At 51.7% G+C, this 56,230-nt stretch overlaps 5 protein-coding genes across 14 annotated transcripts; 2 read left to right on the top strand and 3 right to left on the bottom strand.

Moving 5' to 3' along the window:
• The first annotated feature begins 4,057 nt into the window (after window positions 1–4,057).
• Window positions 4,058–7,267, top strand: CD63 (CD63 molecule). Of its 3 annotated transcripts, none has more exons than XM_045462658.1 (8): window positions 4,058–4,164; window positions 4,760–4,836; window positions 5,713–5,901; window positions 6,078–6,152; window positions 6,252–6,347; window positions 6,460–6,600; window positions 6,847–6,930; window positions 7,108–7,267. In XM_045462658.1, the coding sequence occupies exons 2-8, from the start codon at window positions 4,771–4,773 to the stop codon at window positions 7,171–7,173; spliced, it is 717 nt and encodes a 238-aa protein (XP_045318614.1). In that variant the 5' UTR covers window positions 4,058–4,164; window positions 4,760–4,770; the 3' UTR covers window positions 7,174–7,267. The 3 variants fall into 3 exon arrangements, with proteins under 3 accessions (XP_045318614.1, XP_045318611.1, XP_045318612.1); XM_045462656.1 differs by lacking the exon at window positions 4,058–4,164 and adding an exon at window positions 4,309–4,329; XM_045462655.1 differs by having other exon boundaries at window positions 4,117–4,164; window positions 4,760–5,901.
• An 844-nt stretch (window positions 7,268–8,111) lies between these two features.
• On the bottom strand, window positions 8,112–12,818 carry RDH5 (retinol dehydrogenase 5). 2 transcript variants are annotated; one of them, XM_045462653.1, is made up of 5 exons: window positions 12,132–12,818; window positions 11,222–11,568; window positions 10,808–11,066; window positions 8,722–8,885; window positions 8,112–8,435 (listed from the first exon to the last, which is right to left on the bottom strand). In XM_045462653.1, the coding sequence occupies exons 2-5, from the start codon at window positions 11,529–11,531 to the stop codon at window positions 8,212–8,214; spliced, it is 957 nt and encodes a 318-aa protein (XP_045318609.1). In that variant the 5' UTR covers window positions 11,532–11,568; window positions 12,132–12,818; the 3' UTR covers window positions 8,112–8,211. The 2 variants fall into 2 exon arrangements, with proteins under 2 accessions (XP_045318609.1, XP_045318610.1); XM_045462654.1 differs by having other exon boundaries at window positions 11,222–11,549.
• Window positions 12,819–12,929: 111 nt separating this feature from the next.
• BLOC1S1 (biogenesis of lysosomal organelles complex 1 subunit 1) lies at window positions 12,930–16,895 on the bottom strand. Of its 2 annotated transcripts, none has more exons than XM_045462659.1 (4): window positions 16,721–16,889; window positions 15,857–15,929; window positions 13,645–13,777; window positions 12,930–13,121 (listed from the first exon to the last, which is right to left on the bottom strand). In XM_045462659.1, exons 1-4 carry the CDS (start codon window positions 16,779–16,781, stop codon window positions 13,011–13,013), a joined length of 378 nt encoding a protein of 125 aa, XP_045318615.1. In that variant the 5' UTR covers window positions 16,782–16,889; the 3' UTR covers window positions 12,930–13,010. The 2 variants fall into 2 exon arrangements, with proteins under 2 accessions (XP_045318615.1, XP_045318616.1); XM_045462660.1 differs by lacking the exon at window positions 12,930–13,121 and adding an exon at window positions 13,128–13,305 and having other exon boundaries at window positions 13,554–13,777; window positions 16,721–16,895.
• Window positions 16,896–25,304: 8,409 nt separating this feature from the next.
• On the top strand, window positions 25,305–45,472 carry ITGA7 (integrin subunit alpha 7). Of its 6 annotated transcripts, XM_045462837.1 has the most exons (27): window positions 25,305–25,676; window positions 29,952–30,079; window positions 30,181–30,260; window positions 31,411–31,666; window positions 32,147–32,278; window positions 32,574–32,693; window positions 33,546–33,753; window positions 33,882–34,075; window positions 34,439–34,527; window positions 34,657–34,784; window positions 34,894–34,989; window positions 35,146–35,207; window positions 35,353–35,522; window positions 35,947–36,096; window positions 36,774–36,889; window positions 37,453–37,645; window positions 37,728–37,808; window positions 37,915–37,994; window positions 38,137–38,211; window positions 38,355–38,457; window positions 38,994–39,170; window positions 39,349–39,480; window positions 42,019–42,132; window positions 42,362–42,460; window positions 42,549–42,674; window positions 43,658–43,770; window positions 44,739–44,984. In XM_045462837.1, the coding sequence occupies exons 1-27, from the start codon at window positions 25,471–25,473 to the stop codon at window positions 44,797–44,799; spliced, it is 3,489 nt and encodes a 1,162-aa protein (XP_045318793.1). In that variant the 5' UTR covers window positions 25,305–25,470; the 3' UTR covers window positions 44,800–44,984. The 6 variants fall into 6 exon arrangements, with proteins under 6 accessions (XP_045318793.1, XP_045318791.1, XP_045318792.1 ...); XM_045462835.1 differs by lacking the exon at window positions 43,658–43,770 and having other exon boundaries at window positions 25,306–25,676; window positions 44,739–45,472; XM_045462836.1 differs by lacking the exon at window positions 43,658–43,770 and having other exon boundaries at window positions 25,307–25,676; window positions 32,147–32,224; window positions 44,739–45,472.
• On the bottom strand, window positions 45,433–48,246 carry METTL7B (methyltransferase like 7B). The gene is made up of 2 exons (XM_045462841.1): window positions 47,425–48,246; window positions 45,433–46,327 (listed from the first exon to the last, which is right to left on the bottom strand). The coding sequence occupies exons 1-2, from the start codon at window positions 47,920–47,922 to the stop codon at window positions 46,091–46,093; spliced, it is 735 nt and encodes a 244-aa protein (XP_045318797.1). The 5' UTR covers window positions 47,923–48,246; the 3' UTR covers window positions 45,433–46,090.
• Window positions 48,247–56,230: the final 7,984 nt, after the last annotated feature.

Below are 56,230 nucleotides of genomic sequence, written 5' to 3'. Positions count from 1 at the left end.
TCTCTCCTCCAGTCCTTCCCAGTCTCCTCACTCCTTTCTCATGCTCCCCACCCCCACTGGCCTCTGCAGGTGGCAGCTCCCAGGTCATGGGGCCTCTCCTACCAGGGCACCCACAGTTGCATATCTGGATGACATATCTGGATGCCAGACCTTTGGAGTAGGTGCTGGGAGCTCTGAAGGACATGATGTGAGGGGCCAGGTCCCAGTCAGCTGCTTCCCCACTCAGAGGGGCACAGGGCTATATGCCAACTTTCCAGACTAGGGCGTAGGCCATTTGTGTGTATGTGTGTGCATGTGCGTGTGCGTGTGTGTTAAAATACAGATGACATAAAATCTACCAGTTGAACCATTTTTAAGAGAACAGGTCAGGAGCACCTGAGTGGTTCAGTTGGTTAAGCAACTGACGATCTCTGCTCAGGTCATGATCTCATGGTTCGTGGGTTTGAGCTCTGCGTCGGGCTCTGTGCTGGGATTCTGTCTCCCTCTCTCTGCCCCTCCCTCTCTCAAAATAAATAAATAAACTTAAAAAAAAGAAGAGTACAGTTCTAAGTACATTCACCGTGGTATGCAACCATCATGGCCATCTATCTCCGGAACTTTTTCATCTTCCCAAACTGAAACACATAACTGAAACCCCTAACTCCCCATTCCTCCCTCCTTCCAGCCCCTGGCAGCAAACTTTCTACTATCTGTCTCCATGAACTTGACTCGGTGTGGGCTTTTCTTGTCCTCCCGCTACCAGCACTGTTTTCCAGGGGTCTCTCTGGCCCTAATCTGGAATTCCTCTCCTGACATTCACCTCAGCTCTGCCCCTGCCCACCTGGACGTCTCCACCTCCCTCTCCTCCCTTCTCAGGCCTAGCAGGTGCTCCAGATCCTGCCCTGACACTGCTCTGGAGAAGACCACCCCATCTGACGGTTTTCTCTTGTTTCTCACCCAAGTTGACCTTTCTATACTATTTGATGCTTCTGGCCGCTGTCCCTCCTCTTGCTGTGAAGTTCTCTTTTCTCCCAACTCCCAAAAGAAAAGTGGAAGAACACAGGCCTTGGAACCCTGAGAGATCTGGGTTCAGATTCTAACACTGGTGATTATTGGTTTGGACTCTGGGCATGTCATTCCCTATCATAGAATCTCAGTATCCTATCTCTAAAACAGGACAAATCATACAGATCTCAAAGGGTTGTTCTGAGGGTCAAATGAGCTAATGTGTATAATGCCAGTACCGAGCCTGGTAGAGTGTGGGGGTCCTGCTCCACAGCTTTCTTTTCCTTTTGGCTCCTTTACTGGACACTGACCCCTCCCACATGTGCCTGAAACACAAGGGTTCCCTGAGGCTCTTTGTTTTCTTCTCTTGCTCTGGTCCTCATCCATCTATGAATTTAAATATCATTTTTTATCTCTAGTCTGACTGCTCCTCTCTTCTGAGTTTCACATCTCCAATTTCTGGATGCCTCTTGTGGGTGCCTCCTGTATTAGGTGACCACCACCTCCTCCCCTGGTGCCCAGGTCTGGAAGCTCTGAGTTGTTTCGGACTTTTCCCACTTACTCTCCCCTTCCACAGGTAGGCAGCCACCCAGTCCTTTATTTGCCCTCTGAAATGCCACTCAGACTTCCCTCTTTTCCAGGGTTCCAGGCTCCCTTTTCTTTTTCTTTTTTTTTTTAAGTAGGCTTCACACCCACCACGGAGCCCAGTGTGGGATTTGAACTCACAACCCTGAGATCAAGATCTGAGCTGAGATCAAGAGTCGGATGCTTAGCCGACGGAGCCACACAGGCACCCTGTGGTTCCAGCCTTCATTAACTCTCCCTTGGATGGTGGCAGTGATGTCTCAAAGATCTTCTGGGCTACCTGCCATTCATTCCTCCTTATTTCAATGTAGGACCAGCCCCAAGATGTTCAACCTCTCGAAAACTCCCCACCGCCTTTAGAACATTCCCCCACTGCCTTTAGAACATTGGCGTGCCTGGGTGGCTCAGTCCGTAGAGGATGTGACTCTTGATCTTGGGGTTATGAGTCTGAGCCCCACATTGGGCATAAGGTTTACTTAAAAGAAAAAAAAAAATACCCAATATAGCCTTCTAGGCTGTCAATGGTCCTATCACCTAGACTCTCTGCTTTTTGCTGCATCTGTTTAGTGAAGTATTCCAAAGCAAATACAGCTATCACATCACTCTTAAATATTTTAGTATGCATCTTTAAAAAATAATTTTCTTATATAATCACACCATCATCATAGCTAACAAAATTATTTTTTTCATGTCTAATTCTCAGTCCATATTCAAACTCCCCCAGTTGTTCTCAAAATGTCTTTCACAGTTCATTTGTTCGGACAAAGATTTAATCAAAGACCAAGCGTTATACTTGGTTGTTATCTATCTAAAGTTTCTCAATCTTAACTTCAGACCACTGTCCTGTCCATTTTTCACCACATCCTTCCTGAACCCTTTGAGCTAGCCAACCCCAGCCTGCCCTGGGCTTTTAAAAATATTCCTTTTTTATACTTGGCTCTTTCCTGGTCCCTGGAACTGAGAGCTTGTTTCTTTATTCTCTAAGGTCATCTCAGAGAGTAGTACCACCCACCTTTGTGATAAGAAATCTGAAATCTCTTCTTTCTCTTTCTCCTCTGGGGCAGAGATACCACCTGCCCCTCCCTCTGAGCTTGTCCACCTACCACCAGGGGTTTCTGTCTCTGCTTATTACAGTGTGGACTTGGCTCTGTCTGTTGATCGAGGTCAGTGCCACTGTCTTCCTTCCCTTGTCCGCCCTCTCCATCTCCTGTGCATAGCACATGCCTGGCATCTAGTGGCAGCACAATAAACAGATGAATACTTTTTCCAGCATCTTCTCTCCTCTTCCGCTGCCTGCCTACCGTGGTAACTGGGGAGCAAGGTTCAGAATGGGCTTGGTGTGCCTTGCTGGAAGGTTGTGATTCTGTTAACTGGTTCTCAGCCCAGCCCAGATCTCTTTCCTTTGGCTGTTAACAGTTTCTTTCCTTCTTTGTGTACACATACTAAGACTCAGGAAGTGGTTCTTAAGTCAGGACCATAAGAACCTTGGGCGTGGGGCCCAGGCTTGGGGGAGCCTGGAGTAATGGCTGGTTCTGTCCTTGGCCGTTCACACAGCTCCTTCTGGGGTCCACTATGGCACACAATGGAGGGAGGCAGCTTGAGGCCGCCACCTCCCCTTCCAGCCCTCATCTGGCTTTGCCCCCTGGGATGTGAAGTGCTGCCTGCTGGTATGGGATGGGAGATCCATAAGATAGATGCCATGCCTGCTTTAGTGTCCTCCCCCAGGCCTCCACCTGATAAGAAGCTCATCAGGGAGTGGGGGTGGTGGGAGCACAGACCTTGTCAACCCACCCCCAGAGGGAGGAACCAGACTCTGGCGCGACATGATTGACTGGCTTCTTCCCGTGCTCAGCCCGAGCCCCAGAATATGGAGAAAGGGACTAACAGAAGGGGGACCAGAATACCCACTCTAGAATGTTGGGGGACTCCCAGGATGTGAGGCCAGGGACTTTCTGGAAGTGTTTATTCTGACCCCACCCGATCCCAGGGATCTAACAGCGCCCTCTGCCGACTCGGGGATGGGGATGGGGGCTTCAATAGAGATGGAGCCAGAGGAAGGTGGGCTCCGGGTGCAGGATGAAGCGGCCTCTTGAAGACCATTCCGTCACCTTGCCTCAGCTCGGTCGCTCGGTCCGGGCGCTCAGAGTGTAACTCCGGGCCGCTCACGCCTGCTTGGCTCGCACACGCTTCCTCCGCTTCCCTGAACCAGAGAGAATCTGGCGCCGCTCGGTCCCGCTCTCCCAGTCCGAGGTGGTATGGGGACGGGGACGCCAGAAGGGCCCCAGGCACCCCGAGGTCCTGCCCTCGGTGGCCTCCCCTCTCGGGGGTGGGCGCCGTCTTCTGGGTAGGGGCCACGTGGCCTTGGCCGGGCGGGGGGCTCGGCCCTCCCCTCGCCGGCCGGGTGACTCAGGCCGCAGCTGTTACCGCGTCACATGAGGGAGGCAGGCGGCCACTGGGCGGGGGAGGTGGCGGGGGAGGGGGCTGTGGCTGGAGGCCGGGGCGGGGCCGCGCGGCGGGCGGGGCCGCAGCCGGGGGCGCCGCTAGAGAGCCCCTGAGCCGCGGCGGGAGAGGAGCGCACAGCCTCGGGGAGCCCAGGTGAGGCCTCGGGGCCCACGGCCGGCCTCGGCTCCGGGTGGGTGGTCGCTGGCAGCGCCTTCCTCCGGGGCTCGGCCCGGGCCCCCGGAGATCCGCCGTGCTCCCGGGCGCGCCCGAGGCCCTACAAACTTTGCAACTTTGAAAAGTTCCAGAGGCCCGGGCGGGGTGCGGTGGCGAGCTGGTCGCGCTTCTGTTTTGGGGGTGGTCAGGGCGCAGGGGAAGGCGGCTGGGGGTCGCGCTTGGCCGAGGACCATTGTTTTAGGGACTGGCGGGGTGGGGAGGGGGTATTGGGCGCCGGGGGGCTGGCGGGCCGAGGGTGGGCGTCGGGCTCCGGCCTGTGTCGGCGCCCTGGGATCTTGCCCCGGGGCCCGGGAGGCTGCGGGGCAGGTCCGGGCTTCGCGGCGGTCGCCCCCACCCCTCTCCAGCCTGGAAGAAGAGGGGGCTGGGAGACGTGGATCCGACCGCGGGTTTCCGGGTGGGAGGGGCCGGGAAAGGGGGCCGAGCAGGGAAGGCCTCGAGGGCCGGCGGGGAGCTTTGCAACCGAGGTCCCCCACCTCGGCCGGTTCTGATCCCCCTGCTCTCCCCTCTGCCCCAGGCCCGGCAGCCATGGCGGTAGAAGGAGGAATGAAATGTGTCAAGTTCTTGCTCTACGTTCTTCTGCTGGCCTTCTGCGTGAGTGGGATGGGGGGATGATCGGGGCGCGCTGGCAGGGTGTGGGGAGACCGGGATCCGGAGTGGTGAGGGCTGGGGGGCCACGAATGAAGGCAGCTGGAGACCAGATGTGGAAGGAGAGCCCGGGAAACGGGCCGAAGACAGCAGGGCCACCCCACCCCCTCCAGCTTTCAGGGACCTCTGAGGCTAGTTTGGGCCAAGAATGGACTGCGTGGGTGCGCAGCACCCTCCCCCTCGCCCCTTCTGGCCCTTCCTGTCTGGTGACCCAACCAACCACTTGTGATACCGGGCAATGGGGCAACCAGCCAACGGCCGGCCTGATGCTATCGCCTTGGGGCTTCCCCCTCCTCCCCACCCTTCTCCCCTACCCCCTCATTCCTTTCCATTCCCTCATCCCTCTCACCGCTTCGGGGTGGGGAAGGGCTCAGCCGGCCACAATTTACTCCTGCCCTGGGGTCCTGGCTTGAGAGACTGCTCTATGTCCAGGGAGGAGCTCACCACTCTTACCTCTTTTCCTTCTCCCTTCTCCTCCTTGGCCTTGTGGGCCTGAGGAACCTGAGTCACAGCTGAGGAGGAGGGGGTGGCCATTGGAAGATAGTGAGATGGCAATTCTGGGAGCCCTAGAGGCCCACAGGAAGCACCACTCTAGGTTAGAAATGTGTGCCCTGGGGTCAAGGCTTTCTGGGAACTCCTCTTTCGGCCTTTGATCAAACTGTGGGGCAAATATGGATCATCCCACACCATATTCTCCCAGGTGTGAGAATCTGTCTCTCTGGGATGGGGCTAAGTCTGTGTCCTGGGTGCAGCTGCTGCCCTCTGTCACGGAGGTCTGCTAGGTCGTGGGTCTGGCCTAACCCTGACCTGCCCTCCTCGCAGGCCTGTGCAGTGGGATTGATCGCCGTGGGTGTAGGGGCCCAGCTGGTCCTGAGGCAGACCATTGTCCAGGGGGCCACGCCTGGCTCCCTGTTGCCCGTGCTCATCATCGCAGTGGGTGCCTTCCTCTTCCTGGTGGCCTTCGTGGGCTGCTGTGGGGCCTGCAAGGAGAACTACTGTCTTATGGTCACGGTGAGCACGGTGTGGGGCCAGCATGGGTGTCTGGGACTGCTGGGAGGGCACTTCTACTGTGGCGGCTTAGGAGGTGGGTGAGGGAAACCTTTATGAAGAAGGTAGAGTCTGGCTGGGCCACAGCAGGCCACTCTCACCAAGACTCCAAACCTGACCCTTGCCCATTGTGCTTGCAGTTTGCCATCTTCCTGTCTCTTATCATGCTGGTGGAGGTGGCTGTAGCCATTGCTGGCTATGTGTTTAGAGACAAGGTAAGCAGGGAAAAGGGGAGGGCCCTGCCTCAGAGGTCTGGCTGCTCTGGGACCCGTTTGCCTTAGTTTGACCTCAACAATGCTCCTTCCAATTCCCAGGTGATGTCAGAATTTAATAAGGACTTCCGGCAGCAGATGCAGAATTATCCAAAAAACAACCACACGGTTTCGATTGTGGACAGGATGCAGGAAGATGTGAGTGAGGTTTCTGGGAGCAGGGGTAGTGGGGGAAGAAGATTCTCATCTTCATATTGAAGGTGGATGTTCACGCAATAACCTTCTGCCTGGTATTTCTCCTCTCGTGCAGTTTGAATGCTGCGGGGCAGCTAACTACACAGACTGGGAGAGCATCCCTCTCATGCCCAAGGGCCAAGTCCCGGACTCCTGCTGCGTCAATGTCACACAGGGCTGTGGGATTTCTTTCAAGGTGAAGGAGATCCACGAAGAGGTAAGGGAGAAGTTGAGAGAACAGGGGACTTGGGAAACCTGGGAAATGTTTCAAGAGTTGAGAGGGACCAGGGATGGAGGTGGAGAGGGTTGGGGTTTTGGGATGGGGAGGGTCGGTATCTGGGAATGCCCAGATTCCCAGAGGCAGGGTGAAAGATACAGAGCATGCAGGAGAGATCAAAGGACCCAGGAGGTGGGTGGGAAATTTCTGATTGTGTTCTTGCCTTGTGTGGCTACTACCCTTCAGGGCTGTGTGGAGAAGATTGGGGGCTGGCTGAGGAGCAATGTGCTGGTGGTGGCTGCAGCAGCCTTGGGCATTGCCTTTGTGGAGGTGAGAGGCATCTTTTGGACTCATTCTGGGGCATCTGAGCAGTAGGGGCAGTGGGAAGAGGTGCTGAGGAGGTACTGGCCTGGAGATGAGGGCCCTGGTTGTGTTTGGGGTCTCTTGGGTGGGTCTGGGATACTTTGCCTTTCTGACTCTTCTCCACCCCTCTATCTTTGCTTTTAGGTACTGGGAATTATCTTTGCCTGCTGCCTCGTGAAGAGCATCCGACGTGGCTATGAGGTGATGTAGGGGTCTGGTCGCTTCAGCCCCCTCATCTAAGGGAGTGGGGTAGCACACTTCAGGTTTTTCAATTAAACTGATTATTTTTTCAGACTGAAAAAAAGTCTCAGTTTGTCTTGAAGAATGATACTTTATTCTTTCCCTCTCTTCCACCGTGTTCCTGTCCTGTGGGACCTTGTATTTGCACCTTGGGCAAGAAAGGCTAATTTTAGGGGGCGGGGGGAGGGATGTTTTGGAAAGGCGGGTTTTGCTGAAGGCGTTAGTGGAGCTAGCAGTGGAAGGGGGATCTGGAGGCTGTGGCCCATTGTCCTCCCTGTCTCCTAGCCAAGTGCTGCAATGTTCATGAAGCCATCTCCTTCAAAAGTCAGGGGGTTCCCCACAAAGGTTCTGTCTGGGAGAGGCCAGCCCAGATTTACCATGGACATCTTTTCCCTGGCCTTCTGCCCACCTCTGAGGGCCCAGCAACTCCCTCCCCAACAAAGGGGACCTGGCTCCTTTCAGGCTGGTGACAAGTTGCTATGACACCTTTGTGGCCAGTATCCATCTTTCTGGACTTAGATAATAGAAGACAACTGAAGTGGGTATTGCCTTTTTTCCCCAATGTGGAAACCACCCAGCCTGGCCCTGACCCCTCCTCACCACCTTCTGTCCCTCCCAAGAAAAGCAGGTAAAGGCCATTTGCACTCCCAACACTGAGCTGCAACTTGACTCCTTGTAGAAAATACATGTCCAATAGTGCCATCTGGTGGCCATTCTTCCATGTGCTTCAAAGAGCACCTAGTCACAAGCCAGTTCCCTTAGCCTCTGTCCCCCTTCCCACTAGTTGCTAGTTGTTTTGCAGGCATTAAACAGGCCAGAGACCCTGGGCATTAAATCAGCCTAGGGGCTAGCACTTAAATGGGGTCAGTCCCCCACTGGGCAACTCCATTTCTGCCCACTTCCAGTGCTTTTTTTTTAACAATACACATTTATTCAGTACTTATTTTGTACCAGTACCAGGCAGTACCCGGGTGGGGACTGAAGCAATCTTTTGCTGGAAGGCTGGATTCAGCAGACTGCCTGGGCAGGCTTGGGAATGACCCAGGTGAGCACAGCATCCACCAGGCTGGCTGGCAAGTAGGAGGCCGGCAGCCAGAGCAGCTTGGCATCCCAGCCTGGGCTGTAACGGGTTCTGGGGTGACGAGCAGTCAGGGCATGCTCCAGGCACCTGCTCACCTTGGTCAGGTCTGGGTCACAGATCAGGCTCATGATGCGCCGCTGCATTTTAAAGTCTGCAGTCCAGGAGGTGGTTGTAATCAGTGTCCCTGTCCCACCCCAGCCTATCTCAGGCCCTGTCTTCTGGGTCCTGGAACTGGTCCCCAGCAGAGGTGAGATGGATCCTTAGTCCCCTCCCCAGTTTGGCGAGTGGGCAGGTTCCACATGGCCTGGATGTTCTTTGGCATCTCATTCTCCCTCACCTCCTCTCTGCCCACCTCCTCCCAGCAGGCTGGTGTAGGATGGGCCCTTCTGGCACTTTCATTTCCCTTCGTACGACCCTGTGTGGGCCCAGATACTCACACTTTGTGAGGAAGGCCTCTCCGTAGTGGGCCTGTGTGTCAGGAGGTAGCCGTGCCCAGCACTCCTGCAGCGTGTTCTCCAAACTCTCCAGGTTTGTCACAGGGGTTTGGAAGAAGCCAGGCTCCACAATGGAGACTCGGACACCAAAAGGAGCCACATCCCGCCTGGATGGGAGTAGACCGGAGGTTTTTGGGTTCTTGCTCTATAGGAAAGGGATCTTCTGAGACATGGGTATGGGGGCTAAAATGGGGAAGTTATCACAGGCCAGGGACAGGGGTCCTGATGGTAAAGGAGATCCCTGCTGTCCTGGGATGGGGACAAGTGGGACAGGTATTTTTGAGGTTTCCTTTATATTCTATGATCTAGAGTGGGGGGGGGGGGGGTCAGTAAACTTCTTAAAGGGCCAGGCAGTAAATACTTTTGGCATCGCAGACATAAAAATTAATGATATCATGTAGGTACTTTTTTTATTTTTACATTTTTTTAAATGTCTGTATTTGAGGGGGGAGGGAGGGAGGGAGGGGCAGAGAGAGATGGAGACAGAATCTGAAGCAGGCTCCTGATTCTGAGCTGTCAGCACAGAGTCTGACGTGGGGTGCAAACCCACAAGCTGTGAGATCATGACCTGAGCTGAAGTTGGATCCTTAACTGAGCCATCCAGGTGCCCTGGTACTTTAAAAGGTGTTTATTTTTGAGGGAGAGAGATAGAGTGTGAGTGGGGGAGGGGCAGAGAAGAGGGAAAGAGAGGATATGAAGCAGGCTCTACTTCGATAGCACAGAGCCTGACACAGGGCTCAAACTCACGAACCTGGAGATCATGACCTGAGCTGAAGTCGGAAGCTTAACTGACAGCCACCCAGGTGCCCTCAGATAGGTACTTCTATAATCACTTACGGTGTAACCATTTAAAAATGTATAATACCATTATTAGCTTGTAGGCTACTGACCAGATTTGGCTTAAGAACCAGTTTACCAACTCCTGAGCTAGAAGAACCCCTTTCCCTAGGTCCCAGAACACAGCATGGAATCTTGAGTGCTGGACATGAAGGGAGTAGATTGGTGTTTGCTGCGGAGACTGCAGGGATACATCCAACTCCCTTGACATGGATGCAGAAATCCAAGTATAAAGTCTGTGTTTCATGATGCTGAGTGGAAAATGAAAAGACCCAAGGATAGGGAACGCCTGCATGGCTCAGTCGCTTATGTGGTAGATTCTTCATTTCGGCTCAGGTCATGATCTCAGTCGGGAGATCGAGCCCTGCCTGCATCGAAAGCTCTGTGCTGGGCATGGAGTCTGCTTACGATTCTCCCTCTCTCTTTGCCCCTTTTCCACTTGTGCACGCACATGCGCGCTCTCTCTCAAAAAAACCAAAAACCAAAAAACAACCCCCCCCCCCCAAAGGTATATAATTTAAATTCATTGCTGAGTGAAGGTGATGAAGACAGGCTTCCTACAGAAGATAGGCTGGCTGGGGGGGTACTTGTACTGATCAGAATTCAGGCTCTGGTCTCATGTGGTACTTGTCAAGTCTCCTTTGTGCTCTCAAGGGACTTTGGACATTATTGCTTAAAGATGAGGGATGGGAGAATGTAATGACCAGGCAAGCAGACTTGGGGGCAAGTCCCCGCATTTCTACTAACTAGTTGTGTGGTCTTGGGTAATAACTTGGGTAAGTTATATTACCCTGAGGATATCAATACCTAATCCCTTATAAGGTTGCTGGAAGAAATGAGAAAATGTTCCACAAAGGTACTAGCTCATCACAAGTAACAGTTATTAATAATAATACTAATAATAACAGCAGGCTTCTTGGGGCATTTTCTACATGCCAGTCTCTGTTGGGGCCTTACATGTACCTCATTCCACTCACAACACCCATGAGGCAGGTCTTCTCATTTTGATTTAACAGGTAGGGAATAAACTGGGGGAAAAGAGAAGTAACCTATCAAGGTCACAAAGCACCCATGAGAGACGGCTGGCGTCTGAAGCCACAAAGCTAAGCCCTCAGCTGTCTCCTCTTCAGTATCGCACTCTGCAGTGTTTTAGTCATCTCTGCCGGGCAGCCCAGGGCTCTGCACCCCTTACCTCAGGCTGTCAGAGAAGGCCTCCAGGCCAAACTTGGAGACACAGTAGCCCCCACCATTGGCTGCCAGGCGACCCAGAACACTGGTGATGTTGACCACCCGGCCCCTGGCCTTTTGGAGCAGGGGGAGCAGGGCAAGGGTGACCCCAATGGGACCCAGCGTATTCACACTCAGCACCCGATGGAAATCATCTCGTGTGAGCCACGGCGTGGGCCCAATGATACCAGCCACACCAGCATTATTCACCAGACCAAAAAGCCCTGTGGAGAGATGAAACAGATCCCGTCGGGTAGGTAAGGCGTTCCAACACTCTCTCCTGATCACTCCTCCTTTCCCACGCAGTTTTTCTTGCTTCCCGCCGCCCCTGTGACTGAGCACCCTGCACCACGAGCCCTGTGGCCCCACTGCTACTCACCTGCTTCACCAACATGTGTTTCCACCCACTTGGCCGCCCGCTGGACACTCTGGGGCTCAGTGACATCAAGCAGGGTGGTGTGGAGGCGAGAGGAGGCCACGCGCTGTAGGTCCTCTGCCCCTGAGGGGGTCAGGCAGCTGGCCAGGACTCGGAAGCCTCTCTGGTCCAGTCTCAGTGCCAGAAGCCGCCCGAAGCCTGAGTCACAGCCGGTGATGAAGATGAAAGCATCGCTGGCGGGCAGGCTCTGTCGGTCCCTGAACAACCACAGCGCTGCCCAGACCAAGACTCCCAGCAGCAGAGGCAGCCACATGGCCAGAGCCCAAGTGACCTGCAGGTGGCAGCCGAGACTGGGCAGGAAAACTTGTCTAGTTTACTCTGGCTCTTAAACCCTTGCCCCTAATATCCTCCCCTCCCTCACTGGAAGTCTGATCTGAGCATATTGAGAAATTATCTGATGGGCGGGTAATTAGCAAACTATGGCTCATCTAAGCAAAGCAAAGATTGAGGCAGACCCTATATTTGTTGCTAACTTAACTAAAATCAGATTAGCGGGGTCCTGTGTGCAGGCCTGCTGCACGGGAGCAGAGGGATCTGGTTCGCAGTCACCTCTCCCGCTAAGCCAGGGACATCTAAATTCTCTAAATGTAAACTGGGCCTTATTTTTTGAAACACATGGGGCAAAGAGCCCCACATTTTAGTCCTGGTGGCCCTAAACTTACTGTGGGATGCTGAGTATCTCACCTGTTTTCTATTTTACCAGTGGGGCCAACACCCACCGTGGTCCACCTGGGAATTGTGGAGGGTCAGAGGGGATAATGTGTGAGGAAACACATGAAAAGCTTTGACTTATCAATACATGCAACACCTGGATACTCCTCTCGTAGCACCCAGCTCCCAGTGCCCTGCTTACCTCCTCTGGGGAAAGCTAGCAGGTAGGTGCCCCAAATCCTTCTTTTCCTTTGTTCGAGAGGCTTTGCTCCCAGTCTTCCCAGGTTTCCACACTAGCTACAGCTAATGCCAATGTCTGCAGTGGGCGGACTGGGTGTCAGGGTATTAAGTGGATGTGGGTGAGGGGAGGGGCTGGGAGGAGGAGCCAGGGAAGCTGGAGCCTGGCAATTGAAGCCAAGGCTTGGCACAGGCCAGGTGTGCCCCGGCCCCCTTCTTGGCTGGCTTTACCAGCTGGGGGTACCTGACCACCTGTGTCATGGGCTCCCAGGAAGAGGGCTATGTCAAGGATGGCAGCTACCCCTCTCTGTTGGTGACCTTGGACCTGGCACTCCTCCTCCTTCCAAGCCCTGAAGTGCCCCCATGACCAAGAATTAATCTCCAACCTGGTCCGGACTCATGACACCGCTTAGCACCAGGCTGGGAGAGGCCACGAGCACGTGGAGAGGCAGAGAGCCAGAGCCAGCACCAGGCCTGCTCCCTGTCCTATTTCTCCTCTGCAAGAAACTGAAGTCCTGTGTTAGGAAGCTTGGGGCAGGGCGCCCAGACCTTCTCTGGGGAGGTGCGGGAAACTTCTACCCTCTAGGTACCCAACATACACCTGCACCAGGCCCAAAGAGGAAAAGAGGGGTGAGACAGTAAGAGGAAGCTAGTTCCACCCTCTAGCCAAAGGGTACCTGTAGCTTAGGGAGACAGTCTTTGAACCTTCCACTCTTACCCACCATGCTGGCCTAGTAGCTCTTTGAAACATACCACAGAGAAATGGAGGCTTGTGTTTTATTCTTGTCTCCTGCACCCCCCTGGGGGAGATAGGAGGGGCGGGGCAGAGGAAAGGGAAGAGGGGCTAGGAGGGGGCAGACTGCAGCTGCCCTTTGTACACGTATTCCAGTGCGGTGGCAATAGTTCGCATGTCCAGCTCGATGCTCCGAGCCCAGTTCTCCACATCCCCGATTTCCTGGGAAGGGGAGGAGGTGGGAGGTGGGGAATCAGGGTGGGTAGAATGTAGCTCTAAGGAGACAGACAGGGGCACTTTCCGTCTATCCCCTAGAAAGGGCTTTGCTTGGACCCACCAGCTATTTTCATCTCTCTAGCTTTTCTGACACTGGGGCCGTACATGGCATTTCTGGGACCAGCCCCACTTCTTTTTTTTTTTTTTTTTTTTTAAATTTTTTTTTTTCAACGTTTATTTATTTTTGGGACAGAGAGAGACAGAGCATGAACGGGGGAGGGGCAGAGAGAGAGGGAGACACAGAATCGGAAACAGGCTCCAGGCTCTGAGCCATCAGCCCAGAGCCCGACGCGGGGCTCGAACTCACGGACCGCGAGATCGTGACCTGGCTGAAGTCGGACGCTTAACCGACTGCGCCACCCAGGCGCCCCGCCCCACTTCTTTTTTAACCTGAGGCCTAAGGTGACCCGACTGGAGGCATTTAACGGGGGTCCAGGATGGGGCCAGTGATGTAGGGAGTGTGGCCCACCTTGAGTGCCTGATTGAAGTTCTCCACCATCCCGATCCACTGGCCTGTTTGCTTGGCAAACTGGGCAGCCTGGACCTGTAGGGTCTTCACCTCATGATCCAGCTTTCTCTGGTTCATGTAGGCCTGGGCCACACTAGAGGTTGGAAGAGAGACGAGATCAACTCACCCGGCTGGTGGGGAGTGGTCTCTAGGACTAATATTCCACTGCAAGAGCCGGAGGTCAGCCAGGAGTCAGGCTGGGGAAAACCTCATGATTTTGGCCATTCTTGGATGTGATGCAAATGACTACTGTACATGCAAATGGACCAGCTTCTTCCTCCCACTCCCAGGATTCCCAGGAAAGCCTAGCTGGGAGCTGACTAGAAACTTACCATCTCCTACCCCCCCCAAAGGAATTCCTGAAGCTGGGTGGGAGAAGGGAGGATTCCCTGAGGAAGAAGCTGAGAGGGTAAAGGGGGTGCAGAGAAGCTGGGAAAATCCAGCAGCAGGGACACATCTGGCAGTGATTGGAAGCCCAAGGGTCTGTGCAAGAAGTTGGGAAGGGAAATTGGGCCCCTCCCTGACTCTGGGATGGGATGGGAGAGCGGCTCCCCTCCCCAGGAACTCAGGGTCAAGAGAAGATATCCCAGGGGCTGCCTCTTGGCTCTCAAGTCTCTCTCCCAACCCTTCTCTTTTCGCCCACACAGATGAACGAACACACACACATAATCTCTCTCTCTCCCTTCCTTCTTTCTGCTCTAGGCCGTAGTTTTTCTTTTCTCCTCAACCAAGGTTGGCTGTACTTACCATTAATACCATTAGGTTGGTACCTCCAACTCTCTGCCCTGTTCCCCCTTCCCCCAATCTCACAATAACTGTTCTCTCTTACTGGCTAGGGAGTCTTTTCACTCACCATCCCAAAGCTCTAGGTCAGCTGGGAGACTCCGCATCCGGTATCCACCCCCCACTGGAATCTGTGGGGGCTGGAGGGGGCAACGGGTTGGGGTGGGTGGAAAGAGTGGGAAGGACACCTGACAGGGGCTGAGATAGACTGAGCCTTTGTTTTCCTTTCCAGGGAATGAGAGGACCCGTGGGCAGAACACAAAACCCTTTCTAATCTGGCTTTGGCTTAGCTGTCCTCTAAGCTGAAAGAGGGGTGGCCCCTAGCAAAGGAAGAGCATAGGGAGAAGCCTGGGCCAGTCTCACAGCAGAGCCCGAGAGGCGCCAATGTGGGAGGAAGGAAAGGGGGCAGACCCTGTCCTTTTTCTTTGGGAGACAGCTTGGCCATAGTAGGGGGTAGTGTAGGAGCTGAAACAGTAATAGCGGGCTCCCAATGCTTCAAGAGATTCCCCTGGGAGTTCCTAAAATGCCAGTTTTTCCTATTGACCTCCTACTTTCACACTGAGTGAAGGGAGAGGTCTGGAGGGGAGAGATCAGAGGCCCCAACCACTGCCTTCTTGTCCCTTAATCTTCCCCAGAGATGAGTAATGAAGATGACAGTCCCTGCATGGCTCACTTGGGTGACTCAGTCTCTGGATTCACAGCCAAGCTATTCTACTTGCCCTGCCATGGGAGACATCGTACTGCCCCTTTTCTTCCGACAGATAGCCTATCACATCATCGTCGCAGCACTCTTCTGGGTCACTCAGGGTCAAGAGACAATATTCTTTGCTCCTTCCCAAGTTGTTGGTTGTTACTGGCATTCTCATATAGGGCTGGCACAGGGGGTGGTCTCTGGAGACCGGGAAGGAAGGGAAGAGACAGCCTGGCTCTGCTACAGCTCCTGGCAGAGGTTCTGCCCTCACCCTCACTGGCTGTGCCACCTCTTTCCTGCCAGCTGCTCCCCAGGCCTGCCAGAGGGTGGGAGGTAGAGAAGGAGAGGGTGGCAAGTTGTGGTAAAGGAGGGTGCTCTCCCTCCTGCTGAAGCGACAGCTGGACTTGGACGAGTGAAGGGAAGTGGGCAGATGGCATCAAGTTGTGAGCACCAGGGAAGTTATTAGGGGGAGGGGGAAATCTGGCTGCCTCTTCAACCACTGCTGCTGCTCCTCCTTGTGCAACGTTAGGGGTCAGAGCTGACTCAAGCCTTTCTCTATAAAGTTAAGCTGGGTGACAGGAATGGAGGGAATGAAATGGAACATCTCATCCCCTCAACAGCAATCTGAGGGCTAGACGTTGCCAGTGCCTAAATTTGGGGGGCGGGGGGTGCTGGTGGTTGATGGGAAGAGGTTCATACCCCACATTGAGGTGATCCACCAAAGCTTCTGTCAGGCAGGTCGCTGCAGTGATAGCCTCTCGCCTCCTCTTCTCTGGGGGTGGGGGGAAAAGGGATTGGAGTGGAGACTTGGTTTTCTGAAGCGTGGTGCTGAAGGTTCACCACCCATTAATTACTATTCCGCTAGTTGCGGGAACATCTCAGCTAATCTCACAGTGCCAGAGCTGAAAAGGACCTTGCAAAACATAAAGGAAGCCTTTTCATTTTATTTCATTATTTAAAAAATTTTTTATTAGAAAACTTTTTTTCTAGGCCTTTTCATTTTAGAGGTGAGTTAACTGGTGCCCTGGGAAGGGAAGCGACTCACCCGGGAACGCTAACGAGTCAGTGGCAGCGCCCAGAACTCCAGACCCTCGGGCACTATTTTCCCACAGTCTTGGCTTGAGGATCGGTAACTCCCGGATTCCCTGGTCAGATTCAGGAAACAAGGGCCCCACCCCTATTTCGGTGGTTTCAGGCCTCTAAGAGTCCCGGCTCAGTCGGGTCCTAACACCCCCCTGCCTTCAGGAGCGTCCCTTGCCACTTTCAGGACGCGAGGCTCCCTGGGCCAATCGGCACCGCGTTCCACGCGCAGGGGCGGGACCAGGATGCGGGAAGACCGAGCGTGGGGGGCGTGGCCCAGAGGAGGCCGCAGCGTTGCCGAGGGGCCAGAGCCCGTTGGCAAGGGAACCGAATTTCCAAAAAAGCGCCCCCACCCCCTCCCCGACGCCCATGCCCACTAGCCCGCGCCCTTCCCTGGATCTGGGCCGTTACTCGAGGTCCAGGCTCCGGCTGAGGCTAGGCCGCGGCGGGAGAGAAAACGGCGGACAGGGACGTTCTGCTCACCCTGCAGCTCTTTGCGTTCGTTCTGCTTGGCTTGGTGTTCTTTCAGCAGGCGAGACAGCATGATCGCGGCGCGCTGGGGGCTGGGCGCGCCCGGCCCTCTCCGATTGCGGGAGCTGGAACTGGTGCCTCGGCTCCCGAGGGGCCCGCGTCACGTGACCGCAGTGTCACGTGAGCCCTGGACCGCCCCCTTTTGAGACCTAGGGTAGAGGACATAGAAGCTCTTGGCTGGGAACGGAGGGACTTGTAGAGGGTTGGGGGTAAGCGAGCTTTTGTCTTTATTGGGGGCTCCCTTTTTGGTCAATGTTGGAAGAAATTTTCTCCAGTACCCATATTACAGAGCTCGTTTTGGACATCTTTGGATCTCAAGGCTCCCGGGAGGGTTGGTACTGCCAGGATATCCATCCTTGTTCCGTATTGGGGGAGCAGAGGCTCCCTGGACTCATTGAAATTCTTTTCCTTTCCTCGCCTTTCCCTTCTGGCAGCTCTGGCCGGTTCTCAGTTGATTCTCAGCACTCTCCCTCTGGGAGGGAAAGCATTCCTCTCGTTTCCAGCCCTTTCTCTTCTCAGTACTCTGCCAAGGTTCTTCAGCTCTGGGTGATCATTGTAGAGAAGAAGCATTTTCGGCATTTCAAGCGGCCTCCTAGGGAGCTTTGCTAATTTGGTTGACCATGTGTGGTGAAAGTATAATCCCATCTCTGTCCTTTTGTGGTCAGGGAATGCGAACCCTTTCAGTCTGACCAGAAGAAAAAGTGCTGCTGTCACAGTAAAAGGTAAATCATATAACACCTCTCTGAATTAAAGAGAAATGCTTCCGGGATTAACTCCAACAAGAAAAAACTGTAAACATTACCAACATATTCTTGCTATTGCCATAATCTCTCTTGGCGCACCATGCACTAACATGCTGGGTGATTCTGGGCAAGTTGCTTCTGCACTCTGGATTTTGATTTTCCCCCTAGTAAAATAAGGGGATTGGATTAAATCAGCAGCTCTCAACCCTGGCTAAACATTAGGTCCACCTGGGGAAGTTTGCAAAAATGCCTTGGCCCTAGGTAAATTAACTTAGATCTGTAAGGAGTCGACCCCAAGTACAAATATTTTTTACTTTTTTATTAAAAAGATTTTTTAGGGGCGCCTGGGTGGCTCAGTCGGTGAAGCATCCGACTTCAGCTCAGGTCATGGTCTCATGGTCTGTGAGTTCAAGCCCCGTGTCAGGCTCTGCGCTGACAGCTCAGAGCCTGGAGCCTGCTTCAGATTCTGTGTCTCCCGCTCTCTCTGCCCCAAAAATAGACATTAAAAAAACTTAAAAAAATTTTTTTTATGTTTATTTATTAAAAAAAATTTTTTTTAAGTTTATTTATTTTTGAGACAGAGAGAGACAGAGCATGAACGGGGGAGGGTCAGAGAGAGAGGGAGACACAGAATCGGAAGCAGGCTCCAGGCTCCGAGCCATCAGCCCAGAGCCCCACCCGGGGCTCGAACTCACGGACTGCGAGATCGTGACCTGAGCTGAAGTCAGACGCTCAACCGACTGAGCCAACCAGGCGCCGCAAATATTTATTTATTTTTCAGACAGAGGGAGACAGAGCATGGGCGGGGGAGGGGCAGAGAGAGCGGGAGACACAGAATCTGAAGCAGGCTCCAGGCTCTGAGCTGTCAGCGCAGAGCCTGACCAGGGGCTCGAATTTGTCAACCATTAGAACATGGCCTGAGCCGAAGTCAGACACTCAACAGACTGAGTCACCCAGGCGCCCCAGTACAAGTATTTTTTAAAAAGTTATTTAATTCTAGTATGCATCTGACATTGAGAATCGTTGGACTAAACCGTATCTAAGGCTGTTTCCAACTTTGGCAGTCTCATTTTGTGACCCAGTTACATACTAGAAAATTAGCCTTGCTATATCTACTTGCAGGGGAAGAGAAATAGGTGCTGATTTATTTATTTATTTAAAAAATTTTTTTAATGTTCATTTTTGAGAGAGACAGAGACAATGCAAGTGGGTTAGGGGCAGAAAGAGAGGGAGACACAGAATCCGAAGCAGGCTCCAGGCTCTGAGCTGTCAGCACAGAGCCTGACACGGGGCTCGAACTCACGAGCTATGAGTTCATGACTTGAGCTCAACCAACTGAGCCACCCAGGCACCCCGATAGGTGCTGATTTAGAATAAAACATTCTTCTTGGGTTTTCTGAGAAAGAGTTGAGGATCACTGATTGAGTCATTCAGCTATTTGGAGAGTAGCATATTAAGTCCTGGGAGGTGTGCAATCTTGAAAGTGTTAGTGAATGAAATAGTTAAGTGGTAGCATAAAGCAGGACATTAAATGCCCCCAACATAAAAACTCTGAATAAAAATGTTAGACTGTGGGGGCGCCTGGGTGACTCAGTCGGTTAGGTGTTCGACTTCGGCTCAGGTCATGATCTCATGGTTTGTGAGTTTGAGCCCTATGTCAGGCTCTGTGCTGACAGCTCAGAGCCTGGAGCCTGCCTCGGATTCTGTCTGTTCTCTCTCTGTCTCTCTCTGTCTCTCTCTGTCTCTCTGTCTCTGTCTCTGTCTCTCTCTCTCTTGGCCTCTCCCCCACTCACGCTCTGTCACTATCTCTCTCTCAAAGGTAAATAAACATTAAAAAATTTTTTTAAAATGTCAGAGTGTGTATGTCTGTGTCTATGCTTGTATGTGTCCTATCATTTACTTTTCCAACATTTCCTGAGTACTTCTCATGGGTCAAACGCCTTACGTGTATTACTTCATTTAATCCCTAGAACTATCGTGTGAAGTATTGTCCTCAATTTTCAGATGAAGAATCTGAGATACGGAGCAGATAAGTAATAGAGCTAAGTGGTAGAGCTAGGATACAAATCCGGGCTATCTGGCTCCAGAGGCCGAGTGTAACCCCTGTACTATGCTGCATAAACCATGGGAAAGACCCCAGGAGGGGAGATTCTGTCTCTCATCACTATGACCTTCTAGCTTGTGGGCACAGTTGAAGAGAATCCTGGCAAGGGGAGGAGTGTTTGGGAAGAGGTTCTGCTCTAGCAAGGGGCTGATCAATAGAAGTGGGAAGAGTGAGAGCATCACCGGGCAGCCTATTCCAATCCTACCCCCAACCCCCCACTTGGCTCCAGCTTCCAACTGCAATGAGCAAGCAAAATAGAAGCACATTGGAAGATGCTGGGTGCCTCACTGCCAGAGCTGTGGGGCCTGGGAGAGAAGAGCAGGGGTTGGAAGGGGTACCAGAAAATGGCTACTTGGGGATGTGAAACAGAGGGCAGGGGCTAATGAGGGGGGGTTGGTGTCGGGGGTTTCAGTGGTGAGTTTGTGAATGTTAAGATTAAGTTGACTCAGGGAGAGTGCCAGCCCATCCTGCATTACCCTCACCCCCCTTGGCACAACCGCCTGACATTTTCACAATCGGCATGGAGACTGCCAGGATTCTGCAGACATCAGCCCTGCCCTCCTCCCCACACTGGCTGTTCCTTTGCCCTAGAGCTGGGCAGAGGACACAGGTACCTGTATTTGGGGACCCCAGCTGATCTCTCTGGGTCATCGTCCAGATGGTCTTTTTCTAGGCTTTTGCTGCTCACTGTGTAACTTGAGTTTCTGCTGAGTTGAAGCTCAGCTCCCCAGTTGCCTTTGGTAGAGATGGGCACAAGATTCGTGCATCCCTGGAGAATGACTTGACATGTGAAATCTCTTTTTGCCCACCTCTCTGTACACTTTCCCACCTAGATTATTTTCTCTTAATGAATGAATGGATGCAACTCCACGCTCCTTTCCCCCACCCATTTCCTTGTTCTTTTGAAATCTCTTTCTGAGTTAGCTTTAATTAGCAAGCTTCAAACTGAAGATGGGGCCAAACATTAGGGCCGGAAGCTGCTGAATTGTTAAGGGTTGGGTGAGGACTGAAGGAGAACATGGAGTGAGTGGAGAAGGCTTCTCATGCTGGGAAGTCTGGCTGGGCTTCAAGAAGGGGGGTGCCGTTGGTGGTGTGGCCAAGTTCCAAATGTTGGCCCAAGGCCAGTGCTCCAAGAAAAGGGCCCTCAAGACAGCCTAAATAGCTCCCTGTGGGAAGTGACCTCCCAGCCCTTCTCCAGAAGATGCATGGGTTTCCCTAGGATCCCTAAAGCAGTCAAGTCATTTCCCCCGTGACTCCTTTCAATCAAACTTATATTCTTTCTCTCCCAGCTACTCCCATAGTTTGAGCTTTGTCTACAGCCAGCATTCAGAGGCAGGCAGAAGGAATCCAGTGCTAGAGATGTGGGTGGGGTGAGAAAGTCCTCATGTTGTGTGTGTTGGGGAGGAAGAGGCTGACCCTGGGATGTATGCTCCAAGCCTCTGCTGCCAGATGAGGTGGAGGGAAGTTAACCCTGCAGTGTGTTCTAGAAGTGTTTGCTTGTAGGCTAGAGGCAGTGGTTAGAAAATGTCTAGTCTGGGGAAGCTGAAAAACAGGGATCCTACATGGAGGTGGGGCTGGAGAAAGTCTCAGCTTCCACTCAGATAAAGGCTGAAAGCTTTGCTGGGCTTGGACATTTATCAATTTTTAAAATTATTTTGAAATAGTTATAGACGCAGAGGAAGTTGCAAAAATAGTACATGAAGTCCTGTGTACCCTTCACCCAGCTTTCCTCGGTGGTGACATCTCATATGACTGTAGCACAATATCAAAACCAAGAAGCTGACATAAGTATACCGTTAACTAGCTTACAGGCTTTATTCAGTTTTTATCAGTGCCCCACATGTATTCATGTGTGTGTAAGTGTGTGTGTAGTTCCGTGCAATTTTATCCCGTGTATCGATCTGAGTAACTACCACCAAAAATCAAGATACAGATTTCTTCATCACCACAATGGAACCTCCCATGCTATATATATATATTGTTTTTTGGTATTTGGTATTTATTTACTTATTTATAAATGTTTATTTATTTTTGAGAGAGAGAGAGTGCATGAGAGTGGGGTAGGGGCAGAGAGTGAGAGGGGATAGAGGATCTGAAGTGGGCTCTACACTGATAGCAGACAGCCCAATATGGGGCTCGAACTCACGAACTGTGAAATCATGACCTGAGCTGAAGATGGACGCTTAAACCGACTGAGCCACCCAGGCGCCCCTATTTATTTATTTTTAAAGTATAATTAACATACATGTTATATTAGTTTCAGGTATAAGGTGCTATCTTTTTATATTTATCTCCTCCCATCCCTGTCCCCTGGCAATCACTAACCTGTTCTTCATCTTTATAGTTTTAATTTAATGAATTTCCAAACTCTTCACTCAAATACAAGAAGTTCTCTGGCAGATTATTTATTTACACGTTGAGCTTCCTTTATTTTTCAGATCCCTCTTGCTTCTTCATTCCCCCCCTTTACCTATGATATTGTGCCTCACTCCAACAATCTGGTCTCACTCCTTTTCTTTCTTTCTTTTTTTTTTTTTTTTAATTTTTTTTTTCAACGTTTATTTATTTTTGGGACAGAGAGAGACAGAGCATGAACGGGGGAGGGGCAGAGAGAGAGGGAGACACAGAATCGGAAACAGGCTCCAGGCTCTGAGCCATCAGCCCAGAGCCCGACGCGGGGCTCGAACTCCCGGACCGCGAGATCGTGACCTGGCTGAAGTCGGACGCTTAACCGACGCGCCACCCAGGCGCCCCACTCCTTTTCTTTTTAAAACCAATTTTTTAAAAAGGTTTCTTCATTTTTCAGACAAGAGGGTGACAAAGTGTGAGTGGGGGAGGGGCAGAGAGAGAGGGAGGCACAGAATCCGAAGAAGGCTCCAGGATCTGAGCTGTCAGCACAGAGCCCCATGCGGGGTTCAAACTCATGGATAGGGAGATCATGACCTGAGCTGAAGCCAGACGCTTAACCCCGACTGAGCCACCCAGGCGCCCCTGGTCCTCCTAAAGGAGGTTTAGGGAAAATCTACATGTCTAAATTTACTAGGCTGGTTTAGGGCTCTTACATTTTCAACTGCCCTCCCTTGCCCCACTATTTATAGCCAGGCTAATTTTGGGCAGCCTCTCTCTCTCTCTTTTTCCTGCTCCTTCCTCCTGTGGCGGGTGAGATGACTTCTCAAATATTTGGGCAGAGGAGGTCAGAAGCAGATTCTTGGCATTCGATTTCAACCTTGGATTTAGCAGGAGCCAGTGGGGTGGAGATGAAGGAAGGCAGAAGCTGTAGGTGCAGAGAGGAAGGCACCTGGGGCTCTAAAGGCATTCTGACTCCTGTTGGAGATCCGGGCTCAGAGTCAGGAGTCCTGGGTTCGATCCTGATTTTACTACTCTGCAGTCACCTATCAGCTCTACTGTCTGGGGCTCTGAGATAGAAAAGGGATGGAGAGGGCAGATCTTGGGGATAATAAAAGTAGGATCCTGGTGCCAACTTGCTGGCAGCACATGTATTTCCTTGATAGTACTTATTTATAGTGCTAGTCCCCTGGAAGGGATGTCCACAAGTGTAGTGTTGCAAAAACAGAGGACCAAACCTTCAAATGTATGGTAACTTACCCAGGGCGAGGACTCTCTCAGGGCCAGCAGAGTGAAAGCCTACCTTTTTGTTTGTTTTTTAAAAGTATAATCTTGGACAAAGAAGTAAGAGAGACAAAGGGAGCATGGGGAAAAATTAGGTAGGACGCATTGGGGCTTTTAAGAAAGGGAAGAAGAGAAAATCTTTCCCCCCCCAAGGTTTCATTTTTAAGTAATTTCTCCACCCAACGTGGGGCTCGAACTTACAACCCTGAGATCAAGAGTCAAATGCTCTACAGACTGGGCCAGCCAGGTGCTCCATGAAAAGAGAAAATCTTTTTTTTAAATACATATTTTAAAAAGTTTATTCACTTTTGAGAGACAGAGAGGGAACAGGGCAGGGGCAGAGAGAGAGGGAGACACAGAATCCAAAGCAGGCTCCAGGCTCTGAGCTGTCAGCACAGAGGCCGAAGGGGAGTTGAAGGGGCTGGAACCCACAAACTGTGAGGTCATGACCTGAGCCTAAGTTGAACGCTTAACCCACTGAGCCACCCAGGCGCCCCTGAGAAGAGAAAATCTCAAGAGTATGATAGAGTTTGAGGGGCAGAGACAACATATAGATATTGAAAAATTGTCAAAGAAGGGTTCCAAGTGACAGAGACAAGAAGAGGGACAAAAAGAGTTTGAGATGAGACAAAACAAGATAGAGAGACAAGGGAAAGATGGACAGGTGGATATACAAAAGACCAACACCCAGTGAGAAGGGAGGTGGGAACAAGCTAGGTTCCAGTTGTCCCAAATTATTTCCTATCTCTCCTCCTGGCTCCGTTTCTGGATTGGAGTTATAAATAGCAGAGGGTTGGAAAATGTCCCCCTCCCTTTGCTTCTGTCTCAGCCTGGGGGAAAGGGAGAGGAAAAGGGACAGGCTTGCAGTTCCCTGTGGAGATCCTTGCAAAGCCCCACCCTGATCCTGCCTGGACCAGTCTGGAACTCTGCCCTCTCCAATGAAGACATCCTTTCCATCCCTCTCCCTCTTGGGTCCAATCTTTTTCATCTTTGCCCTTCTTTGACCCCCCACTCCCTTTTTGCTGCTTAATTTCCTCTTCTTGTATCAGCCTCAGTAATTTTCTTTTCTCCATTCCATTCCTTGTGGGTGTTTTTATTTTCTCCTTTCCTTCCTTCCTTCCTTCCTTCCTTCCTTCCTTCCTTCCTTCCTTCCTTCCTCCTTCTCTCTCTCTTCCTTTCTTCCTTTCTTCTCTTTCTTCTCTCTCTCTTTCTCTTTCTTTCTATTTTGTAATCTTTCTGCCCAAGGTGGGGCTCCAACTCAGACTGGGAGATCAAGAGTCTCATGCTCTATGGACAGAGCCAGCCAAGCGCCAACCCCCCGCCGCCTTTATTAATCAAACTCTTGCCCTTCTTTCTCCATCTCTTTTCTCTTTCTGTTTTCTTTCTACCTGCTTCTTTTGCTCTCCTCTCCAGACCTGCTGAGTTTCTCTCTCTCCTCTTTTCTCTATCTTTTCCTCAATCTCCCTGAATGCTGACGTCGTGGCTAGCGTAGCCGTTGTCATTGCTGGGCGTTTCTGGGGGGGTGGGGGGTGGGATGGCATGGGGCGGGAAGCGGCGTGATTCAAAAAGCAATGAGGCGCTCTACTTGACCTTGGAGAGAAAGGAGCACCAAAGGACCACACAGGACCCTCCCCTTTCATCTCTCCGTCTGCATCTCTCTTCCCAGCCTGCGTCACGCACTTCTCATCTCATACGTTCCTTTCTCGTTTTCGGTCCCTTTCTGTCTGTACTTCTCTCCCCCCCCCCCCCCCCCCCCCCATTCCCAGGCGCCGCCCGCACCACTCGCGGGTTTGGGCTGGAGTGGGGGAAGGGCAGGAGCGCGCAGGCTGGGGCGGGGCCGAAGCTGGGGTGGGGATCCCGCCGAGCCAGGCCCGTTCCTACCCGGAGTCGCCAGCCTGGGCATCCCTTTGCGGCGCAGAGAAGCCTCCACCTGCCGCGCGGGCGAGGGGCGGGGCCGAGGGCGGAGCCGGGGTGCGGGGCGGCGCCCCTAGGAGCGGAGGCGGGAGCTCGGGCTTACCCTTGGGCTGCGGCCGCTGCAGTTGCCCTGGAGGGGTGCTGGGGCGGCGGGGCGGTGGGGCGGCGGGAGAGGGGGGCGAGGCGAGAGATTGCGAGACCCCTGAAAGATCTGCGAGACGCGAGACCAGAGGCTCGCCGTGGGAGACCTGGAGCTTGGGGCGCGAGCGAGTTTTCCTGCGCTCGTGGGAAGCGCGCGCAAGGTTCGCCGCATGGCCGGGACTCCGGGCCGTGGTCCTCGGGGCCCCCCCGGGATTTGTTACCTTCTTGGCTCCCTGCTGGCCGGACTGCTCTGCTCGGGGGCTGTCGCCTTCAATCTGGACGTGATGGGCGCCCTGCGCAAGGAGGGCGAGCCGGGTAGCCTCTTCGGCTTCTCTGTGGCTCTGCACCGGCAGTTGCAGCCCCGACCCCAGAGCTGGTGAGTCACCGCACCCGCCCAGAATCCCCGTGCCCGAGCCACAGATTTCCCCCAACCCCCATCCCATCTCTCAGTCTTCCAACCCCACGACGACTCAGGCTGTCCACAGATACCCCACACTCCAACCTTGCCTCATCTGTCTTGGGTCTGGAGGCGTACCCTCAGGCTCTGAGACCCCGAGGGTCTTGCTTTGGGGATGAGTTGGGAGAGAGAGGTTCTTGTCTTGGCAGGGAACGATCTCCTTTTGTTTTCCCCCCAACTTGCATCCTTGCTCCAGTCCCAGGGTCTGTGACTCCCCTCCGTCAGAGGGCTGAATTTCGTCAGGAAGAGGGACTGAACGTCTTGTCTCTGCTTAGGGCAGGAGGAGAGGGAAAGGGCAGAGAGATTGAAGACATCCTGGGAAGGATGGAGGGTTAGACTCATAAGTTCCTGTGAGAACATTGCCATGGGATGGAATTAAGACAGCAGGACACTGGAGACCAGGGGAGACCTGCCATTTATTTCTGTGGCTCAAGAATATGAGGCTGGGAGAGGACCTGGGAGGGTACAGGGCAGCCTGTACTAGGTGGTTTGATTATGGAGCAGAAAACAGAACCCGCAAAAGTTGTAGCAGCAGCAGCAGCAGCAGCAGCAGCAGCAGCAGCAACAGCGACAGAGACTCAAGAAGGATGCTGGCCAGGCTTGTGCTCCCTTTCCTCCTCCTCAGGAAATTTCCAGGTCTAGGAATCCCAGTAGTGGGGGAAGGCAGGGAGGCGTGAGGGGCAGAGTACAATTCTAGTTATTTCCTATTCAGTTCAGGACTCATTGGGAGAGGGACACATATGTGTGGGGCCTATGTCTGTCATGTTTCATATCCTATTGGCTCCAGCTACATGTATGATTTTAAGAAGAGAGACAAGAGGAAGAAAGCTTCCCACGCCCTCCTGCCAGGGGCTTTTCTTTCCTAGGCCAGAGCCTAAGCCACACTAAGTGTCCATTACTGGGATCAATGCTGTCCATTGGGATTGTCTCCTCCTGGATAGTGTTTGCTTGGGGGCAGAGGGTAGGGACAGGAGCTCATTTCTCTTCCCCAGCTTGGGAAGGAGGGGCTAGCTCTAATCTTCTTCCATTATCCCTGTCATCAGGGAGCATGGTCAGTGGTCCCCCACCCTTTGGGAGAGATAGAAAGCAACTGACTTCATCTCTTCAGCCTTCTGTCTGCTTCCTACCTCATCTTGTCTCTCCCTCCCTTCTTCCCCCATCGGCCAGAGTTCCAGGACTGGAGGCCTTTTTAGGACATGCTGAACTCTCCAAGCTATTTCCAGGCAAATTCTAAGTTATTTTTAATAGCTTGGTCTCTTGTCATTTCCCCCTCCTCTCTGAAGGTGGCCCCTTGACTCTGTCTCCCAGAGCCAAACTGGGGGCACTCCCAGAGGAGCCTGACTGTCTAACCCTGCTTTGGTTCCTGCAAGGGGTGCTCTGCTGCCTGGTGGCACGTGAGAGACCAGGTACCTTGCTCAGTCCCTAGCTTTTGAGTTTCAGTTTGCCTTCACCAGCACCCACCGATTGAAAGGCTTCACCCATTGTGATGTCTTTCAGTCTTGCCCCTGGATGAGACTTTGAAGTCTAACCTTCTTGGCTCTGTGGTTTCAGCCTCATTTATATCTTTCAGCTGTAAAGTGGAGTTCAACCGTAGGACTACCAGATAGAGTTTTTGTGGGGATTAAGAGTTCTTAGTATGTATAAAACCCTTAGAATAGCGCAAAGTCCACAGGGAATGCTGTGAAAGTGTTATTCCTGTTACTGTTATTCCTGTATCATGATCCACAGAGCTAGAGAATAGCTTTAGTGCCTTACTGCAAACCTGGATCCAAAGGCTTGGCCAGATCACCCCGGTTGAGTCAACTTTCGGGCCAAGCACCCCCCCTCTCCCCCCAGAGGGCCACCCAGTTTGAGAGAGTCAGAGAGGGCAGGCCTTGGGTCAGAGCCCTGGAGTGTGTGCAGAATTGAGAGGTGTGGTGGTAGTGGGCTACTCCTTTGCTTCTACCTGGCCAGGCTCCTGGGGAATCCCTCTGCCCCCAGCTGCCAAGGTGTTCTTGCTTTTGTCTGCAATGGGTACAGCTGTGGCTGAGAACCAGTGGTTGGGAGTCAGTGTCCAGAGACCTGGGGTGGCGGGGGACTGTGGGATGAAGCCAGAAAAGGGTGTGGCTAGGGCAGAGGTGGAGGGACTAGAGAAGCTGTGTGCGGGAACTCTTGTTCCCAGGTTGGGTGGGCTGGTCTGTTCTCCACCGAGAGTGAGGCTGGCCGCATGTATGTGCACAAGCCTCTTTCTTCCATATGGACCTCTTCCCTCCATCCTCCTCCCCACTTAGACCTCTAGGGGAGAAGTGAACACTAAACACTGATATTAGCTTCTTCTGGTTCTTAGCTATGTGTTGACCAGCGGAGGCACTGGGTGTCTCTGGGAGTCCACACAACGTGTGCGTTCAACAAATGCATCCACGTGCCTCCTATGGGGCAAGCGCAGAGATGAGTAAGATAGCCCCAGTCCTCCAAGACATGGCCATCTCTGAGTTTGGTGATGGGGCGGGGGGGGGGGGGTACTGCGGACTTGTTGGAAGGTTGGCCGTGTCATTTCCTTTTTTGTGCAGGGTACCCTCCCCTTCCCTTCCTCCTGTTCTTTCTCTGGAGTGGTCTCAGTGTTCTGGAGATGGCCCATCATTGGCTATGGTGGAAAAGGCATGGGTTTTGGAGTTAGGCAGATGTGGATTTGAATTCCAGCATCCTACTTAATGTATGTGAGTGAGTTTCCTCCTCTGAAAGACGAGAAAGGAACACTCATATAGGATTGCTGTGACGCTTAAAAGAGAGAATGCATGTAACTTGCCCAGCCTGATGTCTGCAACCTAGGTAGAGGGTGACAAATGTTCGTTCCTCATATCCTTGGCATCTAGCCTAGGGCCTTGCCCATAGTAGGTGCTGAAGAAATACTACTTCCTTGTCTCACCAGTGCCTGACACAAGGCTTGGCAGATGCTAAGTTCTCAATACATAGCTGTTGATGAATGCCGAATGCACGCTGTCTTCCTTGCCACTCCCTGCCCCCTCCTCACTCTGGACACTGGCTCTGACGCGGGATGACAGCTTCTAAGAGACTAGAGCTGTGGGAAGGGAGTGTGGCTCTGTGCCCTCCCCTCCCCCTCAGGACTGGCACAGTGCCCCATAGATGCCTGTCTGCAATATTGCCCGACACCACTTTGGGCCTCATCCCCAGCAAGGGAAATGGAGGAAGAATGTGGGAGAGAGGCCTCGAGGTTTCCCTGCTTCCACTTTTGAGTCTCTCCTTCTGTGAAGAGAGATCCTTGTAGTCAGCTGGGTGCCAGTCACCTCACCTTACCCCTTCCTTCACTCCTGGCCTGGGGTCCAGCCCCAGGGGACCCAGGCAGCCTTCATTCCCAGCACAGTCCTCCCCTGGGGAAAAAACCTTGGCTGTGATCATGGAAAATTGTCCTGCCAAGAAAGTTGTAGCTGGGAAAGCGTCTGAGGGGGAGGTAGGAGAGAGGACAGGGTGGGGGCAGGGAGGGTGAGAGGAATGGGGAAAATCATGGGTGTGGGGAGGAGGAGGAACAATGGGGAAGGGGATTCAGGACAGGGGCAGAAAATGGGGGTAGGATTGGAGACAGAGGAGAAACTGGCCCCTACCTCCAGGCCAGCTGTCTGACGGAATCTGGGGTTGGCAGGGTTGCTGGGGGTGGGGTGGGGTCTTTGGTGGGCCCCGGATGAAGCGTGGGGGAACAGGCCCATATCTAGCCTCTTGCTCGGCCTCTGAGGCTGCTCCCTGGGCCACCCTGTGGTACCAGTGTGGGCTCCTGTTGCTTCTGCTCTCAGCATTCTTGGCATTTCTGGGAGGGTTCTAACTGGACTGGGTTTGGGGAGGAGGGTAGAGCTTGGGGATGGGGCCAGGAAGTGGGTAGGGAAGGCCTGGTCAGGAACAGGTGCTGGGAACAGGCGGTTCTTTCAAACTAGCAGCACTGGCCAGGCTGCTTTGTTTGGCACATGCGCACGTGTGTGTATCTACAGTGCATGTGGCCCCTCATCCAGATAGTATGTGCGTGTGTAATGTGATGATTGCATGGCCAAGTATATTAATTTGTCCTCGCCAGACTTGGGGAAACTGACTTCTGGCCCTACTCCTTAGTTCTCCACACTCGGCTTGGTTCCGAGGGGTCGGAGCTGGGCAGCCCTGGGGAGGCACAGCGTTCTGTCTGCTAACTCCTGCTCCTGTCCCGTTGTGCAGGCTGCTGGTGGGTGCTCCGCAGGCCCTGGCTCTGCCTGGGCAGCAGGCGAATCGCACTGGAGGCCTCTTCGCTTGTCCCCTGAGCCTGGAAGAGACCGACTGCTACAGAGTGGACATCGACCGTGGAGGTGTGGTCCCTGTAGGGGTGGGGAGGGGGTGCAGCGCATGAAGGGGAGGAGAGGACTTGGCCTCCTCTTCCCTCTTCTTATTCCCAGTGTCCTGCCTCCAGCTGATGTGCAGAAAGAAAGCAAGGAGAACCAGTGGTTGGGAGTCAGTGTTCGGAGCCAGGGGCCTGGAGGCAAGATTGTCGTGAGTACCACTCCTTGTGACCGTATGCAAGGGTGGGGTGTGTGAGTGTATATATGGTGTGCATGTGCACAGGTGTGTTTATAGAACACAGGCTGGCATGTAGTATGATGGCCTAATTCCCAGGACCTCAGGGAGATAGAAAAAAGGTATAAGACATGGTCTCTGTCCTTATTTTTATTTTATTTTATTTTTATTTTTATTTTTAGAGAGAGAGAGTGAGTGTGAGCCGGGGAGAGGGGCACAGGGAGAGAAAGAGAGAGAATCTTAAGTAGGCCAACTCAGGGCTCAAACCCATGACCCTGAGATCATGATTTGAGCCCAGATCAAGAGTTGGATGCTCAACAGACTGAGCCACCCAGGTACCCCTGGTCCCTGTCCTTATAATTTAAAGCCATCTATCTATCTATCTATCTATCTATCTATCCATTTGTCAAACTCTTACTGAGAACGTTTTAAACATCAGGTGTTGTGCTAGCTACTAAGAGAGGAAACGTAAAGACAAGGAAAAGCCTGGTCCATGGCGCAAAGAGCCTACCACATAGTTCTGGAGACGCTCCTTCTCTCTTTTTCTTTGCGTGTTTCTCTCTGTACCATCACTGACACGCAGATGCACAATTAAGCCACTGTGGGGCAGAATATGGTTAATGTTAAGTGAGGGGTACGGTCATTGTGTGAAAGTCCAAAAGAGAGTGGACAGAAAAGACTCCTGCAGGTGGCAGAGATCTTAGGCAACCTTTCCAGAATGAGCAACGTGTCAGGAGCAGAGAGGGGAGGAAGTTCTTTGCAAAGTGGTGGCACTTACCAAAGTGTAGAGACAGGACCAGCTTGGCGTGCTGGGGACAGGCACATATGGCATGGTCAAAGAGGCAGAGTGCTGTGTGCTGGCTTAGTCGTACCTGCGGGTGCCCAGGCAGAATGTGGAACAAGGCTTCTTCCCTTCTGGGACAAGCGAGTGGGCACAAGTGGGATAGTTACGTATATATTGCCTACCACTGAGCTGGGTGGCGGTGCTCACATGATGTATGTGTCTGTGTGCATGTGTGTGTGTGCTCACGAAACCGTGCCTGCCACACGTCTGCATGCGGGCTGCGTGGCTCTCGTGGGTCATTGGCCCACACAGTGGATGACCCCACATCCCTTCCTCCCACAGACCTGTGCACACCGGTATGAGGCACGGCAGCGAGTAGACCAGATCCTGGAGACCAGGGATGTGATCGGTCGTTGCTTTGTGCTAAGCCAAGACCTGGCCGTCCGTGATGAATTGGATGGCGGGGAATGGAAGTTCTGTGAGGGTCGCCCCCAAGGCCATGAACAATTTGGGTTCTGCCAGCAGGGCACAGCTGCCGCCTTCTCCCCTGACAGCCACTACCTCCTCTTTGGGGCCCCGGGAACCTATAACTGGAAGGGTGAGTCACTCCTTGGGGAGGGGAGAAGGGAACCAAAATGGCCTCTTACCTCAGAAATGGGATTGGGAGCAGCACGTGGCCGAGCATGCCCACACATTCACCACCACGTAGCCCTGGGGCACTGGCACATCTCCCACCCCCATCGTGCCAGCACACACACAAATGGGGGCGTCTCCTGTCTTTCGAATGGCTGAGTGTTCCTTACCACGCTGGCATGAACCCCCACGTGCACGGCTGGGCCTGCTCACTCCCCAACCTCATCACCCCCATCCCCGTGTCCGCACGTTGCCGCTGGCCGAGCTGACACTTGGTGAGTGGGACAGCAAGTCTGTGGGGCCAGGAAGCTTGGGCTGGGGAAGGGGTAGAGACAGGGCTGCACGGGAGACCAGGGGCGTCCCCGTGTGCCTGTCTAACTGGCATCTGGCCTGAGAGGTGCTCCTAGCTCCCTGCCCCGGAGCACTAATGGGTCTGTCCTTGCAGGCACCGCCAGGGTGGAGCTCTGTGTGCAGGGCTCGGCGGACCTGGCGCACCTGGACGACGGGCCCTACGAGGCGGGGGGTGAGAAGGAGCAGGACCCCCGCCTCATTCCGGTCCCTGCCAACAGCTACTTTGGTAGGGACCCCTCCCTGGCCCAGAGCTGCTCTAACCCTCTGCTCCTCTCTCTTGTCATCCCTCTCCATGCTCCCATCCTTCTGTGTCTTTGTCTCTGGCTTTCACCCTGTCTCTCTCTGTCTTTCTGTCTCTGATTCTTATCTCTCTGGCCTCTTTGTCTCTCTCATATTCTTTCTCCACCTCTTCCTCGTGTACCTTCTTCTTCTTGCCTTTGTGTCTGACTCTGTCTCCCCACTCTGTGGCCCCTCCTCTGGATGTCCCTTCCCTGGTGTCTCCCCCTACCTGCCCCCCGCAGGGTTGCTCTTTGTGACCAACATTGATAGCTCAGACCCTGACCAGCTGGTGTATAAAACTTTGGACCCCGCTGACCGGCTCCCAGGACCAGCCGGAGACTTGGCCCTGAATAGCTACTTAGGTTTGTAAGCTTCCCTGGGCCCTGGGGGCTTGGCCTGGCCTCCCCTCCTCTCCTGCCCTGCCCTGCCCTCACCAACACACACCCAGGGAAATCCATGTTGGGCCCAAATTTCAGAGAAGAGCTGGGCGCGGTGACCAGGCCTGAGAAGATGCCCCCAGGGGGATGGCCTAGGGGGATGTGACCTGGGGTCTCCATGGAGGAAGAACCAGGTGGGCTGAGACCGTACTGGGAAAGAAGGAGGGTGGAGCTTTAGTGGGACTTTCTCTGAAGGGTGGACGGTGGGCACATGCCCGAGAAAGCCCTAGCCTTGTTGGTAAGTCCCTCTCCTTGTCTCAACTGCATCCCTCTGCAGAGGGGGAGGAAACGAGGCCTGGGAGATGTATGGGTGAACCAAGTTCTTTCCCACTCCCCTTTGGCTCCCCTCTGTCCACATGAAGACTTCCTCTCCCTGTGAGTGCATTGGGAGTGGGGGCAAAGAAGGTGCATTGGATGGGACCAGGGCCACCTGGGTGTGCAGAGGGGAGACGTTCCCTGGGAACTTTACGCGTGGTGCCCTGCTCAGCTCCTGCCCAGCTGGCTGGCCTTCCTAGTCATTGCCTTTGTCTTTCCTCCCCAGTCCCCAAGGCTGATCTCATCGCACTTCTTTGCCAAACTCCAGCCTCTGGGTGTGGGAGGGCTTCCAGGGCTCTGGAGGGGGAGGTAGAGCAGTCCGGCTGTGGTGCTGATAACTTGGAGGGCACCTCTATCTTTTGGCTCTGGACCTGTGAGGAGGGGACAAAGTGGGGGGAGCTTGGATACACCCTGGCTCCTAAATCTTTTGGGGAGTGCTCACTGGTAAGCCGCCCCACCCAGGTTTCTCCATCGACTCGGGGAAGGGTCTGGTGCGTGCAGAAGAGCTGAGCTTTGTGGCAGGGGCCCCCCGTGCCAACCACAAGGGTGCTGTGGTCATTCTGCGCAAAGACAGTGCCAGTCGCCTGGTGCCCGAAGTTATGCTGTCTGGGGAGCGCCTGACCTCCGGCTTTGGCTACTCACTGGCTGTGGCCGATCTCAATAATGATGGGTAAGAGTGGGCACAGGGGAGTGCAGCCTGGGGGAGGTTGGGTCTAGGAGGTCTCAGGGGCCTCTGGCGTCTGTCTGACTCCCCTGGTTGGGGAGGGAGCCACACTGACTATTTCCCTCTCTCCATAGCTGGGCAGACCTGGTAGTGGGTGCCCCCTACTTCTTTGAGCGCCAAGAAGAGCTGGGGGGTGCCGTGTATGTGTACATGAACCAGGGGGGTCACTGGGCTGGGGTCTCCCCTCTCCGGCTCTGTGGCTCTCCTGACTCCATGTTCGGGATCAGCCTGGCTGTCTTGGGGGACCTCAACCAAGATGGCTTTGCAGGTGTGATTGGGAACTGGAAAGCCTCAGGGGTGGGAGGGGGCAGGAGCAGGGATGGGGAAGTGCCTCAGAGGTCAAGGGGGAGGCCTTCTGAGGGCTCTGAGAGAGAAGCAACCTGGGCTCACATCTGAGCTTTATCATTTTACCACCTTTGGGACATTGGGCAAGTAACCTTTCTGATAGTCATATCTGCAGAGAGTAGCTAAGAGGCTTAAAGATGATGTGTGTAAGGTGCCTGGGACTTAGTAGCCTCTCAATGAAATAGAAAGCATATTATATGGAACTGAGTGATTGAGGGAAAGTTGGGGCCTGGACCCCATCTTCCCGCCCCGCCCCAGTCTGATTACCTTTCTCCCACACCCACAGATATCGCTGTGGGGGCTCCCTTTGATGGGGATGGGAAAGTCTTTATCTACCATGGGAGCAGCCTGGGGGTTGTCATCAAACCTTCCCAGGTAAGAGGGGGTCGTTGGGATGAGGTGTGGGGGTAATGGGTGTGGGGGAAATAAAGGGGCCACAACAGCAGAGGGCAGGGGGCAGGCTGGGGGTGATGCTGGTGGGGAGCTGATGGTCTGGTTCTGCAGGTGCTGGAGGGTGAGGCCGTGGGCATAAAGAGCTTTGGCTACTCCCTGTCCGGTGGCCTGGATGTGGATGGGAATCATTACCCAGACCTACTGGTTGGCTCCTTGGCTGACACTGCTGTGCTCTTCAGGTGATCAGCCCCCTCCTCTGCCTTTGCCTCTCCCTCCTTAAGGCCAGCTCTTCTCTTTCCCTGCCTCATAGTCTCATGTTTCTTGTGCTCTCAACTCCTCATTCCACAGGGCCAGACCCGTCCTTCATGTGTCGCATGAGGTCTTCATTGCTCCCCGAGCCATTGATCTAGAACAGCCTAACTGTGCTGCTGGCCACTCAGTCTGGTGAGGTGGGATCCAAGGGGAGGCAGGGAGAATTCAGGGTCCATTTTCCCCTTTTCTTCCTCTGCCCAGTGTGGGGCTGGGGACTGGGGCTGCGACAGGAGTGAGGTGTTGGCCCATCGGTCTTGCCTGGCTCAGGAGCTACCCTTGCCCCCACAGTGTGGACTTGCGGGTCTGTTTCAGCTACATTGCAACCCCCAGCAGCTACAGCCCTATTGTGGGTGAGTGAGGTTCCCCTCCCATTTTCCACCCTTTGGGTTTCAGGGTGGGTCACTCTGAGGTGGAGAGAAAGGCATCTCAGAGATAGGGTCAGATTAGAGCAGTTCTCCAGCTCACTGGCTCCCCTCCTCTCCCCACACGCCATAGCCCTGGATTATGTGTTAGATGGGGACACAGACCGCAGGCTCCGGGGCCAGGTCCCCCGTGTGACCTTCCTGAGCCGTGGCCCAGATGACCCCAAGCACCAGGCCTCAGGCACCGTGTGGCTGAAGCACCAGCATGACCGAGTCTGTGGAGACACCATGTTCCAGCTACAGGTGGACACTGACCCCTTGGCCTCTGAGAGTCATTGTCATTGCATGGTCTCTTTTTGTTGATTCCTCTTAGCTTCTTCCCAAACATGCTTACACCTCATTTTCTGATCTCCACTTTTGGGAAGCCTCCCTTATAGGCTGACCTTCTCCTCGCCAGCTGCCTTCTTGTGTCTTCCGCCTTCTATGTCCAGAGTACAAGTTCTGTCCTCCCTGGAGATGGAGATGGCAGGTTCCCCTGTCACACATGGTCCTCAAAGCCCTAGATCCTGGGCTCCTCCCTTTTCCATCCCAGTCGCTTTCCCTCCCCTTTGCTCTGGTCTCCACCTCTCTCCTTCACCTCCCTAATCTTCTTGCCAGGTTTCAAAATCTGTCCTAGATCTGGTTGGGGCCTGAAGATTGTATCCTTGTCCATCTTTCCTCTTCCCAGGAGAATGTCAAAGACAAGCTTCGGGCCATTGTGGTGACCCTGTCCTACAGTCTCCAGACCCCACGGCTCCGGCGACAGGCTCCTGGCCAGGGTCTGCCCCCAGTGGCCCCCATCCTCAATGCCCACCAGCCCAGCACCCAGAGGGCAGAGGTGAGCCATGGGTTCTGGTTTAGCTCAGGAGAAGGGGCTAGGAGAAGCAGTGGTCATTGTCCCTCCCAGTGACATGCATTTGTAGCTTTCAAAACTCTTTTATGTGCTACCTCAGCAGTTCCTCATATCTCTCGGTGCTGTGACAAGTAGACCCCCAAATGGAAAATGGCCCAAGTGATCATGTGTTCCTAGTCAGAGGGGACACTAATCCTCCATCCCATGCATTCATTCAGGGGCCTGGGCTCATAGGGATCTGCCATCTTCAGATGTGGCCTCCAAGGTCCTTAGGTAGCCTCCCTCCTTATCACCCGGAAGGAAGAACATGAAGCCCCGTGTATGGCCCTCCTGGCCAGTCTGGAAGGGATGCTCTTCACTTCTCTTCATGTTCTAAATCTGGAACTCAGTTACATGCAAGGAAGGCTAGGGAAATGTGGCCTCGCTGTGGACTTACCTGCTGGCCTCTACCTTGTCGTCATCACATGCTTGTTTTACTGAAAAGGACACAGCACAGGATGGTCAGTGACCAGCTCAATATCACACAGCTAGTAAACAGCAGATCTGAGAGTTGAACACAGGTTGCTTAATCTTGTGATACTCTACCCCACTGTATGCCTTAGTGACACATTCATCCCCTGTCTCACACCTACGAATCACCCTCTCCTCAAATCTCTCCTTAGATCCACTTCCTGAAACAAGGGTGTGGTGAAGACAAGATCTGTCAGAGCAACCTGCAGCTGGTTCATGCTCGCTTCTGTGCCCGGGTCAGCGACACGGAGTTCCAACCTCTGCCCATGTGAGGAGGAGTGAGGGGTCAGGTGGGGTGGGAGGGCGAGAATTCAAGGAAGAGAAGGAAGCCCCCTCAGGAGGGCCAGGCCGAGGCTGGGGAGGATCCGTGATAATTCAGAAGATGAGGATCAGTGATGGGGCCATAGGAGCTCTCCTGGCGAAGAATAACAAGCCTTCACGATATATGATAGTATATGTATGTGAATGTATACGATAATATAAAGTTTACATACAGCTCACTGTTTAGTCTTCCCAACCCGGTGAGGTAGGAATTATTATTAGTCCCTTTATAGATAGAGAACGGGGGCCTTGAGAGGTTAAGTCACTTCCCCCAGGTGGGTAAGTAAGGGAGCTTGGACCGGAAGGGAGGTCTCCTGACTCCTAGTCTGATCCTCTGGAGTGTGGGAAGACCTGAGGTTTGGACTGGTGTGGAGGCCAATGTGAGGGAGCTGGTGGGAGGAGAGACTCAGGGGGTAGAAGCAGGCAGCGTGCACTGGGCGAGGAGGAGGCAGGAGTGGGAGAGGCAGAGGGAGGTGTTCAGATTTAGAGTGAATGGGATCTGACCTCCAGGGATGCAGATGGGACAACAGCCCTGTTTGCCCTGAGTGGGCAGCCAGTCATTGGCCTGGAGCTGACGGTCACCAACCTGCCCTCGGATCCAGCCCAGCCCCAGGCTGATGGGGATGATGCTCATGAAGCCCAGCTTCTGGTCACCCTCCCTGCCTCCCTGCACTACTCAGGAGTCCGAGCCCTGGACCCTGTGGTGAGGACCTGCAGCGGGGTGGGGGTGGGGTCTTGGGGGCTCCAGTAACCCAAACTAACCTCTTCTTCCCTCCCCACTGCAGGAGAAGCCGCTCTGCCTGTCCAACGAGAATGCCTCCCATGTCGAGTGTGAGCTGGGGAACCCCATGAAGAGAGGTGCCCAGGTGAGCATGTCAGCCCTTATCTCTGTTGGAGTGCCCGTCTAAGCCCAGACCCCTTCTCCTGCCCTTAGCCTTCCCTGACCCTAATCTTTCTCCACTCTTGGTCTAGGTCACCTTCTACCTCATCCTTAGCACCTCAGGGATCACTATTGAGACCACAGAGCTGGAAGTGGAGCTGCTGTTGGCCACGTAAGCCTGGTGGGGCCAGGGTGTGGTGAGGGTGGGGGCAGCTTGGTTGATGTCCACCTGGGTGGGGCTCTGCTGTCTTCATCTGAGCCCTTGGGGTGGTGCCTGTGCCCCCTGCCCATGCCTGCTCCTGCTCATATGCCAGGATCAGTGAGCAGGAGCTTCATCCGGTCTCTGCCCGAGCACGTGTCTTCATTGAGCTGCCGCTGTCCATCACGGGGTAAGCTCCGACCAAATGGGCATATCTGCTGGAAGGGGGGACGCATTGCTACTCCCAAGCCCTGGCCCGGGCTCTGCCTACTGACCCTCCAATCAGCCAGGCCCCAGGCTTCCTCAGCCCCCGTTTTGACCCTTCTGCGCCAGGGTGGCCATTCCCCAGCAGCTCTTCTTCTCTGGTGTGGTGCGGGGCGAGAGCGCCATGCGGTCTGAGAGGGATATAGGCAGCAAGGTCAAGTATGAGGTCACGGTGAGTGTCCTGGTAAGGCCCCTCCTTTTTTGGCACGTAGAGAGGCTGAGACATGTCCCAAGAGCTGTGGTTCTTCTACCCTATGGCGGCATGATGGTTCAGCAAGTTCAGGGCCTCCCCTTGCTCCTGGACCTTGGTTGTGGGCAGGTGTTTGTGTTGGGGCCTCAGTTGACCATTTTCTGGTCATGTCTGTATGGACATCTCACCTACTGGTCTGGGTAGGCCATGAGGTTCCAGGGAAGCTTTTCTGCCAGGGCCATTAGCTGGGGGATGGGGACAGAGGGGGAGGGATGATGTTTCTCCTTAGAACTCTGCCCTTGCTTGACTGGGGCCTCCCACCCTTGCAGTGACATCTCCAGGTCTTCCTGGTTTGGAGTGGGCAGAGAATGATGCTTGGTGGGGTCTAGGATCCCGAGTCTTTGTTGAAATTCTGCTTCCTGAGGCCTTCCCCTCAGCCCTTGTCTCCTCTATCTCTGCAGATTTGGGGCCTGTTCAAAAACCAAGCTCCCTCCCTTCATATTTATTTGTGCCCACAGGTCTCCAACCAAGGCCAGTCGCTTAACACCCTGGGCTCTGCCTTCCTCAACATCATGTGGCCCCATGAGATTGCCAACGGAAAGTGGCTGCTGTACCCCATGCGGGTGGAGCTGGAGGGCGGGCAAGGGCCTGGGCAGAAGGGGCTCTGTTCCCCGAGGCCCAACATCCTCCAACTGGTGAGGCTTAGGCAGGGTGGTCGGGGCCACTGAAACAGGGTGGGGGTGGTTAGACTTTGGGGATGTCGTGGGGTTGGGAAGCCGGAGGGAGGGCCAGGAAGAAGGCAGTGGGGGAGGAGAGGCCACCTCAGGATTGCTGCTTGGAGGGATGCTCACTGCCTCCACTCCCTGCATCCAGGACGTGGACAGCAGGGATAGGAGGCGGAGGGAGCTGGAGCAGCCGGAGCAGCAGGAACATCCTGAGCAGCCAGAGCCCAGCACATCCTGGTGGCCAGTGTCCTCTGCCGAGAAGAAGAAAAACATCACCCTGGTGAGGGCAGGGCAGACATGGTACAGTCGGAATGAAGGGCAGGGGTGTTGGTGCTGTGACGGGATGCTGGGGGACATAGAGCTTTAGGGGGTGGCTGCCTGAGAGGCTGGCCTGTTGAAAGGTGTGATGGCCAGACACTTGGACAGAGTTGACAAGACAGGTTACGTCACAGCTGCTGACATTACAGGTCCCCTATGGCCACCAAGTACTCAGTCCAGAGCAGGGCACTTGACCTACAGCCAGTTAGCCGCACAATCAATTCCTTGTTTTACATAGTTTGGTTCTTTAAGTAGATATATTGAGCCGACGAGCACGCGCTCTGTGCTCGACCCTTGTAGGATGGTGCTGGCAGTGAGAGTGTGGAGGGGCAGACTAGGGGGGTGGTGGTGGGGGCAGACTATGGCCTGGTTGCAAGGAGGTGAATCCCAGCTATGGAGGAGTGGGCAGTAGAAGGACTCAAAGAGACAGTTTGCAGGGGGATCTTAAACAGTTGGGCCAGCTCTGGTGTCATCTGTCTGGGAGGGAGCTCCACCAGAGCACCTGTTTCTTGTGGGGGCCCTCAGCCTCCCTGCTCCACTAGAGCATAGCAGAAGCATGGCAGGAGGCAAGATGAAGGCACGTGCGGGTAGTCCGAACTTGAAAAACAGCAGACTCCCTGTTACGTGTGTTGTCCTGCTTTTTCTACATGACTAATTTCCCTTGAAAGGCCTCCCTTTTTTTTTTTAAATTTTTTTTTTTTCAACGTTTATTTATTTTTGGGACAGAGAGAGACAGAGTATGAACGGGGGAGGGGCAGAGAGAGAGGGAGACACAGAATTGGAAACAGGCTCCAGGCTCTGAGTCATCAGCCCAGAGCCTGACGCGGGGCTCGAACTCACGGACCGCGAGATCGTGACCTGGCTGAAGTCGGACGCTTAACCGACTGCGCCACCCAGGCACCCCAGAAAGGCCTCCCTTTTTAATAAGAACTTGAAATCTATTCTTTTGCTGAAGATTGCTTTTAGAGGGGGGCGCCTGGGAGGCTCAGTTGATTAAGTGTCATTGATTTCGGCTCAGGTCATGATCTTACGGTTCACGGATTTGAGTCCCACATCAGGCCTGCTTGGGATTCTCTCTTTCTCTTTCTCTGCCTCTCCCCTATTCTCTCTCTCTGTCTCTCTCTCCCTGCACCCTTTCTCAAAGTAAAGAAATAAACTTAAAGACTTTAAAATTGCTTTTAGACAAACCGATCAAGGATTCTTGAAGTGCTCAAAAGTGGCAAAATAAAAGACCATGCAAAGAATTCGAATGCTTTCAAAGCACACTTCGGTACATGAAGTGTGGTGACTATAACACAAATTTTAGGCAATTGGATCATCAGGTGGAATTGGGCCAAGTGAACTTAGGTCTGACCTGGAAGGAGCAGGGCTTAAGTCCCCTGTCCCACAGCAGCTCCTGGGACAGCCTCCTCCTCCTTCTGTGCGTTTGGGCTTAGTGTAGGCATGTGGCTTTGCCCACCATGGACCTGGGTTCAAATATCTGTTCCACCACTTACCAGCTTTGCTAGCTGTGCAACTTGAGGCAGGTCACCAGGCCTTTTTTTTTTTTTTTAAGATTTTATTTTTATTATTATTATTTTAATGTTTATTTCTTTCTGAGACAGAGAGAGACAGAGCATGAGTGGGGGAAGGGCAGAGAGAGAGGGAGACACAGAATCAGAAGCAGGCTCCGGGCTCTGAGCTGTCAGCACAGAGCCCGACGTGGGGCTTAAACTCACAAACCATGAGATCATGACCTGAGCTGAAGTCGGTCGCTCAACCGACTGAGCCACCCAGGCGCTCCAACATTTTATTTTTAAGTAATATCCAAGCTCAGTGTGAGGCTCAAACCCACAACCCTGAGATCAAGAGTTGCATGCTCCACGGACTGAGCCACGCAGGTACCCCCCTCTTTTTTTTTTAAAAGTAATTTCTATACCCAAAATGGGGCTTGAACTCATGACCCCGAGATCAAGAGTTGCATGCTCCACTGACTCAGCCAGCCAGCAGTCCTGCACCTGGCCTCTTTGAACTTTAATTCCCTAGTTTGGAAAATGGGGATGATAATAATATGCACCTTGCAGGACAGTTGGAAGCTTTAATAGGTACCTTGCAGGTAAGTGGTGCTCAGTAAAGGGAGCCATTGTTATATAACATAAGCATTCATTGGGGAAGTTTCTCTGCTGCTGATGTCAAGTAAGAGACCCCCTCCCTGCTCTCCACGTATTTCAAGGCCAGATAGACCAGATTTGGGGTAGGCTGCTCTTTTGGACCATGGGGTTAGTTTGGGAAGACTTCCTGGAGAAGGTGAGTTTGAGGTTGGGTAAGGAAAATGGGAGAGACATGAGTGAGGAACAAGGGGAAAAGGGGGTCCAAGGTGTCGGAGCTCATGGAGGGATGGAGTGTAGGCACTGGGCAGACTCTGTGTCTGTGTGAACACATATGTGAGGGCGTTGGGCCCTCCGTATGCTCAGAGGGCTGGGGCCAAGTGGCTCAGAGCCCTGCCTGTCCTTGTCCCTAGGACTGTGTCCGGGGCACTGCCAACTGTGTCGTGTTCAGCTGCCCTCTATATAGCTTTGACCGAGCTGCTGTGCTGCACGTCTGGGGCCGCCTCTGGAACAGCACCTTCTTGGAGGTAAGAGCCCTGTGGGGGTGCCGGACTGGTGTCTTCTTCCCCAGCAGTCTGTCTGGGACTCACCGCTGCTTCTGCCTTCTCCCGAAATACAGCACACTCTTAACCCAAGACAGACAGAAATACCCTCTGGGTTGGGGACCCTTCCATTTACAAATTCAGGAGCTGGGGGGGAGGGGAGATGGGGGGCATGGGGCATTCAGGAGGAGGCTGTCCTTCCCTGCTCCCTTAGGAGTACTCAGCTGTGAAGTCCCTGGAAGTGATTGTGCGAGCGAACATCACTGTGAAGTCTTCTATCAAGAACTTGCTGCTCAGAGACGCCTCCACAGTGGTGAGCTGCAGGCCTGGGGATGTTGGGGTGAGGAAGCTCTTCTTTCCCTTTGTGCCAGCCCTTATTCTCTTAACCCCTCATTCCCCAGATCCCAGTGATGGTTTACCTGGACCCTGTGGCTGTGGTGGCAGAAGGAGTCCCCTGGTGGGTCATCCTCCTGGCTGTACTGGCCGGGCTTCTGGTGCTGGCGCTGCTGGTGCTGCTCATGTGGAAGGTGAGGCTTGGGGAGGTGGGGCCGGGGGTCTTCCCTGCCAGGCAGGTGGCCTTTCATGCTGTGGTTCTCCTTCCCAGCCACACTCTCATTTGTTCAGCCAGCCTGCACTCAACACTTGTATGTCCCAGGGACTCTCTCAGGCTTTGGACATCTCAGAGAGAAGTCAGATGCAGATCTTGGCCTCAAGGATTTGAGAGTCAGTCTAGTGGGGGAGGTGAGCCTTGTAGTTAAGGGCAAGGCAGAAGGCGCTAAGGCAAGACAGTGCAGTGGGAGTTCAGAGGTGAGAGAGCTTGAGAGCAGTTGGCTTAGAAGAAGGTGCGGTTGTAGGATGTGGATGTGGGGGATGAGGTGGGTGGGATCACGGGAGGCAAAGTCATAGAGGCAGGGAAGTGTGGTCTGATCTCACTGGAGCCTGGCAGGTAAGGCCGAGAAGGGAACTGTGACACAGAAGGCACAGCAGGTGACACTTACCTCCAGGGACTACCTCCAGGACTGAGTTCAGAGCCTCTACATACCAGGCTCTACCTGGAACTGTCTTCGTACATAGTATAGATGGAATCACATTTGTGTCTGGGGTTCCATGTAAAAGCATGCACATGCACATGTCAGTACACGGAATCACATCCACCATCAGTGGTCATACCCTGAACCACATGCCACAATGGGGCTCTGGGGAACCATGCATGTTCTTGGGGCCCCGTGGAGGACTGGCCCTAGTCTTCCCTGGACCAGTTGCTGACCAAGCACACTGTTGGGCAAATGTGAGTCATCAGTGGACCAGGCCTCTGGATTAGCATCCAAACTGTTGGGAGCCTGGCCAGTCTTAGGGGAGATGGATACCTTCATGAAACTGGCACCAGACTCCCTGCTCCCTGCTCCCTGCTTTCATGGGAGGGGGACAGAGCAGAGATAAGGGCCTCCATCCTTCTTGAGTCTTCCCATCCTCCACCTCTTTTGCTCCCTTCCCCCCCTTGACATCCCAGTGTGGCTTCTTCCATCGGAGCAGCCAGAGCTCGTCTTTTCCCACCAACTATCACCGGGCCCGTCTGGCTGTGCAGCCCTCGGCCGTGGAAGCTGGGGGCCCAGGGACTGCGGGGTAATTGTGTGTGTGCATGTGTGTGCGTGTGCGCGCGTGCGTGTGTGTGTGTGTGCGCACGTGTGTGTGTGTGTGTGTGTGTGTATGTGTGTGTAACTGTGAGTAGAGCCCCCGGCATTCAGGGGACCAAGAATGTGCAGGGTGAAGAACTGAGATTGCATGAGGGTGGTGTGAGTTCTAGGAACTGGGGTGGGCGGTTATCATAAGGGTGAGATTATAAGGGTGAGTATACATAGCCTGAGGCATGCGCAGAGGGGTGGGTGGGCTCCCAGCATATGAGCATGTGGGAGTGCAGGAAGGTTCGTGCATGGCTTTTCTGTGGGCATGGGCGTGCAGAGACAAACATGCAAGGACATGCCGTGCAGTTGGAGCATGTAGGAGTCTCAGGCAGTCCTGAGTGTGAGTGTGCAAGGGACACATTTCCACTTTTCGTGTGTAAGGGCCAGCATGTTCACGATGTAGGAAGGGGCTAGGCCACCATATTCATGGATGAGAGGGCCCTGCCCTGAGGAAGATGCCATTTGAGTACTCGGGCTGTGTGCATCTGAGGCTCGAGAGGAGCCATTCCAAGTATGCAGGGGTCTAGGGAGCGATGTTTTGCCTCAGATCTCGTTTATGTCCTGGGGCATGCTATTGGGTCTCTTAAAAAGTTTGGGTGGGGTCAGCGGTCCTGACGTTCCATCTTCAACTCCCTCTTCCAGGAGCCAAGGGATATGTCCTTGGTCCTGCACCCTTGGCCCCTCCTGGTCTTTCTCTTTCTGTGAGTGAGGACCTGGGGACCCCGCGTTGACTGTGGCACCTGCAGGGGCCGCGCACTGCACTGGATGCTGTCCAACGCAACCCCTTTCAGCCGTAGTTGGTACTTTCTGTCCCAGTGATGATGGAGGCAAGGCTCTGTGCTGTGCTGATATCTGCTCCAGGGACCTCAGCCCTGCACACTCCTCACATTGGGCCTGGTGTCCTTACAGATGGGATTCTTCAAGCGGGCACGGTACCCCGAGGCCACTGTGCCCCAGTACCACGCGGTGAAGATCCCACGGGAAGATCGACAGCAGTTCAAAGAGGAGAAGACGGGCACCATCCTGAGGAACAACTGGGGCAGCCCCCGGCGGGAGGGCCCCGATGCACACCCCATCCTGGCTGCGGATGGGCACCCTGAGCCAGGCTCAGAGGGGCATCCTGTGTCAGGCACCGCCTAGCTGCTTCCGTCCCAGCCTGGCCTGTGGGTCCCCTCCACCCTTTCCCCAGATATGGCTCCTTGGGATGAAGAGGGTAGAGTGGGTTGCTGGAGTCCCATCAGGATGTGACAGGATCTGTTTCCTCAGGGGCGTAGATGTCTCCCCCCACCCCCTACAAGGAGCACCTCCCAAAACTTCCCCTTAGAACACACTTCCCCTTAGAACACTGTGAGATGAGGGCAGATCAAGAATGGGGTTGTGGGGGTCGGGGGAGAAGGGCAGTGAGGTCCTGATGCAAAAGTGGGAGAGGGGACTCTAATCCCTCCTTCTCCCATTCACCTTGTTTAATAGGACCCCAAGGACCTGTCCCCCTGAAAGTGCCTTAAACCCAGAGGGTTGGAGAGGAGGTTGTGTTGCCGACTCAGGGGTTCTTCTCTCCCTAGTTCCCCCTCTCCTCTGACCTTAGTTTGCTGCATCAATCTAGTGGATTTTATCTATTTATTAAACAATATTTGAGGACAAAACCTCTGACTTCTTTGCTGAGTCCTGCTCCCCATTGTCCAGGATCTCCAGGGTAAGATTGCTTCTCTCTGCACCCCCCACTCCAGCTCCAGACAAAGCTGGTAGTGGGAGGGAGGGTTGGGGGGCCGGCGGCGTGCATGTATCATGACTTTTGTGACCAGTCCCTGGAGGTACGTGCTTCAGACAGAGAGGAGGGGGAGCTCTACTGTGGGAACAAAGGAAAGGGACAGGGAACTGGCCTAGGAGTGGGTGGGCAAAAATTGGGAGACCCAGTCTAGGAAAGGAGAGAATATCACTTTCCTCCCTGTGGTCAGGGTGGGAATGGAGTTCTTTCACTTTGTTCATTTTTTTTTGAAAGTAGATTTCACACCCAGTGTGGGGCTTGAACTCATGACCTTGAGATTAAAAGTCACGTGCTCTATTGACTGAGCCAGGCTGGCGCCCCAGAGCTTTTTCACTTTGGAAGGAAGAATTGAAGTCAGACTCCTGGCAGAGGTGGAGGGAAGGAGGAAGAGGGGGTGGTGGAGGGAATGACTTCTTTGCCTAGATTTCTCTCAGGGGAAGACAGACTTAGCAGGTAGGTGGGATTGCTCTGGCTGGAGGCAGGGCTTGGGGAAGGGTTATTTTATAGCCTTTCCCATGATGTGGGGCCCAATAGGTAACCACTTGAAGGGAGGGGGTTGTTGTTCCATTTGGAGTTCAGAGAACTGGGCACTCTCCAGATCCTTCCAGGTCTCTCTGGTGACGCAGCAGCCATCCCCAATGTGTTTCCAAGTAGGCTCTAAAACTTGCTGCCACAGGAAGGCCCAGCTGCCACGGGGCTCAGCCACATGCTCCCAGAAGAAGAACACTCCTCCCTGGGAGAGAAGAGTTAGTGTCACTTACTTGCTCCATTCCACACCCTTCCTCTCACTTCACTCCCACCCTGCTGACCAAACCTGGTCAAGCCTCTTAGTGAAGCAGGGGTTGCCGGTCTGCAAGTTTATGAGGGGAATTGATCTGCTCCTGACTTTTTCTGCAGACTTTGGCTCCCACCCTCCCACTCAAAAGTGCATGTAAGGAACCTCCCAGTGGGGATGACTGGTGAGAGATCTTTACAAGATGGCCAGAGGAACAACCTAGCCAAGGGCAGATAGATGGTGAGATGGAGAGACAAGAGCAGAGATCTCACTGTGTACAGAGATGCTCACTTCCGAAACTCAGATGCGTACACCCAACCTCTTCCTTTGGCCAACATCCCAGGGAAACCTTGCGCCTGACTTCTAACACTGGGGTTCCTTCAGCTCTTGTCTCCTTGCTGAACCCTCTCTGAGTGATCTCATGTACCCCTGTGCTCTGAATTTACCAGCTACAAGCTGGTGACTTCCAGATCACTATCTTCAGGCTACACCTTTTTCTGACTTCCAGATCTGGACTTCTAACCGCCTCTGTGACTTTTCCTCCTGGCTGTCTCAGTGGCATCTCAGGCCTAACAAGCCCCAAATAGGTTTCTCCCATTTCAGCAAATGACACTTCCCTCTAAACCTCCCTCCCTCCACCAGTCACTCATGCCAGAAACCTGGAAACCATCCTAAACTCCTTTCCACGCTCAGTTCAAAATCTTATAGATTCTATTTCCCCTAATATCTCTATCTAGAACACTCTTTTATTTTCCCCACTCCTCCACAACCTGCTTAATCTCTCAGATCTCAATGTAAAACCTCACTTCCTTAGGTGTCCTTCTCCCCTCCTCCCATCTTCCCCTACCTCCCAAACAACCCCTGTGTAAGGTGGCTCTCCTGTGTGCTTCCACAGCATCCTATTCTGCCCCATCGAAGCCCTGGTCCTATTTGCTCTTCACCAGCAGATGGGGGTGGATGGGTGTCTAATGCGCTAGTACAGCACATACTCCTTTCTGGAGCGGCCACTGCTGCCTTTGCCTGCCCCCTGCCCATTCCCTCTCCCTTCTGCTTACCGGCCTCAGCACTCTCTGGACCTCCTGCAGGACCCTCCTCGGACTCTGCACAGAGCACAGCACCAGGGTGCTGACCACCACGTCCATGGACCCGTCGGCCAGTTGTTTCATGTCCTCTCCGGAAGCCAGCACAAACTGTTCATATTGGAGATGCCTGTTCTCAGCCATGCTCTTTGTCAGCAACTTCTCCATGTGGGGGTTTGGGTCCAGGCAGGTGATCCGGCAGCCAGCTGGGTAGAACTGGAAGTTGGCACCAGTGCCGCAGCCCAGCTCCAGCAAGGCCACCTTCCCGGAGCCTCCCGTAAGCCTCTTTATCTGGCCAAAGAGCTCCCGTTTCTTACTCTCCATCTTTTTGTTGCTCTTGGCAGTCAGTACCGCCATTAGGTAGGGGAAGTAGCTTTTGCACAGGGGCTGCCAGCAGCCCAGCAGGGCCATCAGGTGCAGGGGCAGGGTCAGGAGCAGCACCAGCAGCTGCAGGAGTCGGACCAGGACATCCATGACAGACCGACTCTGAGTGGTGCTTCCGCTGGGGCGTTGGCCTTTTCTCTCTTTGCAGTCACTGCAGACAGGAGTCTCTCTTCCTCCTGTGACAGGACTTTGTTCCCTGTGTCCTCATTGTCAATTTTTTCTTTGCCAGGATGGGGGAGGGTGTATGGAATACCTCCGGAGGGCTCAGCTCTTTTAGCCCTACAGGCTCTTCAACAAGTTTTATGGGGGATGGAGGCACAGGTGGTGCTAGTGTCCTGAGTTCCGGGGTGCTCTGTCAGTTGAAGGCAGAAAGTGCCGATCATTTCAGAGAGGAGTGGGAAGGGCGGAGACAGATATGTCTCAGGTCACAGCTTCATGGGGGCCAAGTGCTGGGACAGAGCTGACTCATGGGCATGTGCTGGCCTCATTCTGTCCCCGGGACGTGCACAGGTTATGCAAGCTGGAAACTCTGGTTGGATTCTCCTGGCACATCCCCAGGGCCCTGTAAACTGTAACATGCCTTTGCCCCAGATAGAAGTCAAACACAGAGTATTCAGGGTAAGGCCTGATTGGTCAGAAGAAGGAGGGGGGTTGCAGGCCAAAAGGAAGGCATTTTCTCAACTGACTGGTGTTTGTTATCACATTCAAGGCTGCAGTGCCTCAGCAATAGAAGAAAAGAAGGGAGAAAAAGAGTGGAGAAGAAGAGTCGGGAAGTGTAGGTCCCAGAATTAGTTCTGCCATTACAACTTGCTGTTTCTTTGGGCAAGTCTTTTTGCTTTCTGGGCTCCAACTTCTCATCTGTAAAATGGGGAGATGGAGAGAGATTGGGTGGGCCTTACACAGTTTCCAAGGTCTCCTCCTATTTCCACATTCGTGTGATCTAAGGAGAGTGGGGGGAGACGGGAAGCAGGTGATGCTAGCTGTCCTTACAGCCTAGGACGGTACCCCCTGAGGCTTCGGTACTAGGCTGCCACTAAGGCAAGGGAGTCTCAGAGCCCAGATTTTGGGGTCATAGTCATCTTAGCAGAAAGTCCCCAAATTATTAGATGGTGGCTTTTCTTTTGGCCCAAGCCTCCCTCAGAGTCTTGGGGGAAGCTCCCCCAGACAGTCCTAAGGACTGCACATCAATTGCACAGAGGCCAAAGGAAATTTTGTATAGCTCAGAATTATACAAGAGGGAATGACAATCGTCTAAAATCTCATGAGGAACATTTCCCAGGGCCATTGATGGCCTCTGGAGGAGGATTGAGTTTTAAAAAAGTCCCTGGTTGAGAGGGTCACTCTGTCAAAGTCCGCTGCCTCTGCCCTCCAGTCGACCCACCAACAGATCTACCCTGGCCAGTGGGGGCCTTAGAAAAAAGGTCTGGGGACAACTCCTGAGTCAGGCAGGGATGAACTATTTCAGGAAACTGTCTTTTCCCACACAGCTGCCAGAGCCAGGAGCAGCCCCTGTGCTGCTGCTCAGGAGAGAGGTTCTGTGACCCCACAGTGAGACACATTCTTCTCTAGGCTTTGCTTCTGTTGTCCCTGTAAAGGAGGCAGAAATTCCCCCCACGGTAGGGGCGCGAGCTCATGAAGGAAGTGGCAATGTTTGAAGCCTGTTCACGACACGGTGTAGGCACAGAGTCGCTTTCTGCAGTAGTAAAGAGAGTCAGGGGTAGACAACCCTACTGGGGAACAAAGAGGCGCCTCAGAAGGGGATGGGTGTATGGAACGAAGCAGGTGTATGGGACAGACACTGCCTGCCCCTTCCTGGAAAGGGTGAATGGCTCAGTTCAGTGGACACTGGGGTGAGCTGGAGAAGTGGTGGGAGGTGAGGTCAGAGAATAGTTGTTCCTTAGAGAAGGGTTCTTTTTGTTTTTAAAAGAATCATGAAACTCTTCTTTTTTTGGAAAAGGTAATACAGTCACAAGGCACAAAATTTAAAAGGTACAAAGGGACTACGGAGAAAGTTCTGTCTTCTACTCCCATCTCTCAACCACTCGGATGCCCCCCTCTGGATGCACTAAGCATCACACCAGCCATTTCTTGGAATCTTTTCTGGAGCTGGAGAGGATCTGCAAATTAGCAGATAACACACCCATCACGCGCTTAGATGTATAGACACATATGCATATACATACTCCCCTTTCTTTACAAATGATAGTGTGTTGTACACACTCCTGAATACCTTGCTTTATTGGGTTTGGCAGATACTGCCCAAGAGTCTTCCAAAGTGGCTATTTCAATTTACACTTCCACTAGTTACATAGTAACATTTGGTGTTATGCGTCTTTTATCTATCTATCAATCATCTAATCTATCATCTATCTATTTATCATCTGTCTGTTTATTCACTCATTCATATTATTATTGACTCACAGATTTCCTATTTTATTCAATGGGTTGTAACCTAATACCCTGTTTATTTACAGTTTTATTAAGGTATGAGTTGCATAAGAAAGCATACATATTTATAGTGTATGACTAGATAAGTTTTGACGTATGAATACACTTGTGAAACCATCATCACAATCAACATAATGAACATGTCTACCAACCATTGAAGTTTCCTCATGTCTCTTTGCAATCCATCTTTCCCTTTTCCATCCCCATCCTCAGGGAACCACTGGTCTGCTCTGTCACTATAGATTAGTGCATTTTCTAGAATTTTAGATAAATGGAAGCCTATAGTGTGTATTCTTCTTGTCTGGCTTATTTCACTCAGCATGATTATTTGGAGATTCATCTGTGTCATTGCATGTATCAGTAATTCATTTTATTGCTAAGTGGTATTCCATTTTATGGATATACCACAAATTATTTATCCATCCAGCTGTTAATGGACATTTGGATTATTTCTGGTTTTTGTTTATCACAAATAAAGCTGCTATGAACATTTATGTGCAAGTCTTTGTGTGGACATATGTTTTCATTTTCATTTCCTTTGGGTAACTGCCTGGGTGTGGAGTGGCTATTTATTTATTTATAATGTGAAATTATTCTTTTATTTTGGAAGTGTCATTTGTTTAATTTTTTATTGAAGTATAATTAACATATAGTGTTATATATAATTAATTAATTCAAGTGTACAAGATAATGACTCAACAATTCTATACAGTACTCAGTGCTCATCACGATGAGTAGTACTCTTAATCCCCTTTATCTATTTCCCCCATTCCCCTACCCACCTCCCCTCTGGCAAACACCAGTTTGTTCTCTGTATTTAAGGGTCTGTTTTTTGTTTGTCTCCTTTTTTTCTCTTTGTTTGTTTTGTTTCTTAAATTCCACATATGAGTGAAATTGTATGGTATTTGTCCTTGTCTGACTTATTTCACTTAGCATTATACTCTCTAGGTCCATCCACGTTGTTGCAAATGGCAAGATCTCATTATTTTTATGGCTGAGTAATATTCCATTATCTATTTATCTATCTATCTATCTGTCATCATCATCTATCTATCATCTATGTATCTGTGTATCTATCTGTGTATGTATGTATGTATGTATGTATGTATCTATCAATCATCTATCTATCTCTATCTTACAGCCTCTTTATCCATTCATCTATTTTTGGAAACTTGCATTGCTTCTTTATCTTGGCAATTGTAAATAATGCTGCAATAAACATAGGGCACATATACCTTTTGAATTTTTGTTTTATTTGGGTAAATACCCAGTAGTGGAGGTACTGGATCATATAGGGATTCTATTTTTAATTTTTTGAGGAACCTTCATACTCTTTTCCATAGTGGCTGCACCAGTTTGCATCCTCAACAATAGTACATGAGGGTTCTTTTTCTCCACAACCTTGCCAACACTTATTATTTCTTGGGTTTTCGATTTTAGTCATTCTGACAGGTTTAAGGTGATAGGAAGCTGGGTCTCTTCCCTTAAAGAGGAAATGCCGTTTCTTTTTCTTTTTTTTATTGTGGTAAGATACACATAACAAAACTTACCATCTTAGACATTTTAAGTGTACTATTCAGTGGTGTTAAAAACATTCACACTGTTGTGCAACCATCATCACCATCCATCCCCATAACTCCTTTTATCATGCAAAACTGAAACTCTATATCCAATAAACAATGACTCCCTATTATCCCCTCTCCTTAGTCCCTGGAAACCACCATTATACTTTCTGTCTTTATGATTTTGACTGCTCCAGGTATGTCTTATAAATGGAATCACACAGCTTTTTTCTTTTTGTGACTGACTTATTTCACTTAGCCTAATGTCCTCAAGGTTATCCATGTTGTAGCATATTGAAGAGTTTCTTCCTTTTTAAGGTTGAATAATGTTTCATTATATGTATATACTACATTTTGCTTATCCATTCATCTATCGTTGGACACTGGATTGTTTCCATGTTTTAGCTACTGTGAAAAATGCTGCTATAAAAGTGTGTGTACAAATATCTCTTTGAGACCCTGTTTTCAATTCTTTTGGGTATATTCCCAGAAGTGAAATTGATGGATTATAAGGTAATTCTATTTTTGATTTTTCGAGGAACCACCATACTGTTTTCCACAGAACCCATAAAGAATGATGTGGGCTTGGCACAAAAACAGACACATAGACCAATGGAATAGAATAGAAACCCCAGAACTAGACCCACAAACATATGGCCAACTCATCTTTGACAAAGCAGGAAAGAACATCCAATGGAAAAAAGACAGCCTCTTTAACAAATGGTGCTGGGAGAACTGGACAGCAACATGCAGAAGGTTGAAACTAGACCACTTTCTCACATCATTCACAAAAATAAACTCAAAATGGATAAAGGACCTGAATGTGAGACAGGAAACCATCAAAACCTTAGAGGAGAAAGCAGGAAAAGACCTCTCTGACCTCAGCCGTAGCAATCTCTTACTCGACACATCCCCAAAGGCAAGGGAATTAAAAGCAAAAGTGAATTACTGGGACCTTATGAAGATAAAAAGCTTCTGCACAGCAAAGGAAACAGCCAACAAAACTAAAAGGCAACCAACGGAATGGGAAAAGATATTTGCAAATGACATATCGGACAAAGGGCTAGTATCCAAAATCTATAAAGAGCTCACCAAACTCCACACCCGAAAAACAAACAACCCAGTGAAGAAATGGGCAGAAAACATGAATAGACACTTCTCTAAAGAAGACATCCGGATGGCCAACAGGCACATGAAAAGATGTTCAGCGTCGCTCCTTATCAGGGAAATACAAATCAAAACCACACTCAGGTATCACCTCACGCCAGTCAGAGTGGCTAAAATGAACAAATCAGGAGACTATAGATGCTGGAGAGGATGTGGAGAAACGGGAACCCTCTTGCACTGTTGGTGGGAATGCAAATTGGTGCAGCCGCTCTGGAAAGCAGTGTGGAGGTTCCTCAGAAAATTAAAAATAGACCTACCCTATGACCCAGCAATAGCACTGCTAGGAATTTATCCAAGGGATACAGGAGTACTGATGCATATGGGCACTTGTACCCCAATGTTCATAGCAGCACTCTCAACAATAGCCAAATTATGGAAAGAGCCTAAGTGTCCATCAACTGATGAATGGATAAAGAAATTGTGGTTTATATACACAATGGAATACTACGTGGCAATGAGAAAAAATGAAATATGGCCTTTTGTAGCAACGTGGATGGAACTGGAGAGTGTGATGCTAAGTGAAATAAGCCATACAGAGAAAGACAGATACCATATGGTTTCACTCTTATGTGGATCCTGAGAAACTTAACAGGAACCCATGGGGGAGGGGGAGGAAAAAAGAAAAAAAAGAAAAAGAAAAAGAAAAAAAAAAAGAAAAGAAAAAAAAAAAAAGAAAAGAAAAAAAAAAAGAAAAAGAGGTTAGAGTGGGAGAGAGCCAAAGCATAAGAGACTGTTAAAAACTGAGAACAAACTGAGGGTTGATGGGGGGTGGGAGGGAGGAGAGGGTGGGGGATGGGTATTGAGGAGGGCACCTTTTGGGATGAGCACTGGGTGTTGTATGGAAACCAATTTGACAATAAATTTCATATAAAAAAAAAAAAGAATGATGTGGGCTCTGGGGTTGAGACAGAAGTCCTTGTGTTAAATAAGTAATGTAGTTACATTCAAGATAATTTTACTTCTTCCTTTCCAATTTGGATGACTTTTATTTCTTTTTCTTGCCTTGCTTTGGCTAGAATTTTCAGTACTGTGTTGAATAGATGTAGAGAAAACAGGAGTCCTTTTATTATTCTTTATCTCAGAGGAAAACCTTTTTGTCTATCACCATTGAGTATAATGTTTGCTCTATTTATTAGGATTATATGAAATATCTTTTAGGGGAATGACATATCTTTTTGCTCAAAAGTATGTTATGTTTTCCCAATTGTTCACATCTTCTTTTGTTCCCTCAGGAGTATTTCAAAGATATCTTCACGTAGATATTGAACATTTGTTAAACTTATTTCTAGTTATATTACGTTTTCTGCCTTTTATAAAAGGAAGTCTCTTGTTCATTTATATCTTCTGATTGGTTTCCATTTGTGTGTGTGTGTGTGTATTTTGTTTATTGTACGTTAGTTTATTGTACATTTGTTTATTGTACATTAGTTTTGTATGTAGTCATTTTTTTTTTTTGAGAGAGAGAGAGCAGGAGAGAGGGGCAGAGGGAGAGAGAGAGAGAGAGAGGGAGAATTTCAAACAGACCCCATGCTCAGCCTGGAGCCCAATGTGGGGCTCAATCCCACAACTCTGGAATCATGACCTGAGCCCAAATCAAGTCAGATGCTCAACCCACTGAGCTACCCAGGCATCCTTATACCTAGTCATCTTATCAAATGGTCTTATTGTTTATAATTCTTCTTTTTTATTTGATTCTTTAGGTTTTCTAAGCATAAAATGATCCTTGCCAATAATAATAATTTAAATCTTCCTTTCCAATTTTTATATCTTTTGTTTCTTTTTCTTGCTTAATTGCTTTGTCTAATTCCGTAGCAACGTTAAATAGTAGTATGGGTACTAAATCCTTTTCTTGTTCCTGAAATGAATGGGAATACTTCTAATGCTTTTCCACAGGCTATAGTTATTTTCTCTCAGCTCTTCACTGCCCTTTTATACTTTGCTGTATTGCTGAGGTTGAGTCAGCATTTACCTGGCTCATTTGCTTGCTGGCTTCTTTGTAGGTTCTGCCGAATAGTAAACATTGGAGGGAGATCAGACTGTGGGAGGAAGAGGGTATATTCCTGCTTCCAGCTACACAGTGTGGCAATTGCTGGCAGTGGTGTTCCATAGCAGCAATGGAGATGGGGTGATCCCAGGTTCTATCAGCCTGCACCTTTTCAGCAATTCCAGCGCTGCCCTCTTTGGCAGATCTAGAACACATGACAATGTTGACAGGACATCAGCAGTGTTTGTGGGCTCCAGCCCAGGGATCTTAGCAGCTTATGATCTTTGGGTATCATTTTTTCTTCCTTTTGCCCCTTCAAACTTCCTAACTTCTCCCTTTAGTTTAACATTTTTTAATTAAGTTTTTGGTTTAACATATTAAAAAAAATTTTAATGTTTATTTATTTTTGAGAGAGAAGGAGAGAGAGAGAGAGAGAGAGAGAGAGAGAGAGAGAGAGAAAGAGAGAGAGGGAGACACAGAATGTATCAGTATATCCAGGCTCTGACCTATCAGCACAGAGCCTGATGTGGGGTTCGAACTCATAAACTGTGAGATCATGACCTGCGCTGAAGTTGGATGCTCAACATGAGACAAAACATCTGGCTCAGCATCTGATATTGGCTTAGGTCATGTTCTCATGGTTCGTGAGCTTGAGCCCTGCTTTGGGCTCCACAGTGCAGAGCCTGTGTGGGATTCTCTCTCTCCCTCTTTCTCTCTGCCCCTGTGGGACTCTCTTTCTCCCTCCCTCTCTCTCTGCTTCTCTCTCACTTCTCTCTCTGTCTCTCAAAAAAAAAAAAAAAAAAAAAAAAAGAGAGGGATGTGGACTTTGGGGTTGAAATAAAAATGATTAATTGTGCTAAATAAGTATTGAGATGAATGACTCATACCAAATCCTCTGTCCTCTTAAAACCTCTCTTACCCTTGCTTCCCATTGATGAATTTACATTGTGGTTTATGACAGAAGTCATCAGATGTGAACTTCTTTATTTTCTATCACAAGGCCTACACATTATCTGCATCTTCTCCCATTTTCCTCTCTTATAATGGAGGGTATGATGCTACCCCTGTTGAGGGTCAATCTGTCTATTTATTCCTATATTATACCTCCTCTCACTTTCTTAATTTCTCACATAACATTTCAGCTTTACTGAGATATAGTTCACAATTCACATACCTTAAATTTCTCCAGTTTATGTTATGAAATTCAGAGTTGTGCAACCATCATTGCAATCAATTT

This window comes from Leopardus geoffroyi, chromosome B4 (genome assembly GCF_018350155.1).
Source record: "Leopardus geoffroyi isolate Oge1 chromosome B4, O.geoffroyi_Oge1_pat1.0, whole genome shotgun sequence".
Lineage (NCBI taxonomy): Eukaryota > Metazoa > Chordata > Mammalia > Carnivora > Felidae > Leopardus > Leopardus geoffroyi.
Note: the sequence above shows the minus strand (reverse complement) of the source record. Positions and strands in the feature narration are given on the sequence as shown.

Bases quoted from the DNA above. Each gene is read 5' to 3' on its own strand.
- METTL7B (XM_045462841.1), bottom strand. From the start codon at position 47,922: ATGGATGTCCTGGTCCGACTCCTGCAGCTGCTGGTGCTGCTCCTGACC. The intron at 46,328-47,424 runs GTAAGCAGAAGG...CTTCTCTCCCAG, and splicing joins TCCAGAGAGTGCTGAGGCCG to GGAGGAGTGTTCTTCTTCTG.
- RDH5 (XM_045462653.1), bottom strand. From the start codon at position 11,531: ATGTGGCTGCCTCTGCTGCTGGGAGTCTTGGTCTGGGCAGCGCTGTGG. The intron at 11,067-11,221 runs GTGAGTAGCAGT...ATCTCTCCACAG, and splicing joins AACACATGTTGGTGAAGCAG to GGCTTTTTGGTCTGGTGAAT. The intron at 8,436-8,721 runs GTGAGTATCTGG...CCTGGACTGCAG, and splicing joins AGAGGCCTTCCTCACAAAGT to ACTTTAAAATGCAGCGGCGC.
- ITGA7 (XM_045462835.1), top strand. From the start codon at position 25,471: ATGGCCGGGACTCCGGGCCGTGGTCCTCGGGGCCCCCCCGGGATTTGT. The intron at 30,080-30,180 runs GTGTGGTCCCTG...TCCTGCCTCCAG, and splicing joins AGTGGACATCGACCGTGGAG to CTGATGTGCAGAAAGAAAGC. The intron at 33,754-33,881 runs GTAAGAGTGGGC...CTCTCTCCATAG, and splicing joins GCCGATCTCAATAATGATGG to CTGGGCAGACCTGGTAGTGG.
- BLOC1S1 (XM_045462659.1), bottom strand. From the start codon at position 16,781: ATGCTGTCTCGCCTGCTGAAAGAACACCAAGCCAAGCAGAACGAACGC. The intron at 15,930-16,720 runs GTGAGCAGAACG...CCCCACCCCCAG, and splicing joins CGAACGCAAAGAGCTGCAGG to AGAAGAGGAGGCGAGAGGCT. The intron at 13,122-13,644 runs GTGGGCCACACT...TCCCCTTCCCAG, and splicing joins ACTTCAATCAGGCACTCAAG to GAAATCGGGGATGTGGAGAA.
- CD63 (XM_045462655.1), top strand. From the start codon at position 5,614: ATGGGGCTAAGTCTGTGTCCTGGGTGCAGCTGCTGCCCTCTGTCACGG. The intron at 6,601-6,846 runs GTAAGGGAGAAG...ACTACCCTTCAG, and splicing joins TGAAGGAGATCCACGAAGAG to GGCTGTGTGGAGAAGATTGG. The intron at 6,931-7,107 runs GTGAGAGGCATC...CTTTGCTTTTAG, and splicing joins TGGGCATTGCCTTTGTGGAG to GTACTGGGAATTATCTTTGC.